The sequence below is a fragment of the Mytilus edulis genome, chromosome 12, assembly GCF_963676685.1.
Source record: "Mytilus edulis chromosome 12, xbMytEdul2.2, whole genome shotgun sequence".
NCBI classification, from domain to species: Eukaryota; Metazoa; Mollusca; class Bivalvia; order Mytilida; family Mytilidae; genus Mytilus; species Mytilus edulis.
In genome coordinates this window covers 31459435-31531523 of record NC_092355.1, presented here as the reverse complement: position 1 = coordinate 31531523, position 72089 = coordinate 31459435, and the positions used below count along the sequence as shown (strand labels likewise).

General features: G+C 31.7%; 4 protein-coding genes, 2 long non-coding RNA genes and 1 pseudogene across 6 annotated transcripts in view; 1 reads left to right on the top strand and 6 right to left on the bottom strand.

Annotated features, from left to right (window-relative positions):
- The window catches only part of LOC139498248 (uncharacterized), a 16940-nt gene extending 10124 nt beyond the window's left edge, over window positions 1–6816 (bottom strand). The window contains exons 1-2 of the long non-coding RNA XR_011657864.1: window positions 6709–6816; window positions 5977–6087 (exon numbers count right to left, since the gene is read on the bottom strand). This is a non-coding gene — a long non-coding RNA (uncharacterized lncRNA). The remainder of the gene's footprint in view (window positions 1–5976; window positions 6088–6708) is intronic.
- An 8074-nt stretch (window positions 6817–14890) lies between these two features.
- Window positions 14891–23655, bottom strand: LOC139497571 (fibrinogen-like protein A). Its single transcript, XM_071285800.1, has 4 exons — window positions 23274–23655; window positions 20496–20653; window positions 15701–15797; window positions 14891–15093 (listed from the first exon to the last, which is right to left on the bottom strand). Exons 1-4 carry the CDS (start codon window positions 23653–23655, stop codon window positions 14891–14893), a joined length of 840 nt encoding a protein of 279 aa, XP_071141901.1.
- Window positions 23656–26507: 2852 nt separating this feature from the next.
- Window positions 26508–27682, bottom strand: LOC139497570 (sorting nexin-2 pseudogene; annotated as a pseudogene).
- Window positions 27683–30219: 2537 nt separating this feature from the next.
- On the bottom strand, window positions 30220–40263 carry LOC139499519 (fibrinogen-like protein A). Its single transcript, XM_071288228.1, has 9 exons — window positions 40148–40263; window positions 37078–37146; window positions 36596–36667; window positions 35823–35894; window positions 34502–34561; window positions 33898–34052; window positions 33452–33548; window positions 33107–33271; window positions 30220–30456 (listed from the first exon to the last, which is right to left on the bottom strand). The coding sequence occupies exons 1-9, from the start codon at window positions 40227–40229 to the stop codon at window positions 30254–30256; spliced, it is 975 nt and encodes a 324-aa protein (XP_071144329.1). The 5' UTR covers window positions 40230–40263; the 3' UTR covers window positions 30220–30253.
- A 3638-nt stretch (window positions 40264–43901) lies between these two features.
- On the bottom strand, window positions 43902–45710 carry LOC139498106 (uncharacterized). The gene is made up of 2 exons (XR_011657813.1): window positions 45585–45710; window positions 43902–44135 (listed from the first exon to the last, which is right to left on the bottom strand). It is a non-coding gene; the product is annotated as an uncharacterized lncRNA (long non-coding RNA).
- A 6826-nt stretch (window positions 45711–52536) lies between these two features.
- Window positions 52537–62750, top strand: LOC139498247 (fibrinogen-like protein A). Its single transcript, XM_071286616.1, has 9 exons — window positions 52537–52644; window positions 55936–56004; window positions 56414–56485; window positions 57147–57218; window positions 58486–58545; window positions 59001–59155; window positions 59497–59593; window positions 59774–59938; window positions 62514–62750. Exons 1-9 carry the CDS (start codon window positions 52614–52616, stop codon window positions 62714–62716), a joined length of 924 nt encoding a protein of 307 aa, XP_071142717.1. The 5' UTR covers window positions 52537–52613; the 3' UTR covers window positions 62717–62750.
- Window positions 62751–69409: 6659 nt separating this feature from the next.
- LOC139499518 (microfibril-associated glycoprotein 4-like) overlaps window positions 69410–72089 on the bottom strand; it is a 10119-nt gene continuing 7439 nt past the window's right edge. The window contains exons 4-5 of the mRNA XM_071288227.1: window positions 72008–72089; window positions 69410–69735 (exon numbers count right to left, since the gene is read on the bottom strand). The exon at window positions 72008–72089 is cut by the window's right edge and continues 83 nt beyond it. Of these exons, the coding sequence (XP_071144328.1) occupies window positions 69533–69735; window positions 72008–72089 (285 nt within the window). The 3' untranslated portion in view covers window positions 69410–69532. The remainder of the gene's footprint in view (window positions 69736–72007) is intronic.

Sequence of the window (72089 nt, the reverse complement as noted above, 5' to 3'; positions counted from 1 at the left end):
ATCATTGATGGCGATCCGATGGATACATCTGTTGTAAAGTTGTCACTGACTCAGACGTACTTATGAATATAATTATTTTCTGTGACTGTATATTACATTAATTTGTAGGATCCTTTACTATAGATAATTTAGCTGATCTGTAACAATAACATCTTCATGCCTTATATATCATGTACTGTAGTACGCCGCTAGATTAAAACTGACGTGGAAAGGTAACACATGCCAACCGAAAGCTCTTTATTTTGAGAGCCCAGGTGGTCGTGTGGTCTAGCGGGACGGCTGCAGTGCAGGCGATTTGGTGTCACGATATCACAGTAGCATGGGTTCGAATCCCGGCGAGGGAAGAACCAAAAATTTGCGAAAGCAAATTTACAGATCTAACATTGTTGGGTTGATGTTTAGACGAGTTGTATATACATTATGTACACAGCCATGTATCACCATCATTGATGGCGATCCGATGGATACATCTGTTGTAGAGTTGTCACTGACTCAGACGTACTTATGAATATAATTATTTTCTGTGACTGTATATTACATTAATTTGTAGGATCCTTTACTATAGATAATTTAGCTGATCTGTAACAATAACATCTTCATGCCTTATATATCATGTACTGTAGTACGCCGCTAGATTAAAACTGACGTGGAAAGGTAACACATGCCCACCGAAAGCTCTTTATTTTGAGAGCCCAGGTGGTCGTGTGGTCTAGCGGGACGGCTGCAGTGCAGGCGATTTGGTGTCACGATATCACAGTAGCATGGGTTCGAATCCCGGCGAGGGAAGAACCAAAAATTTGCGAAAGCAAATTTACAGATCTAACATTGTTGGGTTGATGTTTAGACGAGTTGTATATACATTATGTACACAGCCATGTATCACAAAAAATCATTGATGGCGATCCGATGGATACATCTGTTGTAGAGTTGTCACTGACTCAGACGTACTTATGAATATAATTATTTTCTGTGACTGTATATTACATTAATTTGTAGGAGCCTTTACTATAGATAATTTAGCTGATCTGTAACAATAACATCTTCATGCCTTATATATCATGTACTGTAGTACGCCGCTAGATTAAAACTGACGTAGAAAGGTAACACATGCCCACCGAAAGCTCTTTATTTTGAGAGCCCAGGTGGTCGTGTGGTCTAGCGGGACGGCTGCAGTGCAGGCGATTTGGTGTCACGATATCACAGTAGCATAGGTTCGAATCCCGGCGAGGGAAGAACCAAAAATTTGCGAAAGCAAATTTACAGATCTAACATTGTTGGGTTGATGTTTAGACGAGTTGTATATACATTATGTACACAGCCATGTATCACAAAAAATCATTGATGGCGATCCGATGGATACATCTGTTGTAGAGTTGTCACTGACTCAGACGTACTTATGAATATAATTATTTTCTGTGACTGTATATTACATTAATTTGTAGGATCCTTTACTATAGATAATTTAGCTGATCTGTAACAATAACATCTTCATGCCTTATATATCATGTACTGTAGTACGCCGCTAGATTAAAACTGACGTGGAAAGGTAACACATGCCCACCGAAAGCTCTTTATTTTGAGAGCCCAGGTGGTCGTGTGGTCTAGCGGGACGGCTGCAGTGCAGGCGATTTGGTGTCACGATATCACAGTAGCATGGGTTCGAATCCCGGCGAGGGAAGAACCAAAAATTTGCGAAAGCAAATTTACAGATCTAACATTGTTGGGTTGATGTTTAGACGAGTTGTATATACATTATGTACACAGCCATGTATCACCATCATTGATGGCGATCCGATGGATACATCTGTTGTAGAGTTGTCACTGACTCAGACGTACTTATGAATATAATTATTTTCTGTGACTGTATATTACATTAATTTGTAGGATCCTTTACTATAGATAATTTAGCTGATCTGTAACAATAACATCTTCATGCCTTATATATCATGTACTGTAGTACGCCGCTAGATTAAAACTGACGTGGAAAGGTAACACATGCCCACCGAAAGCTCTTTATTTTGAGAGCCCAGGTGGTCGTGTGGTCTAGCGGGACGGCTGCAGTGCAGGCGATTTGGTGTCACGATATCACAGTAGCATGGGTTCGAATCCCGGTGAGGGAAGAACCAAAAATTTGCGAAAGCAAATTTACAGATCTAACATTGTTGGGTTGATGTTTAGACGAGTTGTATATCAGACTTGGGGTAATTGTAATTGTAATCGTTAATCAGCTGTAATTGATTACAATTTTTCAAGTAATCAGTGTAATCATCAATCAGCCAAAAATCTGATTACATGTAATTTAATTTAATCAATTACTTTTCAAAATACCCTGTAATCATGATTACTTTTTGATTACATTCTGATTACAATGAAAACAATCTAAAATTGTGTTTTTGGTCATTAAATGAACCTCTTTGTTATTCATATTTGATAAATTTTAAACATGATAAAAATAGTTTGGTTACTTTAAACATGTCTACTTCAGTAAAAAAATAAACTGTTACAGTATTGAAAAGTCACCATTAGCCTTAGCAGAGACATATAATACAATTATTTACCTTCAATCTTGGTAAGAGATATTGTACATACAGGTATATTCATTGTTTTATAATGATCTTCATATTAATATTTGATAATAACTGTTATATATTCAAGTAATACTTTTCTTTAACCCTGAATAATAATCTTTTGTTAATTTTTGTGATTTTTGTCAACTTTGAATTGACAGGCAGGAGACTAATTAAGGTTTGTTTTTATTGCAATTACCAATTGAGTATAGCTGTAGGGAAATATATATGATAAAAGATAAATCAGACATGAAAATTTATCTAATTAGCACAAACTAAATTAAAAGTTGGACAAATATGTTGTTTAAATTTTTTTGTATTTGGCCTGGCCATGTAAAATGTAATGATTTTTAGCATGTTTAGTACTAACATAGTGTTTACAATTTAATTAAACATTTCTATTAAAATTTAACATAGTTTTAACTGGTAACTTTATTTAATCCATATTTAAACTTCCATAAACTGCAACTTGGAATACATATAAATTATGAAAGAGGTCAGCAGACAAACAAAAAAACTTTATTAAATTTAATTCAAAATAATTCAGAGATCATTGGTGATAAAGTGTAATGTATATATATGTAGTGAAATTTGGTGTTTATTTAAATAGATGAAGTTTAATTTGAAGTTATCATTTTATAATTGAACCAAAATGAAATACTTCCTCAAAAATGCTATAGTTATATTGAACGTTTATTCATTCACATCATTCAAAATGTTTTGTTTTTAAATTCATTGTAATCAGATGTAATCATGATTACTTTGCTAATGTAATCATTAATTTAATCAGATACTTTCAGAAATGATGTAATCATTAATTTAATTTAATCGTACAAATGACGAAGTAATTGTAATTTAATCAATTACATTGAAAGTAATCGGACCCATCTCTGTTGTATATACATTATGTACACAGCCATGTATCACCATCATTGATGGCGATCCGATGGATACATCTGTTGTAGAGTTGTCACTGACTCAGACGTACTTATGAATATAATTATTTTCTGTGACTGTATATTACATTAATTTGTAGGATCCTTTACTATAGATAATTTAGCTGATCTGTAACAATAACATCTTCATGCCTTATATATCATGTACTGTAGTACGCCGCTAGATTAAAACTGACGTGGAAAGGTAACACATGCCCACCGAAAGCTCTTTATTTTGAGAGCCCAGGTGGTCGTGTGGTCTAGCGGGACGGCTGCAGTGCAGGCGATTTGGTGTCACGATATCACAGTAGCATGGGTTCGAATCCCGGCGAGGGAAGAACCAAAAATTTGCGAAAGCAAATTGACAGATCTAACATTGTTGGGTTGATGTTTAGACGAGTTGTATATACATTATGTACACAGCCATGTATCACAAAAAATCATTGATGGCGATCCGATGGATACATCTGTTGTAGAGTTGTCACTGACTCAGACGTACTTATGAATATAATTATTTTCTGTGACTGTACATTACATTAATTTGTAGGATCCTTTACTATAGATAATTTAGCTGATCTGTAACAATAACATCTTCATGCCTTATATATCATGTACTGTAGTACGCCGCTAGATTAAAACTGACGTGGAAAGGTAACACATGCCCACCGAAAGCTCTTTATTTTGAGAGCCCAGGTGGTCGTGTGGTCTAGCGGGACGGCTGCAGTGCAGGCGATTTGGTGTCACGATATCACAGTAGCATGGGTTCGAATCCCGGCGAGGGAAGAACCAAAAATTTGCGAAAGCAAATTTACAGATCTAACATTGTTGGGTTGATGTTTAGACGAGTTGTATATACATTATGTACACAGCCATGTATCACCATCATTGATGGCGATCCGATGGATACATCTGTTGTAGAGTTGTCACTGACTCAGACGTACTTATGAATATAATTATTTTCTGTGACTGTATATTACATTAATTTGTAGGATCCTTTACTATAGATAATTTAGCTGATCTGTAACAATAACATCTTCATGCCTTATATATCATGTACTGTAGTACGCCGCTAGATTAAAACTGACGTGGAAAGGTAACACATGCCCACCGAAAGCTCTTTATTTTGAGAGCCCAGGTGGTCGTGTGGTCTAGCGGGACGGCTGCAGTGCAGGCGATTTGGTGTCACGATATCACAGTAGCATGGGTTCGAATCCCGGCGAGGGAAGAACCAAAAATTTGCGAAAGCAAATTTACAGATCTAACATTGTTGGGTTGATGTTTAGACGAGTTGTATATACATTATGAACACAGCCATGTATCACCATCATTGATGGCGATCCGATGGATACATCTGTTGTAGAGTTGTCACTGACTTATATATATATATATAAACGAGTCTAAATTGAAAACTACGTTCAAACCTATGATTGCGTTGGATAAAAACCGCAATTTTTATACGTGTGCATGTAAAACAAATTTTGTTGTAGAAGGGTCTAAAACAGCACAAACAACATTTTCCAAAAGACCAAAAAAGTGAAAAAGTATATTTAAACAAAACGCATTTGACTAACAGGTCGAACAACTGATGTTCTTTAACCCTGCTGACTGCAATTGGCGATTGCTAAATAAAATTGATCACAAGATGTAACAAAATGGATCTTAATATAAATTTTAATACTAAACAGAAAAAAAAATTAACTTGTGGCCACGATGTTATGCCACAAACATACGGTGTCAATACTTTTTAGTACACCAGATCCGGATTTTGACAATAAATGTCTCTTCAGTGATGTTAGGGATCGAAACGGTATTTGGAAGGCCATATAAAAAGTACCCTCATTTGTAGAAAAAGTACCCTCATTTTTAGATAAACTCTTGAATTTTAAGAGTCAATATAGATTGAACGGATCATATAAACCGGAGGGAAAATATGATACAAGCCCAAACGAAAAAATACAAACGAGTCTTAATTGAAAACTACGTTCAAACCTATGATTGCGTTGGATAAAAACCGCAATTTTTATACGTGTGCATGTAAAACAAATTTCGTTGTAGAAGGGTCTAAAAACAGCACAAACAACATTTTCCAAAAGACCAAAAAAGTGAAAAAGTATATTTTTAAACAAAACGCATTTGACTAACAGGTCTAACAACTGATGTTCTTTAACCCTGCTGACTGCCATTGGCGATTGCCAAATAAAATTGATCACAAGATGTAACTAAATGGATCTTAATATAAATTTTAATACTAAACAGTTTTTTTTTTTTTTATTATATATATAAAATTTTACAGCTTAATAATCACATTCAATTTGTTTTATTGAAGTGACCTCAATTAATATCTCGTGCCGTGCCCTTAGAAAATCACATGTTTGTAAACAAAATATAATATACAAGATCAATATATTAAAAATAACACTCACATATTCCTACATTTGAATTACACACAGAAACACATCTAGATACATACATACCTGTGCAATTAAAGCGTCAAATGCATTAACAAATTGACAGCATCTGCATGTTACAAAAATACTTTCTGTAGCTTTATTTCAACATACTTCTTCTATCTTATACACCAGTTTCTGTTCAGAGTATATAATATATCATGTATATGATATAATTTATGCATTTCATACTGTTATTTGTTTGTACAATTATTAGCGTCAAAACTGAAGAATTCATTTTAAAACTATAAGTATGCTGATTAAACAAGTTTAAATTGTGTACTTTTACGAACTAGTATATGGTGTTTTACAATATACAATCAACATATCGTCTACATCGTAGAAAAATAAGAATCACTTGGAAATACTGGTATAATAAGTAAACCTTAATTGTACCTAATTTATATCTAAACCATGTAAACAACATTAGAATATCAAACAAAACTAGCCCCTGATTACACTCAATACACAGTGAGAGAAAAAATAAAAAAACTAACCTCAGAACATGTCTCTTGAAAGTTCATATATGCACACATTCAATTTCAATCTAATCATATACAATATCAATAAGTAAAGAGTACCCTGTCCTCATTTGTACTTAATACTTATCTCTAACAGTTGATCCTTCATCCTTTGGTGGACTCGGTTACTATCTTTTACAAGAAATATAGCTATTTGTGTTGAAGTTTTTGAATACTGAAATTAATTCAAAGTTATTAAAATAAATGTTTAGATGGATATGCTTGTAAATTGGCTTACCTTCCGATGAGTTAAGATTTGCATGTGTTTGTACGAACTGCACCATACGTCTATTTTTTCATACTGTTAACTATGAGGTAGCTTGTCATTTTGTATCTAATTATCAATAAAACAAAATGACATTTAATGAATGTCTATTATATCAATTATATACATGAACAATCATATGTTATTTCCTATTATGACATTTCCCTTTAATATCAAGGTTTGTATGATATAGTTTCACCCATGAAAGTGTTTGATGAATTAAAAGTTTCGAAATAAAATCATTCGAGATATCCGGATCTAAAAGTCGTACCCCAGATGCACGTCGTATCTACAAAATAATCATCATAATTCAAAAAAGTTCAAACAAACAATTAAATACGTTGCAGAGCATTGAGAACCCAATTGAGAATTCATTATAAATTCAAGTTTTTGATAAATTAAATGTTTACCACCCCCCTTTTCCCCGTTATACTAAGGATGGTCTACTCTAGGAATACATTACATCATCTGTTACGGCAACTTAAATTGTATGTTTTACACCAGCACACAGTTGATGTAATGTATTTCTAGAGTATAAAATCTTCAGTAGTTAGCAAAAAATCAAAGTTTGGCAAACAGTTAAAAGTAAAATAAAAAAAGTACGAATCGGCGAGGAAAGTTTAAATCGGAATGTCAATGATAAAGTGGCAAAATCATAAGCTTAAACACATCAAACGAATGGATAACAGTTTATTATTATGTGACTATATCAATGGAAAGTAATGTCAACACTGACTACTGGACTTGTGATATCATAATTTACACAATACTATTATGGTTTATACGAATTGATAGATTTTTATTAGTAAGAAGGGTCTTGTTGTAGCTAGTTTAAATGTGAAGCATGAAGAATGTAAAGTACTCACTTTTTGTTTGATGGAATTCTGTTCTGAGCTCAGAAAATGAATACAAGGATAAAATGATGACGTCATGCAGCTGCTGATTTATCTTCTTTATTTTTAACGTGGTAAATAATTTGTTCATACCTTATATCCAAAATTATGACAAAAGTGAAAACGATAAAAATTAAAAACTGAGGAGATAAGAAGATGGACTGCCTGTTTTGATATTCACGCATCATTCACCATGCAAATTCTCATTAAGATATAACAGAGAACGGGACATTATCAATAAAACTGCAGATCAGACGAATTTTCCGATTTCCGAAGATAAGAGACAGTGAAAACATGACGCGAGTGAGTGAGACATAGATATATTGTATCAATCTATCAATTTCTGATCGTTTCTTAAGGATCCCATTTTGTATCCAAAAACTTCTTTTTAAAACCCTAAAAGATTGAATTGAAACTTTCACAGAACCGTCATCTTGAAAAATATCGTGTGAAAAATCATACCAATGTGCTCCTCAATCCTTTTTTAATAAGTATCTGAATTAATTTTATAATTCCCTTAGTATATTATTGACCCTTCTTGCAGTAAGTACTTCTTGCAAGAAATTTGATTTATCAAATACATGATATCAAAATGGAAAAGATAATTACGGAGCTTCATTAAACACATTTCCTTTCAAATATATGTTTTTAACATCATAAATGTATTCGTTTTTATTATGTAGTTAGTTAATACTTCGGTTGGATCATGTATATCTATCATATAGTCCTTTTATAAAATTTCCTGTTTGCAAAAGTATAAATTATTCTAAATAATAAGGATGTTCTTATCCCAAACAGAAAACTCTAGCCGTATTAGACACAACGTTTTTGAAGTTTAGGTCCTCAGTGCTGTTCAACCTTGTGCTTGTTTTGGCTTTCGAACTGTTTTCATCTGAGCGTCACTGGTTAACCTTGTGTGGACGATACGCACTACTGGCGTATTAAAATTGAACCTTGTGTCTTTTGTAAGCTATTATTTGTGTGTCCTTTACATCTCCTATTTATTTGTATTGTAGTCCTGTAATGTAATGTTGTCATTTAAATGTTATATTTAACATTGCCATTAAAGCTTGAGGTTTGACATGCCACAAAAGCAGGTTCAAACCACCATTTAAAAAAAAAATGTTCTGTACCAAGTCAGGAAAATGACCATTGTTATATTATAGTTCGTGTCTGTGTGTGTTACATTTTAACGTTATGTTTCTGTTGTGTAGTTTGTTTCCTCTTCTATTTGAGTGTGAATTCGCATTGCTATAAGATGTGTCAAGGTACTTTCTATCCCAAATTCATGTATTTATGTCACCCCTTTGAAAAAGGGGAGATATATTGTTATTCTACGAATTTTTTCTACCACACATTTTGTCCAGCCGAGTTCTCGGAGATGCCTTGACATACATTTATAAAGCTGCACCATGATGACAATCGCCATGTGCAGATGTGCACCTTGGGTTTGGAATTTTGGCCGCCGTTACCATGGAAACGGCAAAAATGTAAAAAACCGAAAAATTGTCCAAATTAAATGAAACTTTCAGAACTAATAACTCATCGTTAGAAGGCGTGACATCCATCTTAAGAACTTTTAAAATGGCTACCGTTGTCATGGAAACAGTCCAAACGTGAAAAAACGAAAATAAATCCTTAATTAATTCATAGAAAAATAAACCGGTTATATCTGTCTACCTGAAATTTTAGAAAAAAAAAGAACAAAAAGAAAGACTCGAAAATTTGATACAAAATTCAGTGATTAAGACGATGTGCAAAACATCTTCTAAAATATGCTAAAAGAAAACGAATATATAATGTAACGTGCTTCTTTCTATTCTATACAAAAATCGTGCTCTGAAGAGAAAATAGCCACAGAGAGAAAGAGAAACACGAAGAGTACACATAATTGACATTTCTGCACTTGCATTAAAGTACACATCCGTTAATCGAACACCTGCAAAAATATACACATTAGCTGAAATCAATCGATGAGCGTGTAATTAAATTGTACAAGATAAGATATATGTATCGTGTGATACGCGAGCTATTGAAGAACAAAATGAACAGTTAGTATGCCGCTCCGTCAATATATATATACACATGTTGTCTGTTCCGAGGTCCCCTCTAAAAAGACTAGTCATGTAAAAGTCCACGATAATATACTCCAGTATCACGTGACGCCAACTTCCTCCTCGCGCGTGTGTCTAATTTAAGATTTTAAAGAGTTCCCCAACTATATATAGATATCACTCTTATTCTAAGAGAAGAGTAAAAATGGGGGGGGGGGGGGGGGGGGGGGGGGGTCAAAGACATGTATACTAGACGTGCCATGAGACTTTGGTACACTCAAACTGGTTGCTGCTACTGTGACAATGTCCAGAACGGGATGACATCCTCCGCTATTGCTTGCAACGGTAAATCTAGTTATTTTCTATCAATTTATGAGTTTCGAACAGCGGTAAACTACTGTTGCCTTTATTTTGGATATAAGATATGTTGCAGTTCAAAGATAATTACCACCATACAGATAATGTTAGACGTAGTCTATGACATTGAGAATCAAAGCTTTTGTCAAAAAAGAACAGTCTGTTAAATAATGTTTTTATTGTGTAAAACACAAAAGTTATCGTGATCCATAACAAATTGTGTATATTCGTTGCACTGCATGAACGTTCATTTTGCGGTTTCTATTTTTAGCAAAGATTGCGAATCCTGAAATGGTAATTTTTCTTATCATGATCGACTTCATGTTGTAAGTCTTGAAGATAAATTGTTATGTTATTTGTTCATTTAGTGTACATAGATTAGGCCGATAGTTTTCTTGCTTGTATTGTTTTGCATTTGTCATTTCGGGGCCTTTTGTAGCTAAAAATGAAGTATGGGTTTTGTCCATTGTTAAAGGCCGTACGGTGACCTATAGATAATAATTTCTGTGTCATTTGGTCTCTTGTGGAGTGTTTTCGCATTGTCAATCATACCATATTTCCTTTTGTTTTTATACTAACTAGGAAATTTGAACGTTAACCAATATACGAGAGAGGCGTGTTCATATCATAATCATAGCAGACTGACATGTTCTCCTTAAAATCATTCAATACAACACATATTTGCAGTACTACTTAGTTTTTCAGATACGGACCTGATAACGTAAATAGTTTACTCCGCCAGATTGTTAATCGTATCTCCTCAAAGTCGATACAAAAGCAGAAATCCACTGTGTATATTCAGCTTACGAGCACATCTTCCATGATTTATTTCTTGTTCATTACTGTGTGTCGTACACTTAAGTTTTATAATCAAACATCTGTTTAATTAGAACAGTTACAACGAAGTACACACTCATTATCATGATTATAGTATTTAATGTATACATGTATAATGATGATGATGATGAATGACTGTTTATCGCCCAGAGACAAAACTATATGCAGAATGATATGCATATGAACGCTGCTATGTACTTTACCGATACGCTTCATAGTAACTCTAACAGTCCACATGAAAACATGTCATCCTACCAAGATACATTATTCTGTGTCCGAGTTGACCATAATTTTCTCGAACTTTTTATCTAGTTGCCACATGTTTATATAGGGAAGCATTAAATGACAATTTTCAATTTATTGTTTAGTCGTCCTGGGTTTAAATTCGTGACAACATATACTCCATGTGAACACACATTTAGGAGGCCATCGACGATGGTGATGTAGATGTCAAAAGACTGACATTTGAATTTATTATTTTATGATTTAGATATTTGTTTGTAATTTGAAACTATATGTTGATCTCCTGTCAATGTTTTAATCTGGTGTATTTGGAATGAATTTGTGTAATTTACTTATTTAGCGAATCAATATAGTATTCATTACACGTTCTATTTCAGTATATCCCATATTTAAAGAATCGGGTTGAATATTCAGTACATCTGATATGTGACTACAATAGCTGAACTTAATTTCAATATTTGCCTTTCTCTTTAACCTGTATTTCAAAGGTTTCCGTTGGATTGAGTATGTGTATTTTTTCTCGAAATAGATGTTGCACTATTAGTTGTTATTATAAATATAGTGTCTTGTAGGTATATAAATAGTATTCTATATATTGCTACTATCTACAGGCTTCTCATATGGTGAATTCAAAGATTTATTATATTTTAATATTTCCAAATACCACTTTGATTATGGTAAGATTAAAAATAACTGGGTACTATATTTGAATGAAATACCTATCAAAAATGAGAAAGAATAGGGTTGGTTTGGGGTCTTCGGTCATAAGCCCATGCAATGCTTTTTCACTCGTCTTTACATGTGGCATCCCTTGCACATGTGCGTATTTCCCAAAATAGAGCAATACATCAATTACAAATTTAGTCATCAGCAGTTTGCCTTATAAAAAGATTGCTCTTGCTGCACTCAGATGTTTGAGAAATGTCACGTTTAACGAAAAAGATTTCCACATAAATTGAATGAAGGAATACACGTGCTTTGTTGGTTACTGACAATCACAAATCAAGTTTTACTTGCTACGCATAAGAATAGATATTTATCAACTGTTTGATTACATAAACATAAATTGCTTTCAAGCATTTAGTTTTCGGCGTTCCGCATGACTTTAACTCCAGAAAAACTCTTAAGGGACATATTTTTTTAAGTGTTTATTTCATTTTTGTGTCGAAACCGTTCATGTCCTATCAGTTCATTAGGGTATACTCAGCTAAGTATTCAGTATTTCGGTACTGACATTTTTTATAGCATACTTTTCTTAAATTGTCTTTTGAAATTGTTGAAACAAAGGCAACAGTACTATATCGCTGTTCAAAACTCGTAAATCTATGGACAAAAAACAAAATTGGGGTAACAAACTAAAACTGAGGGAAACACATTAAATATAAGAGGCACATATATATATATACGACACAACATTAAAATGTAAGATACACAGAAATGGACTAAGCATTATACAAAATCCTATGAGAATAACAAATATAACAAAAAACTAACTACAGCAATACTGTTGTTGAATAAAAAAAAACAAAACTATAATTACTAGGTTGTAGCGCCACAGCAGTTTCAAATCTTATACATCGTTGGAATTCAAGTATTCGACCGTAAGTGATCCTGTAGATGGTAATCCAAAAGAGTGCCTTGTACTTACAAAATTTATGAAATATTGTTTTAATTTTTTTTAACAGCTGTTTCAAACATTCATTTTTTTTTATTCAAACACCGTACTATTAAAATGGAATATTCTAATGTTATTTGTTTTCTTCTTTAAATATCTCGATTATATGTCAAATGCGATTGCGCAATGTTGTTTCAAATGTGTCTGACCGTCAATAGTAGAATTGACGGAAGATGTCATATAATCAAAATGTGCGTAACTAACCATAATGCATTATTATATAGTCGTGTATTCACCACTCTCTTTGCAATGAAGAAATCATACTTCATCTTTTTCTCAAAGGCATTAATGCTTTGAGGCTAAGTATATTTAACTGTTCGGTTTTCTGTTTCTAGTTCAAATGGAATTCTGAATGTATTTGAAACATTTCGAATTTCATGTTCTATAAATATCTTCTATATGTAGTAACATTATTGGTACCAATTTTGCTGACCAGATGCGCAATTTCGACAACAAATTTATACCCGTGGCCAAAGCTTCTTAAAAAATTAAACAGCTGTAACATCTATAATCCAAAAAGGTTATTTTTGAGCAATTGCCGGGATTGGAATAAGAGTTTTGCATTTAACATATTGACTGATAAATTTATTATTTTTGTTGACCATTTTCTCTTTACAAATCTACGCTTAATGAATTTACTGACAAATAAAAAAACCAGTGTCCACGTTTAGTTATATTGATAAGTAAACGTAAGGAATGCGTATAAAGCAATAATGTCGTTTTAACATAATATTCAGAGGACATAGTTTTGTGCAATCAAAATGTAAACCGAGGAAAAGTATTCTACTGCAATATTACCTGCATTGTGTACAGAAATAGATCTAGTCTGCAAATATCAAACGATATCAAAATAAAGTTCAATGAACTCTAAATGAAAACAAATCGCATGAAAAAATGCCACTGAACTCTTAGTATAAAACAGCAAATCAGCCATCACTTTTTAAATACACACATAAGCCCATGTTACGCGGAAGGTATTTAGTAAAACAAGGTAATGCAACCAACTTTATCAACACAATATAAGAGGTACTGTACACATTAAATAAATGATAAGACAAACATGGAATATTGTCTCATTTTTTATTCATATTTTTCTGATCATCATTACTCCATTTGATATATAACCAGTCCAGTATGGTTTGTGCTCTGTACGACTAAGATCACAATAAGAACACCTTTTAATATACCACCATGATCCTGATTGTTGGATTGCACAATTACTGCTATAATTGTCATTGTCCTGGTCTATCGTTGAGAAATTCGCCCCGTTGTGAAATTTCAATTGATCACCTTAAACGAAAAATGAAATATTAGCGATACAATGAGGAATTACAAAATAAACAATTAACTACATGCAGATATATAACTTTCTATAATTACTCTTTATAAGTCAATGTTAAAACATAACAAAATCCTGTTAAATAAAAAAATATTTTGTAGATATTGAAGATGTGGTAAAATTAAATACAAAACTCAGAAAAGAAATAAAATGGATCATTGAAGGTATTTCTATTGAGGATTTTAATAACGTAGATTCCGTGTTGGTATTCAAAATTAAATTTGATTGTAATTATGGTAACGAAAAAAGTAATATCAAAATTCGTGCAAACTATGATTTCCTTATGACGAAAATTCTGTAACATGAAAAAGTAGATCTTAAAATGTATAAGTAATTTTTTATGAAATTTCTTTCAAAGTGCTATGACAACTTAAGAGTTAAAAACAGTTTTTCGACTCAATAAAAAATCACTCAAATATACACGAGAATCTACCAAGAGAGTGTTAAATTGATGTTGCATTTGTAAATAAAAGGTGTTAGTAATTGACAGATTATTATCTTAAATTAGAATGAATATTTCAGATGTAAAATTTTATTTTGTTGTCAACATTGTTGGAAACTTGACAAAGACATTTTTACTATATATTATTTGTAGTTACATTTCATTTTTTCATAGATCATGTTATGAACTCGTCAACGATACCAGGCTGATAATTTCGCGATTAAACTCATTTTAACATATATACAATACAATCGGCAATCCATGGATAAATCAGCTACTCTTCTTCTATATGAAGGTACGCAATTGGCAAAATTTTCAAGAATGATACAATAACAGAAAAAAAACTACGTCACCTGCAGTTCCAGAATAATCACCAACAGTAAGTTTGTATTTGGATGCAGCGTCTCCTATAACAAAGGTTTTATACACAGCATATTTGTTGTTGTTATGTCCGTCCACCATGTCCACCCGTAATTCGTACTTCCCACTGGAGGTCAACATGTGTGTGTATTTGTTGCCTAAACATAAAACAAAATATTTGTTGTGGTAAAATTTATTATATGTATTTTTTTAACATGAAATTAGTAATTACCCCGAGAAAACATTATCAACCGCGGGGAATCCAATGTTGACATTGCTTTTTCGAGAGTACCAATCACTCGATCACACACTCAGCTATGTGTTTTCTAATTTTTTATATTGAATGACCTATCATTATTGCCTTTTACAGATGAATTTTATTTCAAAGTATTTTCTATGACGTCACTTACATTACAACGTTACGGGTATTATGAAAATCAACAGAAGTGACGCAAAATGTTTTATTTTTGTATTTTGACAGTCATATAATAGAATCTGTGCCAAAACATAGAACTTAAGCATTGTCTTTAATAACTTGATGTAAATTTAATCAATTGTCCTTTAAAATATTTATTGGTCTAGACGAGAGGATGACATTAAAAAAAATGTCACCCGTTCAGCCATGTGATAGAGTAAATTAAAACCCACGTATTAGCCAATGAAAATATGGCAGTTTAACGTGATGTTTAATAAAACTGTTTATTAACCCCTGTATGTACACCTTTTTCACTATCACTAATCTTATAAACTAAGAATACAACTTACCTAACCAGAATTCGCCATTAATATCACCAAATCCATTTTCGCACTCAACCCAGGTACGTTTAAAACAAACAGATCCCCCGAACCGTTTTAACATAACCTAGAAAAAAGGCAATATGATAGATAGACAATAATTATACAATGGCTTTCACAATATCTCATCCGTATCAATCAGAGACACCAATGTACTGTAAAAAGAAAATATTGCGATGTTTTATAATTGCGAATAGTTCGACTTGTGCACATCCTGCTACAAGCATGCAATTTGGCATAGGCCTTCCTCAACTATTACTCTTTTATTTCAGACAGGGAGGCATTTGAAAAAAATGTCTCACTTCCGGTAAAATCCAAAATGGCGGACATCATACTTTAATCGGCCTAATATCGAAGGCTAGTATTCAAAAGGGTATTATTATCATGCTGCTATAATAATATTTAGTACAAACCTTTGTTATATACTACTTTTGGATATATTATAATAGATTAGATGTCTTTAAAATCCAACATGGCGGACATTGTACTAAAATAAGCTTATTTTGTGTTTTAACATACTGCTACTATCATTAAATTGTACAGGAACCTTTCTTTGATGCTTCTAAGGGGTACAATATATAAGACATATGTCTTAAAACCCTTACATTTGGTAACATTCAAAATGGCGGACATAGAAATATCATTTTTTTATTTTGATATTCAACTTCTTTTCAAAATGTGAAGAAATTGGTTTTTTTTGTGGTGGTCATTACGGTTTTGGCTGAAAGTTATCCTCCAAACCACAAATCATGTTCTGTAGTTGATATCTAAATACAAAGTTAATACTTCCGGTAAAAACCCCAATATAGAGTAAATGTCAAACATGATTCCTCAATCCATATCTTCGATGTATAGTTTTGGATAGATTGATTAAAACAAAATAAAATCACTACTAAAAAAGTACTAAAACATTTTAAAAATAACCACTAAATTGGCCAAAAAACCATGTTAATTTCCATTCACCACCACATGCACACGATGCAGGGCACAGGAGATTTGATTTTCCACATTAACAACAACCGCGGCAACCTTTCTTACATCCACAATGTGCAAGCTTCTAACAAAATGATGAGGCCTCAGAAAGAGTTTTAAAAGTGTTCCTCTTTGTCCCTTCGTCATCGATTAGCGCCTAGACTACACATCTACTTTTGTATAGGTACTATTTCTGTACTAAAATATGTAGTACTGAACATTTACTTTTAATATTTAGTACTATTTCTTTACTTTAAAATTATTTAGGTACTTGTATTTTACAGTACTTGATTTGTTCTAAATATTTTGGTACAGAAATAATACAATATTCCATGTTTCAAAATCATAATTTTAAGGGATTTGAAATCGAAAAAATTTCAAAATTCTGAAAAATGTAACGGTAGTAACCAAAATCTGTAGTACCTAAATTTCAAGTACAAATTAAGTACTATAAAATACAGGTACCTAAATATTACAATAATTTTAAAGTAACAAAATAGTACTGAATATTAAAAGTAAATTTCCAGTACTACAGATTTTTAGTACAGAAAAAGTACCTATGCAAAAGTAGCTGTGTAGGTAGCATAAGAGACAATTTCAAGCTTGTCCCCTAAGCACGTGTCTTAGTATACTGTACGTTTTGCATGCTAGAAAAGACTAGACTAAGTTGAGGGAATAGCCTCAATTAGCCTTCCCTTTTGCGCAAATAGTTATTTTTTGCTTTGTTAACCATGATAACCCCATCGGATAAGTTTGTGTGATCTTACAGTAAACACCGGTGATTAAGCCGAATCAATTATAATTCTTTATGTTTAAGTCACATTTTCAAATGCAATCAATGTCTCCCACGCAGGCTTTTTTTTTAACTTTTCAAGCAGACAGAAAACCGCATCACAACCGGTAAATACATGGATCACATTATGTGTGTGTGATCACTCATCGCTAGTGCATTTGAAAGGTCATTGAAAAATGTTCATCCAAAGCTTTCCCCCCTCCTAAACCAATCGATAGTTTGTCTACCCCTATGTCACAGAATAGCGAAACAGTAATGACAGAATCATCAGTAACGACTGTTCGAATAATGACTCGTTTAAGTTCGTGTGTCGATGCATCAGACGCATGCACCATGATTCTAGTGTCAGCCTTTTAATGTGAATATGGTTCTTAACTTGAAATACATTACATGGTGGTTAAGATAGAATATTCTGAACATGTGTTCCTACAACTACCATATGCATCAAAGACTTCATCCACTCTTGTAACAGTTTCACGGGTTTTTTTTAAAGGTAAGGACATTATACCCTATCAGCATACTCGTTATGAAACACCTCGAAACTGTAACAACAGTGGATGTAGTCTCGGAGGTTTACATAGACAATACCGGTAGTTTGAAGGCTGCTACAAGAAACAAGAGCTACATTTAGGGGAAAGGGAATACATTGACGAATTCAGGGTCAACACAAATTTCTCAAAATTGGCAAAGTTTTCTGAGAGATGAAGACATTAAGAAAGAACCTTTTTTGTTTTTTTTTCACAGGAGCTTGCTCAATAGATTTTGAGGAAAAGGTAGTTGTAGCAACAAATGCTCAGGATGTTCTGTGTTATCAACCAGATGATGGCTTGCATTTGGAAGTGGGAAAAGCTTTAGATATATATCTATCCATGACCTTTCAAATGCACGTTTACTTGAAAAGGAACTTCGTTGTTGACATGGATGGCGTTTGAAGATGTGACTTTATGATTTAGAACGATGATCGATCATCCAACATCACCAGATATGGATTTGATCATGTAATTGATAAAACGATACGTGTTTTTGTAGTAAGATCGAACAAACTTATCAGATTGGGTTTCCGAAGCAAGAAGACATGTTTTTGGAAGAGGAAAGACTTATTGATGCTATTTGAACGACTCGGTCTAGTGTTTGTCAGCATGTAAAACGTGCAATATACCATGGCGTGTCTGGATGAGTAAAAAGCTTGGAATATTTTCCTATACTTACTAGTGCATACGCTTATGGGGCTATTGGAAGGACTCGGTAAAGTTTTTTTCAGCATGTAAAACGTGCAATATACCAGGGTAGGAATTGGCTCCCAAGCGACGGGAAAATATGATTCATTGGAACCCTTTTGGACAACTCTTTGTGAGGCCTCTTCACCTTATCAGGAGCTTGTACATTATTGATGTAAATAACAATACCCCGGTCTTTGTAAATGAGGAAAATCAGCTCTTCGATGGTGAATAAACATGAATTTGCGGCCATAAATCACTTATTTCAAAGACGTTTTAGTACTTTAGTTATTTTATTTTATTTTTAATCAATCTAATCAAAACTCTACATCGAAGATATGGACTGAGGACTCATCTTTGAAATTTATGCCATATTAGTTTTATTTACTGGAAATGTTAAATTTGTATTTAAACATTAACTTTAGAATAGATTAAGTGGTTTAGAGGATAATTTACAGCCAACAGTTTAATGACCAGCACAAAAAAACCCTATTTCTTTACATTTTGAAAAAAAGTTGAATATCAAAATAAAAAAAAAATATTTCTATGTCCGCCATTTTGAACATTACCGGAGGTATAGTGTTTTCAGACATATGTCTAATACATTGTATCCATTAGCAGCACCAAAGTAAGGTTCCTACACAATTTAATGATAGTAGAAATACGTCAAAACACATTTCAATCACCCTTCCCATAAAAATAAGCTTACTTTAGTACAATGTCCGCCATGTTGGATTTTACCGGAAGAAGGGTTTTTAAAGACATCTAATATAGATAATATATCATTAAGTAGTACATAACAAAGGGTTGTACCAAATAATATTATAGCAGCAGGATAAAAACACCTATTTACACACTAGCCTCTGATACTGGGCTGATTTAAGATTGGTGTCCGCCAATTTGGATTTTACCGGAAGTGAGACATTTTTTTCAAATGCCTCCCTATCTGAAATAAAAGAGTAATAGTTGAGGAAAGTCTATGCCAAATTTCCTTCTTGTAGCAGGATGTGCACAATTTTTCACAAAGCTGCCGTACTATATTGCAATATTATGATATATAATACAAATATTAACATGCATTCACACTTTCTTGAAATAGCAAAACTTAAGCTAGCATGTATGCCAATCTTTAAAATTTCAATAAGAAATGCACGTAAATATATTTTTTGTATACACTTTATTATGTAACTTTTGTAGATGTTCACGTGACACGACGTAATACTGATAAGGGGTTGGATTAAGCCTTGCAACTGTGACTGATATTGATGACTTTTCGTCATACCGACAGGGAGATTGAATAAGCCTTTATAGTCTTACTGATATATATATATCATCATGGATGACTGTTGCACCACGTTTAAATTGTACAGTATTACATATACAATTATAATTTAGAATGGAATTGGGGAATGTGTCAAAGAGACGGCAACCCAACAAAAGAACAGATTGACTTGTATGTATTACAAAGTCTAGCATAACTAATAATATTACAGGTTGACATTTGTGTAAGATAATTTTGATGTACTGTTTCTTTTGTAGAATATTGTTAGATATTTGTTTTCTCTGTAAATATGTATGTTCACATTAAAAGAAATGATTGTTTCCCGTGTTTAGAACATTTCATTCAAGATACTGTTATTAATTGTAGTAGTAAACACGTTTTGATATCAAGAATACAAATCAAAAGCAGCATACGATTTTTAACTACGTGATTGCATCAATAGTTGAAAGCTGCGCAATTAGAAAAAGAATTTGATTCCGGGTTAACATGGTTAAGTCCTACCGTCCATCCTCCACCGTCTGTGGTCATATCACAGTACGCCTGAACAGGATTATCTCCCCCTGGATATATACTGTAAACACCATCATTCAGTTTTTTGTTTGTTTTCTTCTTTAACTCTGTACAGTCTTTGTACTTTGCAATTGCTGGTGAAGATATGCCTATAAAAATAATATTTGTCGGTATTATTTTTTTAAATACATAATTTATAAAAATAAAGGATGCGCGCTACATCCTACATCTATGACATTCGGTTTCAATTTCCAAATAAATTGTTATCAACGGTACCAGCATTATATATTTTGTAAGATATACGAAGGATCAATGTGAAAGTAATTTCGTACAGCATTTGACATAAGTGAAATATCAATGTACCTAACAAACCTTTAGACATAGAGACCCAATATATGTTGATATGAGATCTCTTGTTCATTAGTAGTACGCTGAGGTAAAAGTAAGATTTTAGATTTATTTTGCTTTTCTTAAGAAACCATGATAACTAGTGCCAAACAAATTATACAAAAATGTAACCTGCCGCATGCCGTATTCGGAAACCTTTGGTATTTAATTATGAGATCCTGTGGAGTGTTTTAAATAATAAACCATATATTATAAGTAGTAACCTGGGGTATTTCGCTTTGAAATCATTCTTAAATGGCCTTAATTTATGTTCAAGATCAATCGTTATTTTTGGGGGGAATCAGTGAAACCACATCTAACAGGAGTTAATACTTTCTTCATTGTATTCAAATGTAGATATAACCCATACAGTTTTTGAAGCTATGTAAATAAAACCAGATAAGACTATTGACAAATTTCTAACTGGATTTTTTTAGTTGAAAGACCATTTGATTTTGATCTGATTAATAAGTCTATCTACCTATCTGTGGAAAGAAATAAAGGCTTTGTTCTGAATACTACTTTTCTTTCTACCGTCACATCAAATTCTTAGAGGGTACTTTTAGTTTGTTAAGATGTCGATTGGATATTGGATATCGAAGAGTTCATTTACTTTTGAAATTGACCCTGTTTAACCGTATACTTTTCATTGTAAGAGGTATACCACCGAACAGTGTATCAATTATTAATACAAAAAACGTTGTTGCTATTGAAGAAAGTAACAATTTATTTTCAAAATTACTTGGTCGATCCCTCATATATTTTGTGACACATAGATGGCCTTAAAATTTAGGTCGAGATCAAAATTAACTTTGACGTTTTTATAAATTCATTTTTATGCACCAAATGGTTGGTATATAAGTCATATTGTTAAGGTCAGCTGACAGTTACCGTATGCTTACCGGTAGTATAGTACCATATAATATTGCAATCAGTTGGAAGTAACCTATGAAATGATATCGGAAGCTAACGTTGACATGATGTGATAACTTATAATCGAGGTCAAGGTGACAGGTGAATTTGGCGTTCTAGAGTTTTGCCTTTGTTATAACTATTGATACACGATAAAGCCAAAGAAACGTATGTGTTTAGTAGGAATTCTTTTGAACTTGAAAATTTCAACCGGTAGTGAATTTAAGTCGTCACTGTTTGCACTTGATAAGATAAAAGTATCTGGAACCAACTATTATTGGAATTAGTGTCAATTAACCTATATATAACATAGCTCCAGAATTAACATTTTTCAAGTCGGAAGTAGCGAATTATCTCTATCCTTTCAAGCAGAAGTGCAAAGCTTGCACACATGTATACCACCGGAAATTGATTTTTTACCCTTTTGATAGCATTTGCAACATATGTGAATTTGGGGATGAAAGACATTAAATTATTCTCTGAATAATATATTTTTATTATTTTCATTATTTTGTCTACCTTGTGCGTGTATTTTTGTTTTGCAACATGAATCTAATAATTTTGTTAAGTTATAAATACGTCTCATTTCTCTCGATTTGATAAGACATGTGAGAAAATGGTTTAATGACGTTTTATATATATTTGTATGCTTTTGATATATAGCTTTATTATAAGTTTCATTGACATAAATATTGTGTTTAACAACAATTTAGCCTACGTAATTGGTCATTAGTAATGCTTTGCTGAGTATGCCAATAGGTTTAGACTCGGAGATAGACCGTCAGCAAAAAATGGGAAACCTGTCTTCAACTGTATCCAATGAGGTACGATAATTAACTTTAATTTTTTACCCCTTGGACATCGCTGTTTAGGGTTTCTGTTGACCGGTTGCCTAAAATGGTTGTCTTCACTTTAATATTTATTTTTTGTACGGAAAAAAACCTGTGAATCTTGGATAGTTTCATGGCACAGAGGAAAACAGACCCATGCAAATACAGCATATGTTTTAGAAAAATTAAAAACAACAAAGTCCTATTTATGTTTTAATTTTTATTTTAAGTATTTGAAATCTTTTTATCTATGTCATACTATGCAATTAAACTATTTAAAGTGCACATGTTTGTCTGTATTTTTATCACATTTTGTGGCTTACAGCATTTCAAGCCATATGGTTTACATAAACATGAGAAAATGTAATTGTCATTACTTGAGTAATGTATCATGGTATCCATATGTTCAAGCTGATCATATTTTGAAACATCACAGTTAACAATGGTTAAGAAAAATTGTTTATAAATCATATACAATGAGGCAGTCTTTCATTATAAGATAGTATAACTATAACACTAAAGGGAATGAGGAAATAGAGGCAACTGGAATATACCGTTTTCTAATTGCATTTTATTACTAAAGCTGTCGTTCCATGAAGGTTGTTTCAGATTAAATTAAATATACAAATTATGTAATTACCTTCTAGTTCTTGCTCTTTCAACACGTCATGTATTTCTTGCAGGGTTAAATTCCGAATAAAGTTTATGGTTGTGTTTTCCTCCAATGAAGACTTAAAAATACCTTGCATTTCTTCTTGCATAGAATTGTGAATCATATTCCTCATAAGTGTTTTTATGTAACTTTTTATTTTCCTGTTAATGGTATTAGTGTCTAGCATGGCTACCAGGGGAGCTCCGTCGTCGCTTATCAACGGAATAGATAATGGATCTGCATTTTCTTTTTCACCGGTATCATGGGTATCTGAACTGAATGCTCTCACATATCCGTGTAATTCACCATGTAAGAATAAATAATAAACAACCAACGGAAATATTGTGTTCAATTGACAACAGTGCTTCATCTTTACAAGTCAACGTTCAAATGTATTACTATGCAAATGTTATTGTTTAAAGGTTGGCCTATGTATTGCGTTAATTGCGTAATAATGATAAACTTTATGGCTCAAAGGTTAAGCAATCTGTTCGATATAACAAAACGTTTAGGGTAATTGGCTTGCGTTAATCAAATGATAACCTGACGATACAAAAACAACTAGGAGACATTAGGAAACATTTGGAGACATTTCGATTTAATTTTGTAGTAATTCAACAGTGATAAACACAAGATAACGATTTCTCTGTCATACACCCTGTGTTCTAATATAATTTATTATGAAGTCTTTCCGCCCTGATGTAAATTATCAGCATGATAGACGGTGGTACTACAAATATGCAGACAATAACGATTTAAATGATAAGCAAAAGTCAATGATTGTGTGTCTTTTGTCAAACGTTCGAAAATTTGTCAAGCATATTCAAGATACTATTTTTTGAAAAATCCTTTGGTTTAATAAAAGGTCGACCAGATGAAGGGACGAAACAGAAATCATAGAATAATTAAATTATGTAAGCCATATTTGTTTGGCTTGCTTGTCTTGATTGTTATAAACCATAAATTCTTAGATACTTGAATGATTCAATGAGCAGGTGAGATATTTGTGTTTAATACTTTTGTCGGTTTTAGAAGTGAAACAAACAGTCTGTTTAGCTCTTCAGAATTATTATCACACTCTTTATGGATATAAAATCCGATGCATCGCGGAGGGTGATTTCCTCGGTCTTTACAAAAGAGCCAGTGAACAAAAACCGTACCACAAAGAAAAAAAACCACTAAGCAGCATAGTCTATAGTGTCATCACAGACAAAGTAGTCAACAGAAGTTTGTACTATATCTTTAAATCTTTCTACTTATCTTTTTCAATTATCATAAAACTAGTACAGTAAAATGATGAAAATACCGACTCCGAGTAAAATTCAAAACGGAGATTCCCGTATGAAACTGCAACATCAAAAGCTAAAACATTTCACACGACTGAGAATTCAAAAAGGTTTGTTAAACAGTCAAATTATTATTATGACTTTATCAATTAAGTAATGTCAACGCTGACTACTGGGCTTAGAAAATTATAATTTACACCATAACATTATAATACATGGTAATAAGAGCGCTATCATTTGTTTACATTTTAGCGTCAAGTTCTTTACTTGATGTTACTTAGAATAGAATCCTGTACGGCTTCTAATTGGACGATACAGGTTTAGAATTACCTTTAATCGAAAGTTTATCCAATTAGATTTAGAAAATGCAGAAATAATATTGACATTTAAAATGTTTAGAACATATCTTCCATTTCTGCACTTCGGAGCCATTTAAATAATGTCTTTTTCAGAAAGCGAAAGGAAATAGACGATATTTTTCAACTGAAATAAGGCAATTTTTCCCAAATGCTCATATATATTTTTTTGATTGTCATGCGACATGTGCAACACAGGCATTGCTAGTAACAGAAACTGCTACCCGTTTCCCCCTAGTTCGTGTAGTCTTCAAGGAAAAAAATAAGGAACATCAGTGGTACCTAGGCCCTTTGAAAATACAGTACGAATAATTGCGCTCTTGCAACCATATTGTTAATGCAAATAATAGATTTCAATAAGTTAGGAGAGTTGTGTTTTACCTATCAACCATTCATTGTGAAACATGATAAATCTAAGCAATCACTGGTTTTCATGGTATCTTAGTAATGATAGAGGAACATTGAAAATGAATACAAGGATATGAAGATGACGTCGTGTAGCTGCTAATATATCATCTTTTCTGCTACCATGGTAAACATTTCTGTGAACTTGGTCAATATCTTATTTAAAAAATTATGCAAAAGTAATTCATCAAATTTACAATCTAATTTTCAAATCAATCCTAACGACGCATATCATGATAACAAACAAACACTTAGGAGATCGGGAAATAGGAAGAGTGTTGTGCTACGCATTCATCACTCTTCGACCGAATTCATATTCAAACATAACATGGAAAAGAACACAATCAACACTACTACAAATAAGTTAATTTTTCTGGTTTCTAAAGATCAGAGAAGGTAAACCAAATCGCTAATTAGTTGCGACACATATGTACTGTATCGGTCTATAATTCGTTATAGCGACTGCAAAACTTGTGTAGTGACGAGAACATACAGTATCCCTCACAACTATGTCGGTTTAGGGATAAGTAGCACACACATACGATGTCCGTATAGTGTGAACATGTTCAAACGCAAATTCTTCGCTGAAATATATATTAAGAGATTTTACGACTGAAATAGGAAGTTGACGATTGAATAGTTAAATCATTGCGTGTGTCATAAATGCATCCATACGTGACAATAGAGACGACAAAATCAAGATGGAGATGAAATTCTAGTGTTTAAGTATCCTTAAAATATAGTTTAATTGGATATTTAATATACGATGTGCAAGCACTCACTGAAATCTGAGTTATTGAGTGACGAATTAGCATCAATTTATATGAACTTGAATTGATAGAACTCTGTATTATTAGAGTAAGCCAAAATTGGTGCACAATTGATACCAATGAAAATACAGACTGTCTTTTGAATTAAATCACTCAAACTGTTGTCGATTGAAAGTCCAGTATTTGTTGTTTTGTTTGGAATAGCCGTTTCCTGCTATGAATGCAACACCACCAAGCAAATTTACACTCAGTTGAATTGTCAGAATCCAGGAAAGGACACAATTGTTGAAATGATAGATTTGACAAATCTTTTTTTATTTTATTTTTTATTCTTTTCAACTAGTTTGTTAAGACTAACATATATAATATATATTATAATATATTTAATTCAGAAATATTAGCTTTTTCATCTTTCCCAAATGTACCCATAATTTACAGTGCATGCCCATAATTATTAAGACGGGTTCATCTATGAACTAATTGAAATACAAAATTATAAACAAAGTTTATCATTGTTTTTTTGTTCACAATAGTTCATGACCTGCATTAGATACCTTTGCACTTCCCATCGCCTTGGTTACTCTCATGCTATGGCTTTTGCTTCAGGTAAAAAGGCCTCCCAACATTTGAATAACTTTTGTTGATTTTCCATAAGCTGCTCTAGATATCTAACTACAGTTGTTTAAAGTCTTCCACTCTGTACCTATCAAATATTCCCATTCTTTCCGTATTGTCTGTGAAAACTTTTCAAAATCTTCCTTTCCTCTCTCAACCTTTTCTGACCACTCTGTGCCTGCGGTACTTTATTACTTTTACCGGCCAACTCTAACTTGGCTTTATTTTCTCTTTTCTTGGTTAGTGTTACTTCCGCTTCCTTCCACACTTTGTAAGTTTTAAATCGTTCATGAAAAACTTCTTTTACTGAACCAAACAAAGAAATATAATCTTTCAGTAACTCAGCCATTTGGTAGAAATCATTATCCTGGTCGTGTTGTATTATTTCTATCCTTTCCGCAGTTTCAGCTAGCTGTGATAAGGCTCGTGGTTATGCAGTATGCTCCTAAGCATTCCCTAGCATTACTGCACTCTCGGAGAAGCATTGTGGTTAGGCTTACTCTTTCCGACGATGCACTAAAGTCTCCATACTGGAATGTAATTTTCTTAACTGTACATCTAAGTTTTCTACTTGTTGGTCTCTCTCGTCAAACCACTCATCCGACTCGTCCATTTTAAATAAGACTTTATCAACAACATCTCCTACTTTATGGAACAATCTCACCACCTGCACCACTTTAAACTGATAGATTAGTAGACTTGGGTAAATCTCCCTCACGTTCTAAGAAATCACGGAAATCAGGGTCCATTCTCAAAAAAGGATGTAATGCTGTTCTGGTGAGGAATCTTTCAAGAGCAGCTCTTCTCTTTTTTATAAAATCTGATGATCCTGAATCATCTTTAGACACCTTTATTTTTGTCATACCTATAACACTTTTTCTAGACCAGGAGGAAATATAAAACCTTATTGACAAATCTTTTGGTATACATGTGTACAATGTATCAAGATAAAAGTGTACAATCATGTCGCCAGATAGTACAGACAAAGACACCTCAATTCGCTGTTTCAGAATCTAAAGGACTATTGGTGATATCATTGTTCTCACACCAAAATGAAAATAACGTAACGTCATCATTGGTTGAATTTACATTGTTTTGTATGTTTTTGACGAATTACAACGTTTTGGTGTACGCTTTTGAAAATATTACCCAGAATACATTAGATTCCGAAACGGCGATTACACTTTTAGGACGATACTGACATTTACAGAGCATTACAGTTAAATCTTGCAGCGTGAGATATACCTTCAATATAAATAATTTAAATTGTCAAGGAAAGTGATTCAGATTCAATGATGGACTTTAAATATATACTCTTCTGTGTTATACATCCAAATGAAATTTATAAACTCAAAAAATCGGTCTGCTCTCGAAACATCACGTACGTGTAAAAGGAATTTATTCTCCGAAATGTCCTTTTCAATGTTATACCACGATATTGTGCAAATGAGAGGCAAAATATACCAAAGGGTCCTTTTAATTCATAAATTGAAATTGAAATGAAACGCCGTTGGTAAAAAGAAAGAGACTAACGGACAAATAGACAACTAACAGTTACAAAACACAACTTTGAAAAAAACCCACAGTAACTTGGGTGATCTCATATGCTCCGGAAAACTAGAATGTTGAAGTATACATATATAGATGTATGTGTTTTCTTTGACAATTTAGTGGTTTTTGCATAAAAAAAGGTTTTTATAAAATTTCTGGTATTAACCATTCTTAGGCTAAAATCAACAAATACTTAAAACAAATAACATCTTTCTCATCGAACTTCAAAAATAGGATACAACGATACTCTCAAATCTGCCTCATCTTGCTTTTCATATAGTAAATTGAACATACGAGTCGGTTAAAAACAAAAGCTTCCCAATTGTGAACTTTACATGCGCTGAATGGGGCAACCATTATATGCTTATTTTATTTTCAAGTTTTTCTTTGAATTTTAAACACATGCACTAATTTTTTGTTTCTTTGATTTTTTGATGCGGGCGTATACTGAAGGTTGTGGAAACTGATTGAAATGATAAAAAAAAAACATTTTAGAATCACAATGTTATATTAGCATAAAATATTTTGTACTTAGAATTAATATTCGCATATATATATTATAAACTATCGGCGGACAAGTCTGCAGCTTAAATTCTCAATTACGAAAAATATGTATATATGGCCTGATATAAAAATGTGCTCTTAACATGTGAAGATGTGGTATGATTGCAAATGAGACAACTCTTCACAAGAGACCAAAATGACACACAAATTAATAACTATAGGTCACCGTACGGCCTTCGACAATTAACAAAGCCCATACCTTATAGTCAGCTATATAGACCCCGAAATGACAATGTAAAACAATTCAAATGAGAAACTAACGGCTTTAATATAGATTACAATGTGAAAATGGAAACTATATTTAAATCCGATATCGTAGAAACGAAAAACTTGATATATCTTAAAAAGATAATTCTGAGGACAGATTTTAAAAAATCAATATAAATACACAGCGAATATAACCCTACTAAGCTGAGTTCTACGTGAAGTCTACATTTCTTAATCTAATTTTAAATGTTTGGTAGAAAATAAATATATTTAGGCACAGATAAAAGATGTTTGAATGGAAAGAACAGTTAATACCATCACGTCATGCTCTTAACCTTACAATTACACAACATACAATCCTTTAGAATAAATCTGTATTTCAATAGCAAAGGGAGTAAAACAAATGATGTGGTGTGATTGCAAATGAGACGAATATCAACCAAAATACATATGAAGTGGATGTAATTATAGAAACCGTACAACTATAAGAAAAACCATAATGCACAGTCTAGTATGTGTTACATGTTAACGTTTCGTCGTTTGTTTTCTCTTAATTTTGAGTGTAAATTCGCATTGCGATAAGACGTGTCACGGTACTTGTCTATCCCAAATTCATGTATTTGGTTTTTATGTTATATTTGTTTTTCTCGTGGGATTTTGTCTGATGCTTGGTCCGTTTCTGTGTGTGTTACATTGTAGTGTTGTGTCGTTGTTCTCCTCCTATATTTAAAGCGTTTCTCTAAGTTTTAGTTTGTTACCCCGATTTTGTTTTTGTCCATGGATTTATGAGTTTGAACAGCGGTATACTACTGTTGCCTTTCGTATTATTTTTCTTCAAGTAAGTTGGTATTTTATTTGTTGCTGCGATTGTTAAGATTTCTTTCACTTTGCGTTTATTGTTACGAAATATGGATGCTGACAGTAGGGATAATGCTACGTGCATGTAGCTTTGGTTTAAGCCGATCGGATGTTTAAGCCGTACAAAATTATATTAATTTTGTTTAGTAATTTATGTTTTTGTTTGTTTGGAATTGTATATTTTCCAATATTGTCAGTAATGTTTATAATCCTTTAAAACTGTTTGGTATGTTAGTAGGTTATACAAGATAGTCCAACCATATAAAACAAAAACTTAAGTGCATGGAAGCTAAACAGAAAAGTGAAAAGAATAAATTGAACATATGTTTTAACTTTTATTTTAAAGATCTTGGAATTTATATTTTTCGGATCATCATAACTGGTTTCGATATGACATTGCCCCAGTACGGTTTTTTATCAGTACGACTAAGGTCACAAGTGGAACAATGATAATACCACCAGGATCCTGTGTTGTAGTCTGCACAATTGGTTTTAAATGTGTCGTTGTCCTGGTCCACAGTTGTAAATTTCTTACCGTTGTGGCTACTGAAATAATCACCTACAACGACAAATGAGATTTAAGTTATCAAAAGGAATAGAAATAGTATATCCATAAACAAACAGCAATATTAATACTTTGTCATATTTATATATCAAACAGTGGCTAGTTGATATATTGATATTATAATATGTCATTTTCCATATCCAACCCCTCACCAGCCCTTGTTCACGATATCAGTTCAAGCCCCAAAAATGAAATAATATGTTCTTTTTATCATATTCTCCAGCTGAAGACATATAGACAAAATTTTTTTTTTGAAAACTTTGAATAAATTAACTTGTTGTAATACTTGTTTTGTATTTAATAGATTTTCCTGATTCCTAATAATTAATTTTTTCCAACTTTGTCATGTTTCCACATAAAGACGAACCATTAAGACTATTGAGGTGTATTTTTGGAATTTACCGAATGATGTTGAAATGTCATGCAAAAACGTTGCAAAAGAGAATATGATAATAACCAGAAGCAGTTGATATAAAATGAAAGCAGTTGATATTAACCAGCAATCTCCAGCGCAGAGTTCATATCCGTTCCAATACTGTACTTAAAATGACCTCAAAGTATTGAAAGTAACGGATATGATCTCTGCGCCGGAGATTGAACCAGAAGCAGTTGATACCATAAGTCATATCTCACAGATTAAGCAATTCTTCAAATGCAATAAAGAGATATATGTACAAATTAGTGTGTTATAATGAGGTACAATTATACCAAATTTTTTCTATGAAAAAAGTCATCAAAGAAAAATCTTAGTTTTTCCGAAATTCGAAGTTTTGTTAACAGCTAATTTATAATTATAAACATACCAATGATAACTCAAGTCGGCACAGAAGTAGTGACTACTGGGCTGGTGATACCCTTGGGGAGTTAAAACTCAACTATCAGTGGCACCGACCCAGTGGTTGTAAATAGACTCGTCATAGATACCAGGATTGAAATTTTATATTTATACAAGACGCGCGTTTCGTCTACAAAAGTCTCATCAGTAACGAAAAAATTGAAAAAATATATTAAACAGGCCAAATAAAGTACGAAGTTGAAGAGCATTGAAGACCAAAAACTCCTAAAAGATTAACTAAATACAGCTAAGGTAATCTATTCTAGAACAGACTATTTCAAAAATTATAAGTTTTGTTAACAGTTAATTTATTATTATGAACATATCAATGATAACTCTAGTCAATACATATGTGCTGACTATAAGTAGATGATAAATATCGTACAATGTATAGATTATCTATCCGAAAGAGTTATCAATTATATTTCTGTAACAAGGTACAAATTGAAAACATTATGTATATATACTTCGCTATTCCAAATTAATCACGATCACATCAAGTTCTGTTTGTATTTTCTGATTTATATTTGTAACCAGTTTTCGGTAATGTACATAAAACTCCGCATGGGAAGTCGATGCCACAGCTGGTTGATTTGTTACACCCTAAACATGCTAAAGGACTTCTGTCATTGTCTGTACTCTCCAGAAGCATAATTGATAGTTTTTGTAAATTAAGTATTCATAACATCATAAAATTAGTATAAATGTAGGCAACAGTAGCATGCCGCTGTTCAAAAGTCATAAATTGATTAAGAGCAAACGAATCCAGGTTACAAACTTAAACCGATGGTAATACATTAACTATAAGAAGAAATAAACGAATCCACAGAAACACTAGAATGCAACAAAAAACAAACAACAATGCAACCTACATAAAAACGAACTATTAGAAAACAACTACCATACTCTAAGCATTAATTTGTTTAGCAACCGACGCGTCTATAGCTTAACGTTTTGAAATATTTTATTTGTAATGCTATTCAGCTGCGTTATTGAATTCACTTTACCTTGAAACAATTAAATCAATGCAATAGACATAATAAATTTCAGAATAAAAAATATCGCGCGCCAGTCTAGGACATACATCATTCCTAGGTCTAATAATAACCTCTTGGATCTAACTAAATATTTTGTTGTTGTTTTGATTATTATATACTTTTCCTCCGTGCACAGTCTAGCCTAATTCATAACCTTCAAACGGATATATCTGATATTTGCCCCCAGAGCTTGTTCATTGATTAATTTTGCTTTGTGTCATATAGATAATAATATTTTACAGTAATTGAAACTAATATATTAGTATAAAACACAGAATAAAACATGGTAAAACTTATGAATACTTATGGAAGAAAACAAACTCCCTCGCTTTTCATACCAAAATCACTTTAAACATAGAAACTACGAAATTTTTATACTACGAAGCACTGTGTTCATTTTTAGAAAGGTTGAAAAATGAAGGCGAAACATAACAAAGGGCATTTCCGACTAATAACATGCATAAGTCAATAATAAACTGACAACGGTAAACAACGAAAATGACGACTAGCCAAACAACAGTATAAAACACAACTCGGAAAACGTAAGAGTGAGCAATACCACAAAACAAAGCACAGGGAATATATCAGGTGATTCCGGAAGGGTAAGCAGAAATTGTTCCTCTTGTGGCACCTGTCTTGTTGCCCACATAAGCATACACCCGGTGATAAGTCTTATTCAAGTAGCCATACGCGGGGAAAAGTGGACATAATTGTAATTATGAAAACGTTTTCATTATCTGCTGAAAGACCAATAACATTTAAAATAACTCACCTGCATTTCCGGAGTAATCGCCAACTGTAAGTTTGTATTTTGATGCAGCGTCTCCGACAACAAATATTTTATATACAGCGTATATTTTTTTGTTATTTTTGTCCACCATGTCCACTCTCAACTCGTACTTCCCACTGGAGGTCAACATATGGATGAACTGGTTGCCTGTATAATAAACAAACTGTATATCAATATACATACAGAATATGAATTCATCACGAATATAAACATAGTATTTATAATATGTATTAATCACTAACTACATGCATTAATTTCTAATGCCTACTATCCTTCTCAGTCTGATTACTCATTTTCGTCGATAATTAAATTAAAAACAAAACTTACCGAACCAGAAGTCGCCATTTATATCACCAAATCCATTTTCGCATTCCTTCCATGTACGTTTAAAACCAACAGATCCACTATACCGTTTTAACATAACCTGATAAATAGGCAATTTGACAGCGAATTATTTGGCATATCGAAATAATCAGATCATTAAATTGTCTTTACATTTTCGGTAAAATTTGTTTCTTCTTAAAACACCTATGTTCAAATCGAACGTTATTATTTGTTCAAGTTTGTAGAAAGTTATATTTTACACCCAGTCATTAATACTGTATTAATCAAAGTTCTAAATCAAGCAGAAGTATTATAAAGATGGTCCTTTTTTTTTCGATATATGCATGTCGTAACAATGGTACAAAAAAAAAACCGTGAGATGAATTCATTTTATAAACTGTACAGCAATTAATAATTTTTATGCCTCAGGTTGATAAATTAAGTCCTACCGTCCATCCTCCCCCTTCTGTGGTCATATCACAGTACGCCTGAACAGGATTATCTCTCCCTGGATATATCTTGTAAACACCATCATTCAGTTTCTTCTTTGTTTTCTTCTTTAATTCTGTACAGTCTTTGTACTTTGCAATTGGTGAACATATTCCTGTAAAAATATCGAGCATCGTTTTGTTTATTGCAATCTTATCTTTTGCATTATAACTAAGGATGTGCTGTCTTTCTACTTCTATTTTTGAAGTTTACGCTAATATTGTTAAACCCCTCTGGGATTTTTTTAATGGCTATGCATTATTCTTAGTGACTGTATTTGAAACAAAATTAAAAACAAAGCTACTCAAATTTCTATTATATTTTTACAATTCTTGTACATTTTGAAATATTTTCTTTTCCATTACATTACATTACAGAAACATAAAGACAACCTTTTCCAGCCAATATCTTTCAAATGCCTATATTGCATACCACCAAGACTTATTTAAACACAAAAAAAGCTAACTTAAATAATAATCGATTTTTTACGGCAATAGAACAACAACTTAACAACACGATGATTTGTCTAAAAGCCAAATAAGGTCTTGCACAATTTAAAATCACCTTTTGTGTCCTGTTTGAGTAAGCCAAATATTCTCCGAGTTTCCCTCTCTCCTTTTGATTCTAAAAAAATACCAAGAAAAGTCAGCTCTCACAAAATAAGTGACATGAAAATAAAAGCCGATAATAAACAGAAATTACTTAAATCAATGTTTAAAGACTATTTCATTCTATATATACGTCTAAAAGAGTCCTCAAATCACATTTTACTTGCCTGTGTTTGAATGTTTAGATTTTTTTTAATGTCTGTAAATCTAAATGTAAGGTGCATTTTAAGAACTCGTCATGTTGTTTCAAATCAAAATTTAAAAATATTATTACGTATCCTATTTTTAATACTAAATGACAATTTCTTGTGAGTCAGATTTTTAAGAGTAAATGATGTTCTCACCGCAGTATATTCATTTAAAATAAAACAGAGAATTTTATATATAGATTTAAAAAAAAAATCGTAATAACAAAACAGTAATCCTCATGGCTATAAAAATATGTGTAGTATACTAATATAAGGGAATAGAAGGAATGAAAGAGAAAACGTATGTCGGGAATGAAATTATGACGATGTCTAGACGAGTTAAGGTACTTTCTCGCACCATATACATGTATCTCGTGAAAATCAAATTCAAAGCCAGAGGCAAAACAACGAAAGGATGTTGAACTATAGAAATACTAGTTTTATCATCTGGCTATAAGATAGAACCATGCTTTATATATGCGTCGTTTTAAATGCTTAAGGCGAGTTAACACTCAGCAACGTCCCGCCAGAATGGGAGCTGTAACTCATATTTAAATAGACAAAATGCCTTGTTCTAAAGCTTTAATACAAACTTTAATTTTCATAGAAAATCTAAAGTTTCCATCCTTCATCCAGTTGACTTAAAAGAACCTTAATATTACATTAATTTTCAAATCCCACTTGTCCTCAATTTGCTTTACATATTTTCTATTGGGCTTCAAGCAAACAACAATGTATCAATAAATAACGAAAAAAGAGTCTGGAATAACTTTTCTATTTTTATTAGTTTGAGTTATATGATTGATATTCTTTGGAAAAATTGGCAAACATTACACTGATCTTTAGCACTATGGTCGTTGTGTTCTTTTTGTGGATTACCATGAAAAAGAATTGATCGCAGAAAAAAGTGAAGAATACTGAAGCCTGTATGATATTCATTATCATTTTCAAAGGGAAACAATGATGAGATTTGAATAGCGAATTGTTACTTTTGATGCAGATAAGTTTTTATTACAATTGTTCTATTCCATTATTATTTAGAATACCTACACAGTATATAAAATATATTAAAATCTGTAACAGAAATACCTTGAATGATCCATTTTATTTCTTTTCTGAGTTTTGTATTTAATTTCACCACATCTTTGTATACTTCAATATCTAAAACATAATCAAAATGGTGATGACTATTACAAATTCATTGCAATGACTATCATACATTAAAATTAGTGGTATAGAATTCAGACTGCTAACCATTATATTGCTGACTTTAAAAAAAAAGAAAAACTCAACGGTTAAAATCGATAAAAATAAGTCACATATATTCAGGAACTGTTAAAGCAGTCATGAATTTTAAAAAACATAAATATGCCTTGCAGTTATGCTAGTGCCCATGATTCGTGTTGAAGAGGAAACTTTAACTAAATATATGACAAAAAAACTACATATTTTCAGTAACAAACTAACATAAAAGCTCATATATAGTTAGATAAAATGAACTTCACTAGATGCGCATTTCGACAGTAAATGTCTTCACGTCTTGTCTAATGTCCATGTAAGGGTGTGCACACAAACACGATATTCTATCGAGCAATGACCGAGAAGAAATCATATTGCTATGAAGTATTTAAATGTAGATTTTGAACTAATATTTTCTATTTAATGTAATATTCTGTTAATCAATTCAATTAATACGATTTCCTGAAATTTACTAAAGACATGTTTGTTTACAATAATAATTTAAATCAAACTTTAAACAGTAAAGACCCATATGATGCATTTCTCCAGAATTTGATATTAAATTCTAAAAATTTTGAAGAGGTTCTCAACGTTCTTAACATAAGATAACATTTATTACATACTGTCTAGAATATTCTGGGTATCCTTTTTCAGCTCTTTTATAGTTTGGTGTCGGTTACTATGGATGCATATATCTAAGCAACAGTAAAAAATATAAATGTATATAAACAGAAACTACAGTTTCATGAGAACATTTAGAGCTTTTTAAAACTAATTATCATTTGCTTATTGTTGGGGTAATACTCTTGATACCATTTTTTTGATAATTGTAGGTGTTTGTGATATGCTTTTAAATTTTGAAAGATATTCAACAGTTTTGATCATCAATTACTAATATGCATTAAATGAATGATATATGAAAGCATACATGTAAAAACACGAAATATTGTCATAATCATATTTCTAAATGGAAAAAATAAAATGCTATTACTCCCTCTTTAGTTATAGAACAACAAAGGAAATACCCCCAAAATATGATAATAATGGGATATCAATAAAATACGTTATGTATATAGACAATTAAAAGTCGTCTACAGTCCCTTACCTTGTAACTCCTGCATCATTTTGTCGACTCTCACACCATCCTCCGAGGACTCACGGTCATTTCGAACACCTGAAATATATAATTGGTTGTGAAATAGTATTACTCACTTTTTAAAGAAATATTTTAACCATTAAAACGCCTATGTTTTCTGATTGATCTTTGAACGCTATTTCGCCAAACATTCCGCGCGTGTTGTAATAGACATTTAAACAAAAACACATGGTTCAGGACTCTTCAGAAACACTTAATATATTTATAATTTGTGAACATGCAGTTTTTCAACATGCAAATTTAGAAGGGATTAAAAAAATGCGCTGACCTTCCATTGCAGAAATAAGAGGCTCTGCAACAATTTCGAAAGTTGAATACATATATAATGAGCAGATTTAATTCAAAGATAACTCAAAACCCATGTTTAACATGACATATCATGATGTAAATATGATTACATAAAAAAAATAATGACACATATTTGAAGCCTTGTAAAACATTCAAAATTAACTTTCAAGCATTTTATAATAAACAAATGCACAAAGTCACAGTTTAGCAAAAAAATGATTAGTAAAATTGAACGAAAAACTTTTAAAGAACAAACAACCATAACATGGCATAATGAGCTACACAATATTTTTGAAACAATCGATAACAAATATTAGACTCCCTATCTCTGAAAAACACCTTTGAAGGCAGTAAATAAGATGTAAAAAACAAAAAAAAAAAACGTCTAAGAAAACATCTACGACTGAGTTTTTTTGCCAAATTTTATAACGTAATCATCTTCATTCCTACAACACCTCCCTTATTTCTCCTTTGTAAGTAACTTTACAATGTATGTACATTAGGCTCAGTTTTGATTGATAAACAAGTAAATAAGAATAACACCAAAGTCACACTTGGGATCTAAAGGATAATAGTTTGAAATATATATTATATCATTTTAAGCTTTTTGTTAAAATGAACAGATAAATTGCCATAAAATATCATATTCCTATCATTAGTCAATGACTGTTGTTATCATTCTAGCAGTCTTAAATTAATGTGCTATACATGTATCAATAATGTATCAATTAAATTAAAACACTGAATTCAGAAACTTGGATAAGCATTACTTATTGCGATTCTTCAACCATTGATGATAATCTGAATTTGAATATTACGAGTTCAGGAAATGTCTTATACACATATTAAAATGAAGAGTTTTTTCTTTGATTTTGAGAAATAATTCGTTTCCCAATTGTCGCCTTATTTCAACAATCAATTTCTATAAATAACTCGTCTCTATAAATAACTTAATAAGAAACATATTTTAACACATTGTGGCATTTATTTCTACATTCCAAATTGTTCATCGGGTAAACAAATATAATTTGAAAATGTCATACGGTTCTACGACTTGTAAATAATATATTCCTGTATTAAATCTAACATAAATTTCATTCAAATTAAAAAACGATGTACTAATTTAAAAAAATCAACATCTAATTATATTTCGTACTCATGAAATTTGACAATAGACTTGAGTCGAAAGATACTAAACATATTAAAAACCTTTTTGTTTTTTGGACTTCTGTAGATCTTAGCATGTTCACAATTTTCCCCCGTTGTGTTGAATAGTTAAGACGTTTGGAAGTTAAGAAAATAGAATCAATAAATAATGAGCAGATTTAATTCATAGATAACTTATAATACATGCTTAACATGATGTTCAAAGATGTAAATATGATTATAAAAATAAAATCATAATCTATCAACACTTATATGACACGTATTTGAAGGCTTGTAAACAATAAATTATCTTTCAAGCATTTCGTAAAACATAAATACTAATATTTTCAGTTTGGCAAAATGTGTATAAGAAAGATTCAAAGAAAAACTTTGTAAAAGCACACAATCATAACATGGCAAAACGAGCAACAGAATATTTTGAAACAATATCTAACACATATTAGTCCGTATCTCAGAACAACATCTTTAAAAGCAGTAAATAAGATGCAAAAAACGTCTAAGAAAACATTAACGACTTAGTTTAAAAAAAAATCTTATTACGTAACCATAATCATTCTTACAACATCTCCCTGATTTCCCTTTTGTTTCTAAACTTTTTTTTCTAAAGTATTTTGACAATGTATGTACATAAGGCTCAGTTTTGATTGCTTAAACAAGTAAATAAGACTAACACAGTCTGATTATTCTACACCAAAGTCACACTTAGGGTCTAGAGAAATAATAGTTTGAAATATATAATATATCAATTGAAGCTTTTTGTTAAAATGTACAGATAAATCGCCATAAACTATTATTCCATATAACAACTATGAATGGTTTGGTTATCATTCAAGTAGTTTCAGATTAATGTGAAATACATGTAATATATCAATTCACGAATACCCACTAAATTCAGAAATTGGGACACACATAAATTATTGAGATTCTTCAACAATCGATGATAAACTGAATTGAATATTTCGAGTTTAGGAAATATTTTATACACATATGAAAATTTAAAGTCTTTTTTTACTTTTGAGAAATTTTCTTGTCCAAAATATCGCCCTATTTCAACAATCAATTTCTATTAATAACTTTTATATAAATAACTTTATAGATCGATAAGACCAGGTAAAACATGTTTTAACACATTGTGACATTTATTTCTAAATTGATCAACGAAAAGAAAATGGCATACGGTTCTACGACTTGTAAATCATATATTTATGTATAAAATCTAACTTAGTTTCAAATTTACAAAAACGCTGTACCATTATAACAAAATCAACACCTAATTATGTTTCGTACTCATAAAATTTGACAATAGACTCGAGTCGAAAGATACCACACAGGCTAAAAACCTTTTTATTTATTGGACTTCCAACGATCTTAACATGTTCGCAGTTTAGTTTTCCTTTGTTTTGAATAGTTGCAAGCGTCTTTTACTTCATAAACATGGATGTACAGATTTCTCTCTTTTGAAGAGCTTTCTCATTGGCAAAAATACCACACATTCTTTTTTTATATGTAGATGAATTGGTATTGCACGAAACGAACGTAATCAAGACATAATATTTAATATTACCTCTGACCATAGGCACATCTTTTGAACAGCATACGACCAATCCGGAATTCAACAAGACCAACCAAAGAAACATTTTGTACATGATAGACAAAGTTTCACATGTAACACCACAGATAGACTAGACTCATTTGTCGAGTATTTATTACAGACCTTTTGTTTAATTATCAGACTTAATTACAGTTTCGCGTGATAGAAACAGTCCCTGTTGATACATATATACACCAGATGGTGTACGGTTTATTTGTAGTACAGTACGTTTGGAAATTTAACAGTTGGTCCACGTAAAAATTCAAACCCAATTCATAATGTTTTTTGATCTACTAGCATTGTTTCTGTCCTCGATCTTAATAAGTTTGTTTTTGTAGAACACTCCTATTCAACATATTTCTGTCGAAAAGGTCACATTTCTGTCCCCGACCCCAATAAATCAGGTTTCTCCCCTAGACCCCATTAGTTATGTTCTTGTCTCGATCCCTGTTAGGGATATTGATGTCGTTAATTCAAATGAATTATGTTTTTGATCACCGATCATAATTAACATTACTCGGCAGGCCATCGAGTGTTGAATTGTTAACCTTTTAGAATAAGTTTATTTAAGGGATCAATAAGTTTTTTATGATCGTTTCTAAGTTTCCGTGTGCATTACTAATGTTTCCGAACTCAACCTAAAGTCTTATGTTTTTGTATTCAACTAAGATTAATGATATTTCTGTTGTTGTTGATTATGACTTATACAACCCCAAAAATTATAGTGTTTCTGTCTCAGGCCCTAATTACTTTTGTTTCTTTACTTTGACTTGACCCTTATAACTTATGTTCCTATCCCTATTACTTATATTTATGTCGTTAACTCCAAAATGTCAATGTTTGCGTCCTTATGTATGTATCAAAAGTGAATGTTTTTGTTTTTTTACCTAAATTTTTAATGATGTAAACACGTCGCAAACATAATGTGAGAACATAACGTTTTTGAAGCATCATATCGTTAAGACTTTATGTGGCTCAATTTAGGCATTAAAGATCGAATACAATTAAAATGAGAACGCCTTCCCCGTTATTTAACTAATTTTTATTGCCGTGTCCAATGGTATGCCCTGCGTATAGATCAATAAGGCCTATATATTTGCCAAAATTCTATTGTTCTTGGCCAAACATTATTGAATTACAGTATTTATTCAAATTTATGTTTGTTTAACATATTAAAAACATGTGTAATTACATAAAATCTGCGTGGTCAATCAGATCACATATTGTATCTTAATGTTATTTGTTTTCTTAAAATGATTTATATGTATTGATATCTGCTGGTTATCATTTGTCATGTTGTAAGTATGTTTTCGTTGCTCTAGCATATATATGCTTTTTGCAATAAAGTAATCATTCATTCAAGGGACAGTAGTGTTATCACAAGACATTTACGAAAGGATAATAGTTTGATAAACTTGTGTATTTTCATTAGTAGATGAGACAATAGACAACTTTCGAGTTCGATGCATTTCCGTCAAAAATTCTGGTTTTAGTGAACATCATTCGTGTGTTTAGGGGCATCGTCACTTCTGTTCCAATGTGGAGTGAGTGGATGGGAAAACTATTTTGCTATATTGCACGAATTATTCGGCAATGAATTTGTCCTAATTAACTATCATCACTGCTGTCATTAGGGAATTGTAATTAAGTACTTAAAAACAAACATTAGTTCTAGTGTATCCTGCACCATTACGATCACTAAGACGCTTGATGAACATTAACAGTGCAGGGATACAGGCAATCCCCTCTGTCTGGTAAATGACGTCATAAATGACGTCATTAAGGCGCGTATAATTGACGAGTTTTTTTCGATGACTGATGAACTCGAAAGTGGTCTATTCGATGAAGGCCGTCCGGTGATCTATAGTTGTTAATTTCTGTGTCATTTTGGTCTGTTGTGGACAGTTGTATCATTGGCAATCATACCACATCTACAAGAGTTCCAAATGGTGAAGTTGAGGTCAGTCCTTCGTAAATTCTACGGACGTTATTACGAGTTGGTCGACCGCTATGGAATAACCGTTTCACAGATGATATCGAATATGTCCTGATGTCGTAACTACAATTTCCTCCCTTTTCACAAACGTGACCTACCGAATTAGACTATTTACAGGGTTTGTAATGTAATGATCAACACGACGGGTGCCACATGTGCAGCAGGATCTGTTTATCCTTTCGAGGCACCTGAGATCACCCCTAGTTGTTTGGTAGGGTTCGTGTTGTTTAGTGTTTAGTTTTTCTATGTTTGTCTATTGTACTATTATTTGTCTGTTAGTCCTTTTATTTTTTAGCCATGGCGTTGTCAGTTTTATTTTCGATTAATGAGTTTGACTGTACCCCTATGGTATCTTTCGCCCCTCTTTTACTTATGTGTGTCAAGTAAAGGTCTGAATCTAAGTGTTAAAAGCACGTGCAACTTCGGAAAACTCTAGGAATCTATTGTAGGTTAAATTTCTGTCATAATGAATATGTATTACTTTAGACTAAACATGTATTCAACAATAAACAATATGACTAGCCCTTTAACGTCAGAAAAAAATGTGATCAATGAATTGTAAGTCCAACTTTAGATCTCCAATAGAAATCAAAGTTTTTAAATGAAAAAAAAACAAACAATAAGACAATGGAGTACTACTAACTAGGCTCTTGGAATATTACAACTACCTTTGTTTAAATAGTTTCTCTTAAACTAAAAATAGATAAACCTGGATATAATTTACATCTTTGCCATCGTTTCCCATTTCGAATATTGCGATTTTTCCCGATTATCCAATTTAAAAAAAAATATTGGTATGGTTTCAATAAAATATTGTTTGCAACTGAATTTGTAATTACCGGTACCAAGTTTTAACATTGATACGTCAGACGCTTATAATTGCCTCTAGATAACTATTTCTAATTTTGAATAAAAAAAATTTCGTTTATTCCAATAGATTAGACACTACAATTTATTTTCTTAACATTAAATTTCTTAGTGAACATTAAATGAACCTTTTTCTTAATCGTCAAGTGAATTCTATAGGTCTCTTATTCTTCCAGATAATATAATTATGTCAACTGCAAACAATTATGATGCTATCCTAACATTTACATGTTATTTGCTGTGTATATACATGGATTATGACGTTAATAAGGCCGTTTAAAAAGAGATTAAATAAAGTTAGACTAACACCATCACATTGTTTTACTCCATAAGTTCGATGTAAATGTTTTGTTGATGCCATTTCTTAATTTAATTTTACATTTATTTTTATTACAAATAAAAAAAGAATAACACTTAACGTCTTGCTTAAAAGGGTGTGCTTGATTATAAATATTACTTCCATTCATACATTTGTACGTGTAGTTTCAATGGAATTTGGTATATCAGTGAATGATGCAAATACATTCTTTTCTGTGTCTTATATGTATCAACAATTAATTTTAAATCTAGCTTTTTAAAAAAAATTGAGATTGTGTCATTGTAAATTATTAATTTCATCAAATTTCATAAGTCAGTTATGCATAGTTAAGTAGATGTCTTCTTGAATAATAAGTGAGCGATATACTAAGTTAAGGGCCATATCTGTTACTTTTTTTATGAATCCAAGTGTCTCCGATTCCAATTTGTTTGGAAAGCTCCCTCCCATAAATACACGGCTGACAAGGATTTTAATAATACTGTAACAAGCTAGTCACAGTTTGGACGAATGCAAAATTGTGAACATGTTTAATAAATAAGATGGAAAATATTTGCATATTTATTACAAGATTTAAATGTTTCTGATCTTCATTACTGATTTTATTATCGGCAAGTTCCAGTACGGTTTGTGGCTATTACTACGACTTAGGTCACAATTAGAACATACTTTATACCACCATGATCCTTCATTCATTGCAGCACAGTTCCCTGTAATACATTTGTCGTTGTCCTGGTCAACGGTACTGAATCTCATCCCGTTGTGGAAAATTAGTTTATTACCTACAAAAAACAATAAGTGTTAGTGTATTGAATGATATGAAGTCTGCCAAAACATGCTTAATAAGTCATAACTAACTTTAAGTAGCTGCGCATAATACCGTAACACCAGTACATGTGTGTCTTTTGGCTTTTTAATTGCGGTTTGTTGTGCTTCACGACGATCAGATAGGTCAAGTCTTTTCTAACTGATTTTTACAATATGTTTTAATGCCGTTCTATTATACCACTGTTTGTCGCTCGCAAATATGTTTAAGCTTACACAAGGTCATGTTTTTGTTTTTTCTCAAACTGTTATGACGTCTTTATACTAAATTCATTGGATGTTGTATGTGTATGTGAATTGATTGATGATTTAATCTTAGATGCATATTTTTGTTATTATATGACTTTGCATAAGCTTTTAGTAAATGCAAGTTCTCTCAGATCCGTAGTTTGATTGTGGGATGTACACGTCTCTGGCCACTTCCCCGAGGGTATCACCAGCCCAGTAGTTAGCACTTTTTGTGCTGACATGAATTAATTAACTGTTTACAAAATTTAGAATTTTTGAAATACTAAGGCCTTTCTACCTCAGGCATAGATTACCTTAGCTGGATTTGGCAAAACTTTTAGAAAATTTGGTCTTCAATTCCCTTCAACTTCGTACTTTATTTGAGCTTTTTAACTTTTTTGGATTCGAGCGTCACTGATGAGTCTTTTGTAGACGAAACGCGCGTCTGGCGTATATACAAACTTTAGTCCTGGTATATATGATGAGTTTATTTGCTTTCTGTTGTTTGTTAGATTTATTTTTAAGTGTATCCTTCTGATGAGTTGAGCCCGTTTCAACTGATGTCTATTGTTCGTTTGTTGGACTGTTACACAACTGTCCAAATTCAGAGGGAGGGTTGGAATCCAGAGTTAATGTTTAATCCCGCCACATTCTGTATGCATGTGCCTTTCTTAAGTCAGGAGGCCGTAATTCCGTGATTACGTTTGGTACTGAGTTACATATTTTTTTATCGTTAATTTTTTGTACATCAATAAGGCTGAAGAGTTGTCAAATTGTCACCCATAACACTTCATCTTTAATTTTGTATTGTATTATAAGTATATTCATCATTAGTCTGTCTGAAATTCACTTGTTGTCTTTAGTTGCTGATTGTCTTATGTGTAGTCCTTTTTATGTTTAATAATAAATCACGCCATATGGTATTGCTTGCAATGTGTTTTGTTAAATGTGTTAGGCAATACGAGAACGTATAGCTCATAAATTAACCCGTCTTTTAAAAAGAAAAATTTATCTTGTGGGCAATCAGGATACATCTATTTATGTTCAGCTGAAAATAAAATTTAAAACATTTTTGTATTATAGTTTTCAAACACTTAAATTTTTTTATCTTGAGAGACATGCAATATGCTCTACAAAACAGATATATTTATAAAACAGACAAATGATAAATATTTCACCTGCATTTCCAGAGAAATCGCCAACCGTAAGTTTATATTTTGATGCAGCATCTCCTATGATGAATGTTTTATACACAGCATATTGTGTGTTGTTCTTTATGCCCACCATATCTACCCGTAATTCGTACTTCCCAATGGAGGTTTCCATGTGGGTGTATGTGTTGCCTAAATATGAAAGAAAATTTATATTACATTCTTCAAATATTTTTTTTTTCTTATTTAAAATAAAACATGTTTAACGTAATTGTTTATTAAATCCTATATGCATACTTTTCTCATTATCCTCCTGCCGCAAAATATGTTTTATCTAAGAACAACTTACCTAACCAAAAAAAAAAGTAAAAACACAAAAATACTGAACTCCGAGGAAAATTCAAAAAGGAAAATCAAAAATCAAAAGGCAAAATCAAAAGTCCAAACACATCAAACGAATGGATAACAACTGTCATATTCCTGACTTGGTACAGGCATTTTCTAATGTAAAACATGGTGGATTGAACCTGGTTTTATAGCTAGCTAAACCTATATTCGCCATGAATACCCCCAAATCCATTTTCGCATTCCCCCCAGGTACGTTTAAAATTAACAGATCCACCAAAAACAGATCATCGTCTGTTAACTTTCCCCCCTCTAAAACTATTATATCATCCCTACTTAATCTAATGGGTCAATGTTATTACACTACACAAACATTTTCAATAGGTTATCCGGTTTGAAAATGTAACCGATGACCAAGTCATCCGACCAACATGGCCACCATAGCTAAAGATAGAACATAGTAGTTGACTATAAAAGTCTACGGGGAAATGGTAAAAAACAATTTAAAATTGTCACAACTTGCAAAGTGATTTAAATAATAATAAGGAGTTTTCATTGAGTATTGTAAGACAACAAATTTGATCAACTGCTTTTAATTCAACTATTGGGTAAAATTAACTAAACTTGGCCTCAATCGTTATCAGTGTATTTAATACAATTAACAGGCTCAGGCTATTAAGAGCCTCTAGTTATAGAATATATTTTATAAATACGTTTCTTTATATTTGTGAGCTCTCAAAGACATTAAGACGTATTAGTGAAATGAATGTGTTTTCTTTTAAACTGAAATTTTCCTTTATTTAGGCGAATTGCATTAAACATATGTTTTAATACATTGTTTCACTATGATTTTTAATGAAACTTAAGTCTATAATTTTATTAATGTCAGTGGTCTGTTAGAGTTTTTTTGGGGACATAACTATTTTTAGAGAGCCAAGGTGTTTTGACGCAAAGATAGACCATCACGTATTTCTTAAAATCATGTCTTCAAGTGTGAGATAAGATAATTAACAATTTTACTTCACAATTGTTCAAAGATTTTTATTAAAAAAATTGTGGGTTTCTACGTACTTTTGCCTGAAATCAAAGAAACTAAAAGCCCCTTTCATTTGATATTCTGCAAGGTCATATGTCATTTATCCTGTGACATTGGTTTGAATGTGTATGAAAAATAATCAATTAACCATGATTTTTAAAAATAAGGGATAGGAACTCATATATACAATTTCAGCATATCGCTTTGGACTGACATTTGCATTTCGTTGGCTCAATAGACCTTCTTGAGTTCTTTACAGTCATTCTTTTTTACTTTGCGAAAAGATACTCACAAGCAGAGGAACTAGATTGAGAATATGACTTGACTTCAGTTACTTTTTGGTGGACTAGAGTCTTCAAATTAGATAACTTACTAGGTCTTTATCATTGCGGTTCATGAGTTTAATTCACTTATCCCTTTTCATTGCTTTTGCAATTATAGCGCAATTAAAATTTACCGAAACATTCTACGAACTTAATGACCAATTTGGGAAACATAAATTTGTTAATTACTGTTTAGGTTGCGAGATATATATTCCCACATGATAAACAGTGTTCATAAAGATAAATCTTACAAATAATATTGTTCGGTTTGGCAGGGTTAAAATTAAAATCGCGTAAATATATATCAAATAGATTAGCGACAAGTTAAAAAACAACACAATAGAAACAAATGAACAGAAAGAAACAAATATAAAAAGTTTTTTTTTTTAAAGAATTTCATTTTTAATACTTGAGTGGTATTTCTTGGCAAATGGTCTCGTGTTAGTATATTATGGAAGTAATTAACATTAATACAAAAAGGATTGAAATTGGATGATGCTCAGATATTTGTAAAGGGAACTAAATGCAGACACATGCAAAATTGTCAATCGTTTTTGTAGTTGCCTTTTTCACATCATGTTCAAAATATATTCAGCAGAATCATTATAATGTCGTTTTCAAGTATTTACTCTTTCGGATCGTTTTGTGATATATACACCTCAATTATATTACACATATGAAACAACATCAATTCAATCTAATTCTATTTTGAAACGTCACCAGAAGAAATTGTTTTAAAATCATTTGTAATGAAGCAGTCTTTCACCCGAACAAAGCAGGACAAAAACATAACGGTAAACGGGAATCTAGGGGAATATATGCAAGGTGGATGTATAGATAAAGGCAACAGTAGTATACCGCTGTTCAAACTCTTAAATCCATGGACAAAAAACAAAATCGGGGTAACAAACTAAAACTGAGGGAAACGCATAAATATAAGAGGAGAACAACGACACAACACTACAATGTAACTACCACACACAGAAACGGACCAAGCATCAGACTAAATCCCACGAGAATAACAAATATAACATCAAAACGTACCTTGCGACAGTATATTGTCATAACGTTTGTTTCCGGAAATAGTTTTCTATTTTCAAATATAAAAAAATGTAAATACCTTCTTTGCCTTGTTCTTTAATTTCCTGCAGAGTGATATTTCTGATGAAGTCTATGGTCGAGTTCTCTTCTAATGATGTCTTAAATATTCCTTGTATTTGTTTTTGTATAGAACTTTGAATCATATCCCTCATGAGTGTACGTTTGTCTAAAATAGGAGAGATGATTTAAAACAAACGATTATAAAATGTCACTTTCGGTCTCATACAAAAGCTTTTTTTTTATACTGATACAAATGTATATGGTTTCTTTATAGTGTTTCTCAAGGCTGATATATGCCTTTTCTTAAAAAAATACCTATGGTTTCTATGTAGTTTTCCATGATTTAAGTGCAATAATGGCTACTTTTGGTTTTCCCAGAAGTCTCTTTTAGTTAATATTTTGCAAGGTCATATGCCATCAAACCGTTTTTCCTAAATTTTCGTGACTCTGTTTTGGATAAGTATGAACAATAATCATTTAACTACAATTTTTACAAATCAAGGACTAGTTTCTTATATAAGATTTCATGATACCGCTTTGAAACTGACATATCTGCTGTCAGTTACCTATTTGCATCGGTTCTTTTGTATCTAGTCTTTTTTTTTACTTTGAAAGAAGATGCTCAACTGCAAAGGACAAACTTGAATTTTACCTGACCTCATTTTCTTTGTTTTTGCGTTTATCTTAACATATCCAAAACGTCTTCGGAATAGTTTGTTTGGGTTCGTTATACAAATAATTCCGCTTTTAGATAGTTTTGTGAAAACACATTAGAAGTTTATTACACATATGAAACAACGTGAAATCAGGATACAACTATTTTTAAATTGTTTTTAAATTATATGCAATGAAGCAGTCTTTCATCGGAACAAAGTATGATATAAAAGTAAGTTAAATGGTAATAGTTGAAAAGATGCAAGACGGATGCTCCTTGTGACAGGTTGTTTTTTTTCTGCTTTCAAATATAAGAATATTGTAAATACCTTCTCCATGTTCTTGTACTTGCTGGCTTAAAGCGTCATTTATCTCCTGCAGGGTGATATTTCTGATGAAGTCTATAGTCGCGTCCTCCTCCAATGAAGACTTAAAAATACCTCGCATATGTTCTTGCATAGAGTTTTGAATCATATTCCTCATAAGTGTTTTTATGTAACTTTTAATTTTTCTATTAATAGTGTTAGTGTCTAGCATGGCTACCAGGGGTACTCCTTTGTCGTTTACCAACGGAATAGTTAATGAATCTGCATTTTCTTTTTCTCTGGTATCATGGGTATCTGAACTGAATGCTCTTACATATCCATGTAATTCACCATGTAAGAATAAACAAAAAACAACCAACGGAAATATTGTGTTCAATTGTCAGCAGTGCTTCATCTTTACAAGTCAACGTTCAAATGTATTACTATGTGAATGTTATTGTTTAAAGACTGGCCTAAGTATTGAGTTAATTGTTTAATAATGATAAACTTTATGGCTCAAAGATTAAGCAACCTGTTCGATATAACAAAAACGGTAAGAGTAATTGGCTTGCGTTATCAAATGATAACCTGACGATAAAAAACAAATAGGAGACATTTGGGGACATTTCGATTTAATTTTGTAGCAATTAAAATGTGCTAAACAAGATAATATTTCCTCTGTCAGACACGATGTTTTCTAATCTAATTTATATTGTAGCCTTTTTGTCTTTTAATGTAAATTATCAGCTTAAATTATGCAGACAATAACAAATTGAAATAATAAGCAAAAGTCAATGATGTCTTTTGTATGTCTTTTGTCAAATGTTCGAAAATTTGGTTTAATAAAAGGTCCACCAGATCAAGGGAAGAAACAGAAATAATAAAATGAATTAATTAAAAAAGCCATAATTTGTATTGCTTACTTGTCTTCAATGGTATAACCACAAATTCTTAGATACTGGCATGATTCAATGAGCATGTGATTTATTTGTGTTTAATACTTTTGTCGGTTTAAGAAGTGAAACAAACTGTCTGTTTTGCTGTTCAGAATTATTTTCACGCTCATTATAGATATAAAATCCGATGCATCGTGGAGGCTGATTTTCTTGGTCTTTACTAAAGAACCAGTGAAAAAAAACCGGACCACACAGAGAAAGTAGTCAACAGAAGTTTGTAATATATCTATAAATCTTTCTACTTATCTTGTTCAATTATCATAAAACTAGTACAGTAAAATGATAAAAAATACCGACTCCAAGTAAAATTCGAAACGGAGAGTCCCTTGTGAAAAACCCATCAAAATCGAAAACATTTCACACGACTGAGTATTCCAAAAAAAAAATATAGTTTGTTAAACAGTCAATTTATTATTATGACTTTATCAATGATAAGTAATGTCAACGCTGACTACTGGGCTTAGAAAATCATAATTTACACCATAACATTATAATATATGGTTACAAGAGCGCTATCATTTGTTTACATTTTAGCGTCATGTTATAACTTGATGGTACTCAGAATAGAATCATGTATGACTTCTAATTGGATAATACAGGATTGGATCTACTTTAATCGAAAGCTTATCCAATTAGATTTAAAAAATGCAGAATATAATATTGACATTTAAAATGTTTAGAAAATATCTTCCATTTCAGCAACGTCGGAGCCATATAAAATATGCCTTTTTCATAAAGTGAAAAAATAGACGATATTTTTCAACTGAACTAAGGCAATTTTCCCCGAAAGACCATGTGTTTTTACAAATAATTGCGTTTTTGTAACCATATGGTTAATGCAAAAAAAAAAGATTTTAATAAGTTAGGAGGTTAGTGTTTTACCTATCAACCTTTCATTTTGAAGCATGATGACTTAAAACTTATTACTTGTTATTAATGGTATCTTAGTTATGATTTCAACATTGAAAATGAATACAAGGATATGAAGATGAGATCATGCAGCTGCTGATATATCTTCTTTTCTATTACCCGATACTCCGATGGGTATGATCAGCTCAGTAGTCAGTACTTCGGTACTGACGTCATTTAACAAACTATACTAAACTTGTCCGTTTGATTTGAAATAATTAAGAAAACAGGTTTCAATTCCCTCAGTCAAAGTTGGCTAAAGATGAATTTGGCTATATTTTAGGTATTTTTCTACAAATAGCTCTTCAACGGTTTCCGTACTTATACATCTTCGGATTTCAAATGTTTGGCTTTGAGTGTTCCTGATGAAGGTAAATCCAGAAAAGCGCTTCGAACGCAAGAAATTATTAAACGTGTTGTTTTCAATTTTTTACTGGGGTCGAGTAAATAGAAATTAAGGCCTGACACAGAAACACTATTGTTTTTTGGGTTATATAAATAATAAGGAACAACGACAGAAACATTATTAATTTTACACAAATGTTTTAGTTGAATACAAAAACATAAGAATTTGTGTAGAGTTTGGAAGCATAAGTAATGTGCCTGGAAACTTAGAGAAACGATTCTCATAAACTTACTGAAACCTTAAATAAAAATATTCTAAAATGTTACCAATTCAACGCTCGATGACCAGAACAATGTTAATTAGGATCGATAATCAAAAACATAATTAAATTGAATAGACACCATCAATATCCCTAACAGAGATCGAGACAAGAACATAACTAATTGTGATCGCTGAATAAACAATACATATTTGGTTCCAGGGTAGAAACCTTATCTTGGGGTCGGGGACAGAAATGTGGCTTATTTAGACAGAAATGTGAGTTATTTAGACAGAAATGTGACTTATTTAGACAGAAATGTGACTAATATAGACAGAAATTTGACTAATTTAGACAGAAATGTGGCTAATTTAGACAGAAATGTGACTTATTTAGACAGAAATGTGACTTATTTAGACAAAAATGTGAGTTTTTTTTAGACAGAAATGTGACTTATTTAGACAGAAATATGATGAATAGGAGTGTAGAACAAAATCAAATAATTAGGATCAAGGACAGAAACAATTATATTAGATTTGAAAACATTATTAATTGGGTTCGAATTTTTACGTGGACTAAACCAACTGGTAAATTTCCAAACGTACTGTAAAACAAATAAACAGTAAACATCTGGTGTATATATGTATCAACAGGGACTGTTTCTGACACGCAAAACTGTAATTAAGTCTGATAATCAAACTTAGCGTCTTCAATAAACACTTGCCATATGCGTCTAGTCTATCTGTGGTGCTACATGTGAAACTTTTCCATAATGTACAAAATCTTTCTTTGGTTGGTCTTGTTAAATTCCGGACTGGTCGTATGCTGTTCAAAGATGTGCCTATGGTCAGAGGTAATATTAAATGTTATTTATTGATTACGTTCGTTTCATGCCGTACCAATTCATCTACTTATAAAAAAAGATAGTGTGGTATTTTTGCCAATGAAATAACTCTTCACAAGAGAAAACCTGTACATGTATGTTTATGACAAAAACACAGCTTGAACTATTCAAAACAAAGGAAAACTAAACTGTGAACATGCTAAGATCGATACAAGTCTTATAACCAAAACCGTGTTTAGCCTTTTTTGTATCTTTCTGCTTTAGTCCATTGTCATGATTGTCAAATTTCATGAGAACGAAATATACTTAGGTTTTTTTTTCTAAATCGTACAGTGTGTTTGTATTTAAATGAAATCATGTTAGATTTGATACAGGAATATATAATTTACAAGTCGTAGAATTGTATACCATTTTCAAATTATTTGTTTTACTCGTTGATCAATTTAGAAATAAATGTCACAATGTGTTAAAATATGTTCTACCTAGTCTAACCGATCTATAAAGTTATTTATAGAAACAAGTTATAAATAGAAATTGATTGTAGAAATGCGTAGACAATTTGGATAAGAAAATTTCTCGAAAGTAAAAAACCTTCAAAATGTGTATAAGATATTTCATAAACTCGCAATATTCAATTCAGATTATCATTGATTGTTAAAGAATCTCAATAATTTATGCATGCTCAACTTTCTAAATTTTTTGAGTTTTGTAAATTGATATATTTCATGTATTTCACATTAATCTGAAACTACTATAATGATAACCAAATCATTCATAGACTATTAGTTGTTATATGGAACAATATTTTATGGCGATTTATCTGTACATTTTAACAAAAAGCTTAAAATGATATATTATATATTTCAAACTATTATTTCTGAAGACCCTAATTGTGACTTTGGTGTAGAATAATCAGACTGTGTTAGTTTTATTTACTTGTTTAAGCAATCAAAACTGAGCCTTATGCATTTTATGTACATATATTGTCAAATTACGTAAAAAGTTTAGAAACAAAAGGGAAATAAGGGAATAAGGGAGATATTGTTAGAATGAAGAAGGTTACGTAATAAAATTAAAAAAAAACATAGTCGTTAATGTTTTCTTAAACGTTTTTCACATCTTATTTACTGCCTTCAAAAGTGCTTTTTCTGAGATAGGAACTAATATTTGTTAGCGATTGTTTCAAAATATTCTATTCATATTGCCATGTTATGGTTGTGTGCTTTTAAAAGGTTTTTCTTTGAATCTTTCTAATACAATTTTTGCTAAACTGAAAATATAAGTATTTGTTTTTTACAAAATGTTTGAAAGATAATTTTGATTTTTTACAAGCCTTCAAATACATGTCATATAAGTGTTGATAGATTATGATATTTTTTATATAACTATATTTACATCTTTGAACATCATGTTTATATAAAAAAAAATGTGGTATGATTGCCAATGAGACAACTATCCACAAGAGACCAAAATGACACAGACATTAACAACTATAGGTCACCGTACGGCCTTCAACAATGAGCAAAGCCCATACCACATAGTCAGCTATAAAAGGCCCCGATAAGACAGATAAGACAATGTAAAACAATTCAAACGAGAAAACTAACGGCTTTATTTATGTAAAAAAATTAAAGAAAAAAAAAACACATAAACAAACGACAACCACTGAATTACAGGCTAATGAAGCATGTATAATGAGTTATCCATGAAATAAATCTGCTCATTATTTAATCTTTTTTCTTAACTTCGAAACGTCTTAACTATTCAACACAAAGGGGGGATTGTGAACATGCTAAGATCGACAGAAGTCCAATAAACAAAAATGTTTTTAGCATGTTTAGTATCTTTAGACTGGAGTCCATTGTCAAATTTCATGAGTACGAAATATAATTAGATATTGATTTTTTAAAATTAGTACATAGTTTTTTAATTTGAATGAAATTTATGTTAGATTTAATGCAGGAATATATTATTTACAAGTCGTAGAACCGTATGACATTTTCAAATTATATTTTTTACCCGTTGATCAATTTGAAATGTAGAAATAAATGCCACAATGTGTTAAAATATGTTTACTTATAAAAGTTATTTATTATGTTTATAGAGACCAGTTCTTTATAGAAATTGCTTGTTGAAATAGAGCGACAATTGGGAAACGAATTATTTCTCAAAATCAAAAAAAAAAAAAAACTCTTCATTTTAATATGTGTATAAGATATACCTGAACTCGTAATATTCAAATTTATATTATCGTCGATGGTTGAAGAATCGCTATAATTAATGCTTATCCAAGTTTCTGAATTCAGTGTTTTAATTTAATTGATACATTATTGATCCATGTAAATCTAAATAATTTAAGACTGCCAGAATGATAACAAAAGTCATTGACTAATGATAGGAATATAATATTTTATGGCAATTTATCTGTTCATTTTAATAAAAAGCTTAAAATGATATAATATATATTTCAAACTATTATCCTTTAGATCCCAAGTGTGACTTTGGTGTATAATCATCAGACTATGTTATTTTTATTTACTTGTTTATCAATCAAAACTGAGCCTAATGTACATACATTGTAAAGTTACTTACAAATAAGAAACAAGGGAGATGTTGTAGAAATGAAGATGGTTACGTAATGAAATTTGGCAAAACAACTCAGTCGTAGATGTTTACTTAGACGGTTTTTTTTTGCATCTTATTTACTGCCTTCAAAGGTGTTTTTCAAAGATAGGAAGTTTGTTGCTCATTATGCCATGTTATTGCTTTAAAAGTTTTTCGTTCTATTTTACTAATATTTTTTTTGCTAAACTGTGACTTTGTGCATTTGTTTATTACAAAATGTCTGAAAGTTAATTTTGAATATTTAACAAGGCTTCAAATATGTGTCATTTAAATGTTTTAATTTTTTTTTATGTAATCATATTAAAAACATAATATGTCATGTTAATATGGGTTTTGAGTTATCTTTGAATTAAATCTGCTCAATATATATATATGTATTCAACTTTCGAAATTGTTGCAGAGCCTATTATTTCTGCAATGGAAGGTCAGCGCATTTTTTTAATCCCTCCTAAATTGGCATGTTGAAAAACTGCATGTTCACATATTTAAATATATTAAGTGTTTCTGAAGAGTCCTGAACCATGTGTTTTTGTTTAAATGTCTATTACAACACGCGCGGAATGTTTAGCGAAATAGCGTTCAAATATCAATCAGAAAACATGGGCATTTTTATGGTTAAACTATATCTTTAAAAAAGGGAGTAATACTATTTCACAACCAAATTATATATTTCAGCTGTTCGAAATGACCGCGAGCCCTCGGAGGATGATGTGAGAGTCGACAAAATGATGCAGGAGTTACAAGGTAAGGGACTGTAAACGACTTTTAATTGTCTATATACATAACGCATGTTAGTGATATATCATTAATATCATATTTTGGGGGTATTTCCTTTTTTGTTCTATAACTTAAGAGTGGGTAATAGCATTTCATTTTTTCCATTTAGAAATATGATTTTGACACTGTTTCATTTTTTTATGTATGCTTTCATATATCTTTCATTCAATGCATATTAGTAATTGATGATCAAGGCTGTTGAATATCTTTCAAAATTTAAAAGCATATTACAAACACCTTCAATTATCAAAAAATGGTATCAAGAGTACTACCCCAACAATAAGCAAATGATAATTAGTTTTAAAAAGCTCTCAATGTTCTCATGAAACCGTTTTTTTTCTGTTTATATACGTTTATATTTTTTACTGTTGCTTAGATATATGCATCCATAGTAACCCACAACAAACTGTGAAAGAGCTGAAAAAGGATACCCAGAATATTCTAGAAGGTATGTAATAAATTGTATCTCATGTTAAGAACGTTGAGAACCTCTTTTAAATTTTTAAAATTTAATATCAAATTCTGAAGATATGCATCATATGGGTCTTTACTGTTTAAAGTTTAATTTAAATTATTATCGTAAACAAACATGTCTTTAGTAAATTTCAGGGAAACGCATTTATTGAATATAAGTTCATAATCTACTTTTAAACACTTCAAAGCAATATGATTTCTACTCGGTCATTGCCCAATACAATATCGTGTTTGTGTGTACACCTTTCATGGACATTAGACAAGACGTGAAGACATTTACTGTCGAAATGCGCATCTAGTGCAGTTCATTTTATCTAACTATATATGAGCTTTTATGTTAGTTTTCTACTGAAAATATGTTGTTTTTTTGTCATATATTTATTAACGTTTCCTCTTCAACACGAATCATGGGCACTAGCATAACTGCAAGGCATATTTCTGTTTTTAAAAATGCATGACTGGTTTAACAGTTCATGAATATATGTGACTTATTTTCATCGATTTTAACCGTTGAGTTTTTCGTTTTTATAAAAAAAAAAGGTCAACAATATAATGGTTATATACAACTAATTTTAATGTATGATAGTCATTGCAATGAATTTGTAATAGTGATCACCATTTTGATTATGTTTTAGATATTGAAGCATACAAAGATGTGGTGAAATTTAATACAAAACTCAGAAAAGAAATAAAGTGGATCATTGAAGGTATTTCTGTTACAGATTTTAATCATTTATATACTGTGTAGGTATTCCAAATAATAATGGAATAGAACAATTGTAATAAAAACTTATCTGCATCAAAAGTAACAATTCGCAATTCAAATCTCATCATTGTTTTCCTTTGAAAATGATAATAAATGATAATGGATAGCAAACAGGCTTCAATGTTCTTCACTTTTATCTGTAATCGATTCTTTTTCGTGGTAATCCACAAAAAGAACACAACGACCATAGTACAAAATATCAGTCTAATGTTTGCTAATTTTTCCAAAGAAAATATCAATCATGTAACTCAAACTTATAAAAATAGAAAAGTTATATCAGACTCTTTTTTTTTGTAATTTATTGATGCATTGTTGTTTGCTTGAAGCCCAATAGAAAATATGTAAAGCAAATTGAGGACAAGTGAGGACAATATTAAGGTTCTTTCAAGTCACCTGGATGAAGGATGGAAACTTTAGATTTTCTATGAAAATTAAAGTTTGTAATAAAGCTTTAGAAAAAGGCATTTTGTCTAATTAAATATGAGTTACAGCTCCCATTCTGGCGGGACGTTGCTGAGTGTTAACTCGCCTTAAGCATTTAAAACGACGTATATATAAAGCATGGTTCTATCTTATAGCCAGATGATAAAACTAGTATTTCTATAGCTCAACATCCTTTTGTTGTTCTGCCTCTGGCTTTGAATTTGATTTTCACGAGATACATGTATCTGGTGTGAGAAAGTACCTTAACTCGTCTAGACATCGTCATAATTTCATTCCCGACATACGTTTTCTCTTTCATTTCTTCTATTCCCTCATATTAGTATACTACACATATTTTTATAGCTATGAGGATAACTGTTTTGTATTTAGGATTTTTTTAAACTCTATATATAAAAATCTGTTTTTTTATTTCAAATGAATATACTGCGGTGATAACAGCATTTACTCTGAAAAATCTGACTCACAAGAAATTTGCATTTAGTATTAAAGATAGGAAACGTAATAATTTTTTTAAAATTTTGATTTGAAACAACATGACGAGTTCTTGAAATGCACCTTGCATTTAGATTTACAGACATTAAAAAAATCTAAACATTCAAACACATGCAAGTAAAATGTGATTTGAGGACTCTTTTAGACGTATATATAGAATGAAATAGTCTTTAAACATTGTATTGATTTACGTAATTTCTGTTTATTATCGGATTTTATTTCCATATATCACTTATTTTATGAGAGCTGACTTATTCTTGGTATTTTTTTAGAATCAAAAGGAGAGAGGGAAACTCGGCGAATATTTGACTTACTCAAACAGGACACAAAAGGTGATTTTAAATTGTGCAAGACCTTATTTTGACTTTTAGACAAATCATCGTGTTGTTTAGTTGTTGTTCTATTGCCGTACCAAATCGATTATTATTTAAGTTAGATGTCGTTATTTTGTGTTTAAATAAGTCCTGGTGGTATGCAATATAGGCATTTGAAAGATATTGGCTGGAAAAGGTTGTCTTTTATGTTTCTGTAATGTTATGTAATGGAAAATAATTTTTCAAAATGTACAAGAAATGTCAAAAAATATAATAAAAAATTGAGTAACTTTGTTTTTAATTTTGTTTCAAATACTGTTACTAAGAATAATGCATAGCCAGGATAAAATCCCAGAGGGGTTTAACAATATTAGCGTAAACTTCAAAAATAGAAGTAGAAAGACAGCACATCCTTAGTTATAATGCAAAAGATAAGATTGCAATAAACAAATCGATGCTCGATATTTTTACAGGAATATGTTTACCAATTGCAAAGTACAAAGACTGTACAGAATTAAAGAAGAAAACAAAGAAGAAACTGAATGATGGTGTTTACAAGATTTATCCATGGAGAGATAATCCTGTTCAGGCGTACTGCGATATGACCACAGACGGGGGAGGATGGACGGTAGGACTTAATTTATCAACCTGAGGCATAAAAATTATTTGCTGTACAGTTTATAAAATGAATTCATCTCACGGGTTTTTTTTAACAATTGTTACGACATACATATATCGAAAAAAGGGCCATCTTTATAATACTTCTGCTTGATTTAGAACTATAATTAATACAGTATTAATGACTGGGTGTAAAATATAACTTTCTACAAACTTGAACAAATAATAACGTTCTTTTTTAACAAAGGTGTTTACAGAAGAAACTAATTTTACCGAAAATGTAAAGACAATTTAATAACCTGATTATTTCGATATGTCAAATAATTCGCTATCAAATTGCCTATTTATCAGGTTATGTTAAAACGGTATAGTGGATCTGTTGGTTTTAAACGTACATGGAAAGAATGCGAAAATGGATTTGGTGATATCAATGGAGACTTCTGGTTCGGTAAGTTTTGTTTTTAATTTAACTATCGACAAAAATGAGTAATCAGACTAAGAAAGATAGTAGGCATTATAATTAATGCATGTAGTTAGTGATTAATACATATTATAAATGCTATTTTTATATTCGTGATGAATTCATATTCTGCATGTAATTTTGATATACATTTTGTTTATTATACAGGCAACAATTACATCCATATGTTGACCTCCAGTGGAAAGTACGAGTTGAGAGTGGACATGGTGGACAAAAATAACAAAACAATATACGCTGTGTATAAAACATTTGTTGTCGGAGACTCTGCATCAAAATACAAACTTACAGTTGGCGGTTACTCCGGAAATGCAGGTGAGCTATTTCAAATATTGTTGGTCTTTCAGCAGATAATGAAAACGTTTTCCTAATACCAGTTCTGTCCACTTTTCCCCGCGTATGGCTACTTGAATAAGACTTATCACCGAGTTTATGCTTATGTGGGCAACAAGATAGGTGCCACAAGAGGAGCAATTTCTGCTTACCCTTCCGGAATCACCTGATATATTCCCTGTGCTTTGTTTTGTGGTATTGCTCACTCTTACGTTTTCCGATTTGTGTTTTACATACTGTTGTTTGGCCAGTCGTCATTTTCGTTGTTTACCGTTGTCAGTTTATTATTGACCTATGAGTCGGAAATGCCCTTTGTTCGCCTTCATTTTTCAACCTTTCTAAAAATGATCACAGTGCTTCGTAGTATGAAAATTTCGTAGTTTTTATGTTTAAAGTGTTTTTGGTATGAAAAGCGAGGGAGTTTGTTTTCATTCATAAGTATTCATATGTTTTACCATGTTTTATTCTGTGTTTCATACTAATATGTTAGTTTCTATTATTGTAAAATATTATTATCTATATGACACAAAGCAAAATTAATCAAGGACAAGCTCTGGGGGCAAATATCAGATATATCCGTTTGAAGGTTATGAATTAGGCTAGACTGTGCACGGAGGAAAAGTATATAATAATCAAAACAACAACAAAATATTTAGTTATATCCAAACCAATGAATGATGTATGTCGCTCGATATTTTGATTCTGAATTTTAAAATGTCTATTGCATGAATTTAATTGTTTCAAAGTAATGAGAATTCAATAACGCAGCTGAAGAGCATTACAAATAAAACATTCCAAAACGTTAAGCTATAGACGCGTCGGTTGTTAAACAAATTAATGCTTAGAGTATGGTAGTTGTTTTCTAATAGTTGGTTTCTATGTATGTTGCATTGTTGTTTGTTTTTTGTTGCATTCTAGTGTGTCTATTGATTCGACTATTTCTTCTTGTATTAAATGTATTACCATCGGTTTAAGTTTGTGATCTGGATTCGTTTGCTTTTAATCAATTGATGACTTTTAAACAGCGGCATGCTACTGTTGCCTACATTTATACTAATTTTATGATGTTATGAATACTTAATTTACAAAAACTATCAATTATGTTTCTGGAGAGTACAGAAGTCCTTTAGCATGTTAAGGGTGTAACAAATCAATGTACATTACCGAAAACTGGTTATAAATATCAATTAGAAAATACAAACAGAACTTGATGTGATCGTGATTAATTTGGAATAGCGAAGTATCTATACATAATGTTTTCAATTTGTACCTTGTTACAGAAATATAATTGATAACTCTTTCGGATAGATAATATATACAATATTTATCATTTACTTATAGTCAGCACATATGTATTGACTAGAGTTATCATTGATATGTTCATAATACTAAATTAACTGTTAACAAAACTTATAATTTTGGAAATCGTCTGTACTGGAATAGATTACCTTAGCTGTATTTGGTAAATCTTTTAGGAGTTTTTGGTCCTCAATGCTCTTCAACTTCATACTTTGCTTGGCCTTTTTTAATATACTTTTCATTTTTGACGTTACGGATGAGTCTTTTGTAGACGAAACGCGCGTCTTGTGTAAATATAAAATTTCAATCCTGGTATCTAAGACGAGTCTATTTACAACAACTGGGTCGATGCCACAGATAGTGGAGTTTTAATTCCCCAATGGTATCACCAGCCCAGTAGTCACTACTTCTGTGCCGACTTGAGTTATCATTGGTTTGTTCATAATTATATATTAACTGTTAACAAAACTTCGAATTTTGGAAATACTAAGGCTTTTCTGTGATGACTTTATTCATAGAAAAATTGGTATAATTTTATCTTATTATAACACACTAATTTGTACATATATCTCTTTATTGCATTTGAAGAATTGCTTAGTTCGTGAGATATGACTTTTGGTATCAACTGCTTCTGGTTCAGTCTCCGGCGCAGAGATCATATCCGTTACTTTCAATACTTTGATGTCATTTTAAGTACAGCATTGGAACGTATATGAACTCTGCGCCGGAGATTGCTGGTTTGTATTAACTGCTTTCAATTTATATCAACTCCTCTGGTTATTATCACATTCTCATTTGCAACGTTTTTGCATGACATTTCAACATCATTCTGGAAATTCCAAAAAAAACCACCTCAATAGTTTTTAATGGTACGTCTTTATGTGGAAACATGACAAAGTTGGATAAAAATTAATAATTAAGAATCAGAAAAATCTATTATATGCAAAACAAGTATTACAACAAGTGCATTTATTTAAAGTTTTTATAAAATTGTTTTTGTGTATATGTCTTCAGCTGGAGAATATGATAAAATGAATCTATCATTTCATTTTTGGGGCTCTCGAACTGATATCATGACCTAGGGATGGTGAGGTGTTTGATATGAAAAATGACATATTATAATCTCAATATATCAACCAGCCACTGTTTGATATATAAATATGACAAAGTTAGAAACTAAGTATTAATTAATGCTGTTTGTTAATGAATATACTATATCTATTCCTTTTGATAACTTAAATCTCATTTGTCGTTGTAGGTGATTATTTAAAAAGCCACAACGGCATGAAATTTACAACTGAGGACCAGGACAACGACACATTTAAAACCAATTGTGCAGACTACAACACAGGATCCTGGTGGTATTTTCATTGTTCCACTTGTGACCTTAGTCGTACTGATATAAAACCGTACTGGGGCAGTGTCATATCGAAACCAGTTATGATGATCCGAAAAATTTAAATTCCAAGATCTTTAAAATAAAAGTTAAAACATATATTCAATTTATTCTTTTCACTAAAATGTTTAGCTTCCATGCACTTAATTTTTTGTTTTATATGGTTGGACTATCTTGTATAACATACTAACATACCAAACAGATTTAAAGGATTATAAACATTACTGACAATATTGGAAAATATACAATTCCAAACAAACAAAAACATGAATTACTAAATAAAATTAATATAGTTTTGTACGGCTTAAAAATACGATCGGCTTAAACCAAAGCTACATGCACGTAGCATTATCCCTACTTTCAGCATCCATATTTTGTAACAATAAACGCAAAGTAAAAGAAATCTTAACAATCGCAGCAACAAATAGAATACCAACTTACTTGAAGAAAAATAATATTAAAGGCAACAGTAGTATACCTCTGTTCAAACTCATAAATCCATGGACAAAAAACAAAATCAGGGTAACAAACTAAAACTGAGGGAAACGCATTAAATATAAGAGGAGAACAACGACACAACAATACAATGTAACACATACAGAAACGGACCAAGCATCAGACAAAATCCCACGAGAAAAACAAATATAGCATCAAAACCAAATACATGAATTTGGGATAGACAAGTACCGTGCCACGTCTGATCTCAATATCTCAAAATTAAGAGAAAACAAACGACGCAACGTTAAAATGTAACACATACTAGACTGTGCATTATGGTTTTTCTCATAGTTGTACGGTTTCTATAATTACACCCACTTCATATGTATTTTGGTTGATATTCGTCTCTTTTGCAATCATACCACATCATTTGTTTTACTCCCTTTGCTATTGAAATACAGATTTATTCTAGAGGATTGTATGTTGTGTAATTGTAAGGGTGCCGCATGTGGAGCAGGATCTGTTTACCCTTCCGGAGCACCTGAGATCACCCCTAGTTTTTGGTGGGGTTCGTGTTGTTTATTCTTTAGTTTTCTATGTTGTGTCGTGTGTGCTGTTGTTTGTTTGTCTTTCTTTTAGCTACGGTGTTGTCAGTTTGTTTTAGATTTATGAGTTTGACTATCCCTTTGGTATCTTTCGTCCCTCTTTTAAGAGCATAACGTGATGGTATTAACTGTTCTTTCCATTCAAACATCTTTTATCGGTGTCTAAATATATTTTTTTTCTACCAAACATTTAAAATTAGATTGAGAAATGTAGACTTCACGTAGAACTCAGCTTAGTAGGGATATATTCGCTGTGAATTTATATTGATTTTTTATAATCTGTCCTCAAAATTATCTTTTTAAGATATATCAAGTTTTTCGTTTCTACGATATCGGATTTAAATACAGTTTCCATTTTCACATTGTAATCTATATTAAAGCCGTTAGTTTCTCATTTGAATTGTTTTACATTGTCATTTCGGGGTCTATATAGCTGACTATAAGGTATGGGCTTTGTTAATTGTCGAAGGCCGTACGGTGACCTATAGTTATTAATTTGTGTGTCAGTGTGGTCACTTGTGAAGAGTTGCCTCATTTGCAATCATACCACATCTTCACATGTTCAGAGCACATTTTTTATAAGGCCATATATACATATTTTTCGTAATTGAGAATTTAAGCTGCAGACTTGTCCGCCAATAGTTTATAATATATATATATGCGAATATTAATTTTAAGTACAAAATATTTTATGCTAATATAACATTGTGATTTTTAAATTTTTTTTTTATCATTTCAATCAGTTTCAACAACCTTCAGTATACGCCCGCATAAAGAAATCAAAGAAACAAAAAATTAGTGCATGTGCTTAAAATTCAAATAAAAACTTGAAAATAAAATAAGCATATAATGGTTGTCTCCTCTCAGCGCATGTAAAGTTCACAATTGGGAAGCTTTTGTTTTTAACCGACTCGTATGTTCAATTTACTATATGAAAAGCAAGATGAGGCAGACTTGATAGTATCGTTGTATCCTATTTTTGAAGTTCGATGAGATAGATGTTATTTGTTCTAAGTATTTGTTGATTTTAGCCTAAGAATGGTTAATACCAGAAATTATATAAAAGCCTTTTTTATGCAAAAAACACTAAATTGTCAACGAAAACACATACATCTATATATGTATACTTCAACATGCTAGTTTTCCGGAGCATATGAAATCACCCAAGTTTTCTGTGGGTTTTTTCAAAGTTGTGTTTTGTAACTGTTGTTGTCTGTTTGTCCGTTAGTCTCTTTCTTTTTACCAACGGCGTTTTCAGTTCAATTTCAATTTATGAATTAAAAGGACCCTTTGGTATATTTTGCCTCTCATTTGCACAATATCTTGGTATAACATTGAAAAGGTCATTTCGGAGAATAAATTCCTTTTACACGTCCGTGATGTTTCGAGAGCAGACCGATTTTTAAGTTTATAAATTTCATTTGGATGTATAACACAGAAGAGTATATATTTAAAGTCCATCAAGTTGAATCTGAATCACTTTCCTTGACAATTTAACTTATTTATATTGAAGGTATATCTCACGCTGCAAGATTTAACTGTAATACTCGGTAAATGTCAGTATCGTCCTAAAAGTGTAATCGCCGTTTCGGAATCTAATGTATTCTGGGTAATATTTTCAAAAGCGTACACCAAAACGTTGTTATTCGTCAAAAACATACAAAACAATGTAAATTCAACCAATGATGACGTAACGTAATTCCATTTTTGTGTGAGAACAATGATATCGCCCATAGTCCTTTAGATTCTGAAATGGCGAATTGATGTGTCCTTGTCTGTACTCTTTGGCGACATGATTGTACACTTTTATCTTGATACACATGTATACAAAAAGATTTGTCAAATCTGTCATTTCAACATTTGTGTCCTTTCCTAGATTCTGACAATTCAACTGAGTGTAAATTCGCTTGGTGGTGGTGTATTCATAGCAGGAAACGGTTATTCCAAACAAAACAACAAATACCGGACTTTTAATCGACAACATATTGAGTGGTTTAATTCAAAAGACAGTCTGTATTTTCATTGCTATCAATTTTGCACCAATTTTTGCGTTACTCTAATACTACAAAGTTCTATCAATTCAAATTCATATAAATTGATGCTAATCCGTCACTCAATAACTCCGATTTCAGTGAGTGATTGCACATCGTATATTGAATATCCAATGAAACTAGATATTAAGGATACCTAAAAACTATAATGTTATCCCCATCTTGATTTTGTCGTCTCTATTGGCACGTATGGACGCATTTATGACACACGCAATAAATTAACTATTCAATCGTTTGAACATGTTCACACTATACGGACATCGTAGGTGTGTGCTACTTATCCCTAAAACCGACTTAGTTGTGAGGGATACTGTCTGTTCTCGTCACTACAAAAGTTTTGCAGTCACTATATCGAATAAAAGACCGATACAGCACATATGTGTCGCAACTAATTAGCGATTTGGTTTACCATCTCTGATCTTTAGAAACCAGAAAAATTGTCTCAATTGTAGTAGTGTTGATTGTGTACTTTTCCATGAATTTGAATATGAATTCAGTCGAAGAGTGATGCATGCGTAGCACAAAACTCGTCCTATTTCCCGATCCTCTAAGTCTTGTTTGTTACCATGATATACTTTGTTTGGATTGATTTAAAAATTAGATTGTAAATTTGATGAATTACTTTTGCATAATTTTGGAAATAAGATATTCACCACGTTCACAGAAATGTTTACCATGGTAGCAGAAAAGATGATATATTAGCAGCTGCATGATCTTATCTTCATTTCATATCCTTGTATTCATTTTCAATGTTCCTCTATCATTACTAAGATACCATGAAAACAAGTGATAGCTTAAATTTATCATGTTTCAAAATGAAAGATTGATAGGTAAAACACTACCTCCTAACTTTATATTGAAATCTATTATTTACATTAGCAATATGGTTGCAAGAGCGCAATTATTCGTAATGCATTTTCCATGGGCCTAGTTACCACTGATGTTCCTTATTTTTTTCCTTGAAGACTACACGAACTAGGAGGAAACGGGAAGCAGTTTCTGTTACTAGCAATGCCAGTGTTGCACATGTCGCATTACAATCAAAAAAATATATATGGTCATTCGGGTAAAATTGCGCTAATTCAGTTGAAAAATATCGTCTATTTCCTTTCGCTTTATGAAAAAGACATATTTAAATGATATTTTCTAAACATTTTAAATGTCAATATTATTTTCTGCATTTTCTAAATCTAATTCGATAAGCTTTCGATTAAAAGTAATTCCATTCCTGTATCATCCAATCAGAAGCCGGATTCTATTTTGAGTACCATCAAGTAAAAAAATTGACGTTAAAATGTAAACAAATAATGACGCTCTTGTAACCATATATTATAATGTTATAGTGTAAATTATAATTTTCTAAGCCCAGTAGTCAGCGTTGACATTACTTATCATTGATATAGTGATATAAAAAAATGACTGTTTAACAAATTATATTTTTTTAAATACTCAGTCGTGTGAAATGTTTTAGCTTTTTATATTGCAGTTTCATAAGGGACTCTCCGTTTCGAATTTTACTTGGGGTCGGTAGTTCATCATTTAACTGTACCAGTTTTATGATAATTTAACAAGATAAGTAGAAAGATTTAGTTCCCATTTCTGAGCAGTAACATACCCTCTGTCCCTTCGTATGGTGTTTACATGTCACAATTGGAACGTTATTCTCATGCTTGTTCACACTATACGGACTTCATATACTGGAGTGTGCTCCTTACGAACTGCTCCAACAAAGTTATGAGGAGGACACTCCGTAAATTTTATGGACACCATCACGAACTGGTTGATCCATACGATGTGTCGTTGACCAAACTAGCTAAGGACATTTTTACCACATGGTAGATTGTGGTTTGTCATTACGTCGTCTAATCTTTTAATTACCGAACGTGACTGATCCCCGATTGTGACTGTTTTGCGAGGTTTGGCGTGCCCCAAAACCAGACTCAACCCACCATTTTTTTCTTTAAAAATGTCCTGTACCAAGTCAGGAATATGGCCATTGTTATATTATAGTTTGTTTCTGTGTGTGTTACATTTTAACGTTATATTTGAGTGTGAATTCACATTTATTTACTATAAGACGTGTCACGGTACCTTTCTATCCCAAATTCATGTATTTGGTTTTGATGTGTTGATGTCACATAGTAGATTGTGGTTTGTCATTACGTCGTCTAATCTTTTAATTACCGAACGTGACTGATTCCCGATTGTGACTGTTTTACTGAGTGTGAATTCGCATTAAAATAAGACGTGTTACGGTACTTCTCTATCCCAAATTCATGTATTTAGTTTGATGTTATATTTGTAATTCTCATCGGATTTTGTCAAATGTGTTGACGTCTTTTCTATTATATTCATGTGTTATGGTAAAGAAAATTAATCACCGCCTTCATTTCTTAGATTTGATTTTGTTCAACATAATCTGTACGATGTTTTGCGTTTGAAGTTAGATTCAAAACAAACCGGACAAAGCTATATAATATAGTTAATTACCTCAGCTTTCCATTAATAAGTATTGCAATGTGCATAGTTATTAAATGTAATGTCAGTATTTAGTTCAAATATAATCTGATTAAAATGTTTCAGCATTTCAAATGTGACGTAACTTTTGTGCCTTTTCACCACTTCGTATGTGACGTCACTTTTTTTTTTAACTTTTTGAGGCCTTGACTTAGTCGGGTGTGTCTATTTTTGTGTTAGTTTATGTAATGTATCCGGGTTTTGTTTTCTTCTGTAATTAGTTAATACTTTAGTTTTACAAAATGTGTAATAACAAAATGTAACATTTAGCATTGCGAATTGCATTGTTATCTCAAAATGTAATATTAGATGTAAAGGATTGCATTGTATTGTCAAAATGTGATATTTCAATAACTTAAAAAAAAATTGATTTACCAGTTTCCTTGTGAATCTTTCTATAGGGTGACACGCTGGAACACAGTCATATGTTTGTTTGTACCTTTACAGCTAACTGGCTTCATTCGAAATCCTTAAGAAAACGCTACCCGCTTCACCTTACATTACCACAGGATACTATACGTTAGAATAAACATGCATTTTAATATCTAAGAAGTTAGGGTTATGTAAAGTCAAATATTTTCTTTATTCATGTTAGTTGCCATCAAGAACGAATGTAGAGGGGCATTATGTTTTCTGGTATGGGCGTCCGTTCATCCGTTCGTTCGTCCGTTCGTCAGTCCGTCTGTCCCGCTTTAGGTTAAAGTTTTTGGTCAAGGTAGTTTTTAATGAAGTTGAGGTCAAATCAACTTGAAACTTAGTACACATGTTAATTATGATATGATCTTTCAACTTTTACCAAATACCAAATTAGAGCTTTGATCCCCGATTGTGCATCCCAGTACTATGGACATGACACATTCTTGTTTTATTCTGTGTTAACTGTTATGACATCAAGTTAAGAAAAGCAAAAGAGAGGGTAAACGTTTTGTGTATACATTTAGTTTAAGCCGACCAAATATGTGCGGGTACATAATAAAGCCGCCTTTGTTGTCTATGTTTGTTTTTTGTTGCTGTTAATAATACGTACGTCTATTTGTTTAAGGAGTCGGGTATTGATCGTATGTTGGACTTTTCTTTTGTCCAATATTTTTGGTAACTTTTATTATCCTTTAATACGTATTAGTATTCTCAATAAAAGAAAACAACATAGTTCAAACAGTCATATTTAAGCCTACATATACTATAATAACCGGTATGAAAGCTCTACATTGAATTAGTAAAAAAAATTAGTTGAATAATATTTACACTTTTATTTTAAATATCTTTGACTTCATATTTTCCTGATCATCATAACTGCTGTCGATAACGTATTGGTCCAGAATGGTGGGCTATCAGTACGACTGAGGTCACACTGGAAACAAGCTCTATACCACCAAGATCCTGTGTGTGCTAATGCACAATTGGTTCTAGCTCTGTCGTTGTCCTGGTCAAATGTGGAAAATTTCATCTTGTTGTGAAATATTAAATGATCACCTAAAACAACAATGAAATAATAAAACAACTTATATGATATTATGACATTATACTGGTTTCTTGATTGTTGAACATGACTTGAAATATGAACGTGAAAAATGCTTCCTAACTCACCATAACAAGAACACAGATCATTTATTTGTTAAATAATGCTGATCTATCTGTTCAGTTGTCTTAGACAGTTTTTTTCATAAAAATATACGAAGTTTGTTTTATATTTACCTGATGTACATGTATAATGATATGTGAGCTGCGTCGGATAGAAATCAACATAATGCAAGTACACGTATAAATGTACATGTATAAATGAGGGGCAAAAGATAATAAACGGACAGTCACACTCATAGATCGACAATAATTTGACAACCCCATGGTTAAAAGAAAGACAAACAGACAAATAATAGTAAACAAGACATAAGATAGAAAACTAAAAACTAAATAACACGAACCCCACCAAAAAACATGGGGTGATCTCAGGTGCTCAGGAAGGGTAAGCAGATCTTGCTCCACTTGTTGCACCCATCGTGTTGCGTATGTTATTAAAAACCCTGTAAATAGTCTAATTTGGTTGGTCATATTAATGAAAAGGGAAGTGGATTGTAGTTCCGACATACGGAACCTATCCGATATTATCTGTGAAACGGTTATTACATAACGGTCAACCAACTTGTGATGGCGACAGTCAAATATACGAATAAAGGATTTAAACTTCAGCATTTGCAACTCTTGGTTTAAAAGCTTCCTTGTGAGCAGCATCCCTCTATCAAGGAATTCATGATAGTAAACACAAGCCCTGGAATATCGTATTAATTGTGAGATATTCCGTATGCAAGCGCTGCTGGAATTTTGCATCATAGGAATGGAAAGTTCATAATTGAGAAGCTCAAATCATCTCTTTTGTCGTAAAATTTGGTTTTTAACTGACCATCAGTGTCAATTTCTAGATGTACGTCAAGATATGAGGCAGACTTAACTTTATCTTTAGTATCCTTCCTTTATCTCTAGTTCGATGAGATCGATTCGTTTAACATAGCCACTAAATGTTTAATTACTTAGTTTAACTACTTTAATTAGTGAGATAACATCATAAATATGCATGTAGCAGAAAGAAAAGTTAAAGGATATAACTAACGTCTTATCTTTCTTCCTAAGAAGTTCCTTTATGAAGTCAGCCTAATAATAATAAAGAAACAAGTCAGCAAGAAGAGGGACACAATTGGTTCACATTGGAATTCTGTCAGTTTGTATAATATGTATAAGACTTTGTTTGGTGTTTAAGTATTCAAATACGAAATAAATAATCTTGGTCTGTTTTGTATGGTTTTTATACCAACTCAATTTTCAAATAGTTGCCGACTTTGCATTGATATTTTTTCAACCGAAATATGTTAACAGATGTATTGATATTTATTTGCATAAGGTCGTTTTCGTTCCGGCGCAGCTCAATTGTAATAAATAAATCCATAAACTGTAAAACAATAAAAGTTTCGATCAATTCTGACGGAGAAAGTAACGTGTTTAGACCAAGCACATAAATTATAAAAGAAATCTTATTCAACATGATAACACCATGTCGTATATCACCAAGGTATCACAAGCAGTTGTCAGCACTTTGTGTTGAAATGAAGTATCATTGATATAGTCAAATTTATAAATTTAACTGTAAACAAAACTTTAAATTATAAGAAAAAAAATAAAGATTTGTAATCAAAATAATGGATTACCTTGGTTCTATTAGGCTTAACCTTTCAAAATTTATGTCATTTGTATTCTTAACTTTCATGCCTTATTTGACCTTTTTGCTTTTTTTTTATTTGAACGTCACGGATGAGTCTTTTAAAGATCAATCACACGTTTGGCATAAAACATCACAAGCCTTGTATCACAGAATATGGTTTTGTTACTACTTGGGGATGACAAGAGCTAGGAAACGTTTTGAAAACGTGTGCATGGTCAAGAAAAGCAAAAACATGAGGCTTAATTCATAATGAGATCAGAAAAAAAGTGAAGACCCCTATTTAAAGAACCGGTTTTTAATTTGAAAAAAATCCGAGGATCACTCAACCCAGAGATTCGGATAAACCAAATTTATAAAGTGTAAAACCCGTTAGTTTCCTTCACTATCTACTGTTAAATAGATAGCAGATTAAATATTTCAAAATTTGGGTTTATGGAAAAACTGTCCTACATTGTTCGAGAAAAAAACCTGTTACTATCACATGTATCCGAAACAGTTTTTGACAGATTGTAAGAGACATAAGCTGTAGTTTACCTGCATTTCCAGAATAATCACCAACAGTGAGTTTATATTTTGAGGCAGCGTCTCCTATAATAAATGTTTTATACACCGCATA

Coding starts and splice junctions, on each gene's coding strand:
- LOC139497571 (XM_071285800.1), bottom strand. CDS start 23,655: ATGAAGCACTGTTGTCAATTGAACACAATATTTCCGTTGGTTGTTTAT. Junction 20,654..23,273: donor GAAAGAGCAAGAACTAGAAG/GTAATTACATAA, acceptor TTATTTTTATAG/GCATATCTTCACCAGCAATT. Junction 15,798..20,495: donor CAGACGGTGGAGGATGGACG/GTAGGACTTAAC, acceptor CCTTTTTTCTAG/GTTATGTTAAAACGGTTCGG.
- LOC139499519 (XM_071288228.1), bottom strand. CDS start 40,229: ATGTACAAAATGTTTCTTTGGTTGGTCTTGTTGAATTCCGGATTGGTC. Junction 33,272..33,451: donor AAATGGCGACTTCTGGTTCG/GTAAGTTTTGTT, acceptor TTTATTATACAG/GCAACCAGTTCATCCATATG. Junction 30,457..33,106: donor CGATTACTCCGGAAATGCAG/GTGAGTTATTTT, acceptor TTGTCGTTGTAG/GTGATTATTTCAGTAGCCAC.
- LOC139498247 (XM_071286616.1), top strand. CDS start 52,614: ATGCTGTTCAAAGATGTGCCTATGGTCAGAG. Junction 59,156..59,496: donor CAGACGGGGGAGGATGGACG/GTAGGACTTAAT, acceptor CCTATTTATCAG/GTTATGTTAAAACGGTATAG. Junction 59,939..62,513: donor CGGTTACTCCGGAAATGCAG/GTGAGCTATTTC, acceptor TTGTCGTTGTAG/GTGATTATTTAAAAAGCCAC.